The 71,874-nt window shown below is 41.7% G+C and overlaps 3 protein-coding genes across 3 annotated transcripts; 1 reads left to right on the top strand and 2 right to left on the bottom strand.

Annotated features, from left to right (window-relative positions):
• Positions 1-17,750: 17,750 nt before the first annotated feature.
• Positions 17,751-18,944, bottom strand: LOC135082973 (uncharacterized). The gene is made up of 3 exons (XM_063977736.1): positions 18,856-18,944; positions 18,332-18,474; positions 17,751-17,983 (listed from the first exon to the last, which is right to left on the bottom strand). Exons 2-3 carry the CDS (start codon positions 18,472-18,474, stop codon positions 17,752-17,754), a joined length of 375 nt encoding a protein of 124 aa, XP_063833806.1. The 5' UTR covers positions 18,856-18,944; the 3' UTR covers position 17,751.
• Positions 18,945-27,110: 8,166 nt separating this feature from the next.
• LOC135083056 (E3 ubiquitin-protein ligase RNF123-like) lies at positions 27,111-55,732 on the top strand. Its single transcript, XM_063977819.1, has 36 exons — positions 27,111-27,120; positions 27,717-27,863; positions 28,285-28,396; positions 28,794-28,866; positions 29,473-29,615; positions 30,291-30,484; positions 34,148-34,273; positions 34,821-34,980; positions 35,682-35,822; positions 36,265-36,447; positions 37,789-37,941; positions 38,368-38,477; positions 38,893-39,011; positions 39,265-39,318; positions 39,484-39,596; positions 40,274-40,393; positions 40,773-40,879; positions 41,161-41,268; positions 41,435-41,523; positions 44,687-44,792; positions 45,260-45,407; positions 46,240-46,339; positions 46,524-46,618; positions 46,941-47,090; positions 47,543-47,640; positions 47,711-47,781; positions 48,009-48,137; positions 48,526-48,688; positions 49,063-49,200; positions 51,116-51,189; positions 51,494-51,633; positions 51,934-52,119; positions 52,549-52,719; positions 53,125-53,233; positions 53,685-53,877; positions 55,493-55,732. The coding sequence occupies exons 2-36, from the start codon at positions 27,733-27,735 to the stop codon at positions 55,587-55,589; spliced, it is 4,404 nt and encodes a 1,467-aa protein (XP_063833889.1). The 5' UTR covers positions 27,111-27,120; positions 27,717-27,732; the 3' UTR covers positions 55,590-55,732.
• Positions 55,733-55,860: 128 nt separating this feature from the next.
• Positions 55,861-71,301, bottom strand: LOC135083055 (collagen alpha-1(IX) chain-like). The gene is made up of 22 exons (XM_063977818.1): positions 71,150-71,301; positions 70,891-71,019; positions 70,105-70,297; positions 63,392-63,469; positions 62,912-62,998; positions 62,325-62,393; positions 62,064-62,123; positions 61,851-61,922; positions 61,687-61,749; positions 61,379-61,471; positions 60,981-61,083; positions 60,727-60,779; positions 60,543-60,651; positions 59,628-59,716; positions 59,092-59,199; positions 58,723-58,839; positions 57,875-57,991; positions 57,586-57,640; positions 57,304-57,402; positions 56,862-57,029; positions 56,522-56,584; positions 55,861-56,328 (listed from the first exon to the last, which is right to left on the bottom strand). Exons 1-22 carry the CDS (start codon positions 71,299-71,301, stop codon positions 56,225-56,227), a joined length of 2,181 nt encoding a protein of 726 aa, XP_063833888.1. The 3' UTR covers positions 55,861-56,224.
• Between the last annotated feature and the right edge of the window lie 573 nt (positions 71,302-71,874).

Below are 71,874 nucleotides of genomic sequence, written 5' to 3'. Positions count from 1 at the left end.
GTATGCGAGCGGTGCAGGATCGGTCTTCGTGGAAATCCTTCGGGGAGGCCTTTGTCCAGCAGTGGACGTCTTTTCGGCTGAAACGAATGAACGAACGATACGTATTACCACTATTTACCAGACATTACTATTTATTGCATACTCGCCGGATTACACGTAGGAGGCGCGTGGCGTTACAGCTTCGGCCTTGCATTATTATAAGATCTTGTTCCGCCCTTTTTCGAACTTCCTCCGTGAGGATATCCCCGCCGAATTCTATGATGAACCTATCAAAAGTCATATTCTGCAATGTCAACCCACCACAAGGTGGACCGACGACCTGATAAAGGTAGCGGGAAGGCGCTGGATGCAGGCCGCTACCAACCGTGCGATGTGGAAGTCATTGGGGGAGGCCTATGTTCAGTAGTGGACGTCCTGTGGCTGAAATGATAATGATGATGATGATGATGAAATGAATGAAAATGACAAAACTTCGAACGTGTATAATACCGTGCCAAAGTAATCATATAATTTTGGCACCTTAATAACTATTGCCGTTTTTGTTGTAAAGATCATGCAGCGTTACTTGCGGATATTATTGGAAAGAAAACTATGTGGGCTCTAGATCTGAAGCCGCTTTAACGAACACGAAGTGCTCATACAATGCGGCGTATTTTCTTCCAGTCTTTAGTCAGGACTTTAGTCGAATTAAAACCCCGGTTGAACGTGATATAGCCGCACTAGAATACGATGCTTTTTTGCATAATCGCAAGACTTCGTTCCGGTGTCGACCGAATGTTATCATGATGTATGTGGCCCAGGGGTTACTGTAGCCGCTAAGGTTTGAAACTTCTTGCTTAAAATATTGTAGTCTTTGGCATAGACTACGACGGTAGTCATGGAGATAGGAGTTTGTTATCTCGTGTCAGATGTAAATGGTGAAAAGAAAACTCATGATTCGTGTTATTTTTATGAAATATGTAGGTTTTTTATAAAAGTGGAACCCCGAGTGATCTCCAAAACCCATTCTATTATTATATACGATTCGGCTTCGATATCTATAATACAATAGGAGTTTATTTCATGTGTCAGATGACAAGGGTGGAAACAACCTACGATTCATGTTGTTTATTTACGTGCAATATGTGGGCATATTATAAAAGTGGAATGCCGAGTTGTATTTCTAAAACTTGTTCTATTATTTTATACTATTTGGCTGCGACTCGGCGTGACGACAATACAAAACATTTTTCGCGAATCGGTGTTCATACATTCACACAATACATTAGACGCCATGTTGTCATAAACGACATATTATAAAATCGCTGTGATTTAATATTCTTAATCATTAATTTTATGGCAAGTGTCCATCAGGAATCATTGTTCTTACACACAGAATCGTATTATTTTGCTTTCGGGTAGTAATATGTCAAAATTGTTGGTTCTTAGGCGAACAATGTATGGAGAACGAACATTGTCCTTTGATGGTCACACAATAATAGTTCATAAACGGTACAAGTTAGAACAATACCTTTGAAATCAGATGATAAAATATCTATTTAGCTACATACAAAATAAATTTTATCGTAATAGAAGCAAAAATAATACGAAAAAATCACATGAAACGATAAAAAACGGGGTCATTTTTCGCGTTCTCATCGTGTCACACCTTCGGTTGCAATGAAACATTTGGTTACTGCATTCACAATTTTCATTCAATTTGTGTGTAGCATATACTAAAATCATCGTAATTAAATATACTTTCCACACAATAGTCAAAAAAATATCTTCTTATAATTATTTTGAATTGAGAAAGCGAAATACGTTGGTCACACGATTTTAGGTACCTAAAATTTTGAGTAATAATACAAGATTGCCGTTAAACCGAACACCAGCAACCAATCACAGCATTCTATTCGGTTAACGTCAATCACGCTTCGACCATTGGGGAGGTGAGATAGGTCGATCGTCGCTCTGCGAAAGAAATACGTAGCTTTTTGTGATTTTCCATAGACATACCGTAGCTTGCTTGAACAATATTTTCTACCTCTAAAATTTAAACAATTTAATTGAAACTTTGCCATTGAAAACTTAACATGTTAGACTTATTTTTGTAGTATTCGACTTGAACCGTTAATCAAATTTAAGGATAATTCATAAAAAACTAAAATTTTCGTCACCTTCGTGGCACCACCTTCGTGGTGTTTTATACACGAAGGTGATTTTAGGCCACGAAAGTGATTTCTTGCTTTGGTTTATTTTAAAATATAGTGACTGGTTGAACGAAAATACGTCACCGACACTACGAGAGATTATTGATTGAAAGGCTTTTGGGTGTAAAATAAAATTATATTGTAAAATAAAATCAAATTACATGTTTAGTTCGAAGTAGAAAAAGTCAAGAGAAGAGAAAAAAGTGACAATCGATAAAAAACATAAAAAGTAAAAAGAAGTTTCTCGCCGGCCAGGCGCGCGGCCAAGGAGTTTGGTCGCACATAAGCGACCTTTACAATTTTACCTAGGCCGTCATTAGACAGACCTGTACATTCCGCCCGCCAAAGGACATTATTGCAGAATGTCCTTTAGTTATATTTAAAAACAAGAAACAACAAAAATCTCTTCCTTAGAGGTAACACATTAAACTAAACATTATAAAGTAAAAAGAAATGTCCTTGCCTGCAGTTAGGCATTGTAGTAAGAATACTACAAATATTTACATTTACACAGTTTATAACACATAGAAAAATTTAACAATTTTAACAAACACAATAGGTTTACCGAATACATTTTAAAATTATTTACAAGGTTTACAAAAACAGTATTGCCGCTTACACATTGAGGTAAGTGTTTTATTCCTTGCATGTGAATGCATTACCGCAATGTTTGTAAATGACTTGGTTTTGGATGGACAGTTTGTATCTACGACGCCTGAAAATATCCAACCTAACGTCGTATCCTGAGCTAATACACGCCTATCTGCACTACGTTTTATACCTGCTCGTGTGACCTGGCTGTATACCTCAGCGCCTAACAAGACGTCAATTTTGTGAGGTTTGTAATACTCAGGATCGGCAAGGTCCTGTGGTAACAAGTAGATCGAATCTACTGGACGTGCCTCTACCGAAGGAAGGACAGATGTAATGGATTTCAGGACGAACGCGTTAACCTGCATGCTGAATGTTGCGTCCAACCTTGACTTTATGTTTAAAGTCACAGTGGATTTTGATATACTACTATCCCCGCCTACACCTGTCACAGCGTGTTCGTTAGGTTTTTCTTTCAGCCCTAAGCGCTGAACCATTCCTTTAGTTATAAAAGATCCTTGCGAACCCTGATCTAACAAGGCTCGCATACCGCGGTAAGTACCATTTTTTGACTCGGCTTCAACCAAGGCAGTTGGTAATAAAACCGTTTCGTTACATTTCCCTGTCGATGAAAATGATACCACCTGTTCACTAGGCTTCCCTACTTCTGTGCCTGAACTAGCTTTACCTTCCGCCCGCATGGCAGAGCCACCGCCCTTCGCTGATTTCTCTCTCGTAGATAAACCGCTGGGATGTAATAACGTGTGATGACGTTTCTTACAAATATGGCATTTGAAGTTGGTTTTACAAGCCTTGGCAGAGTGATTATTATACAAACAAATAAAGCACAAACCTTTTCCCCGAGCAAAACATCGACGAGTTTCATTACTTTCATGAGCAAACTTTTTACAATTTACAATCTTATGACTAGCTTTACAATATGTACAAATTGTATTTACATTTCGCGAATGAAAAGATTGTGAGCTTCTACCTGTAACCCTCTCAGAACTAGTCCTTTCATTCAAGTTTTCTAGGCCTCTGAATCGTCCAGTTAAAAATTGAGCAAACTGTTCGTAGGTCGGCAGTTCATCAGTCCCGTCCGATGAAATGTTTAGTTCCCATGCCTTCCTAGTCTCCTTGTCAAGTTTCCCGCTGATTAGGTAAATGATAAAAATATCCCAAGATGAGACATCCACACCCAAGTTCTTAATAGCCTCTAAGCAGTCAGAAGTAGTACTTAACAGATGTTTTATTTCCTGAGCCGATTCAGTTTTCGAGCATTTTTGATTAAACAAACGTTTTAAAATGTTATTAACCAAATATCTTTTGTTATTGTACATAAGCTCTAGTTTTTCCCAGCAACTTATGTAGGTTTCAGCTGAAACTGAAATGTTACTTAAAAGTTGTGCAGCATCTCCTACTAGGTAAGCTTTTAAATAATACAACTTTTGTGCTGCATCTAGTGATTGGTTATTGTGAACTAGTCCTATGAAAAGCTCTCTAAAGGTTTGCCATTCTACGTATTTACCTGAAAAAGTAGGAATTTTAATTTCAGGCAATTTAAACTGAGTTGAGTGTTGAGCTGGCTCTGTGTGTGACTCTAATATGGGCAATGTGTGTAAGTTATTTAGTTTATCCTTGATGTGAGACTTGTACTCCATATAAAGCTCCTCAACATCATCAAACACACTTTCCCTATAATAGTCAGATTCCTGCAATTCATCCTCATCAATAGTGCTTACAATCTCCTGTTGAGTTTTAAAAAAGACTCCCCAATGTTGTTCTAGAACCTCTAGCCTGGTCTCAAGATAAGCTTGAGTCAGTCTATCTTTTGGAGACTTTTTGAAATTCGTGAATGCCCTTACAATTGCTGCCTTAGTGGCTTCCTGGAGCTTTACTAGGGGCTCCATATTTAAAATCTATTTACAAATTACACAAACAAAAATATATAAAACTACACAAACACAGAAACACAAAATATACAATCAGTTTAAAAATTAAGATTAGGTAAATATGAGAATTGCAAAGTACTAATGTAGAATTTAATGTCCCAAAGTTACGTTTTTAATCTTCTTTTTGTTTCGTTTCAATAAGTAAGGTTTAAAGTACTCACGATTTCACACTTCACAACACACACTATGACGATGATACGTGCACCAGCTCCGACTTCTCACACTCACGCTCGTCGTGCTCCCTAGCGCTCCTCGGTTGCCGCCAACCGCTGCCAAAGACTCTCTGCTGCTCCTCCCGTACGCCTTATCCAGTCTTTACCAAAGACCGGATCCTTCCGCTGCCGTGTAGTCACCGCTGACACCACTGCATGGACCCCAAGATAGCACCTTTGCTATCCGGTAATTTTGTACGGGCGGTACTCCGCAGTATGGACTACCGTAAATTTCCTACCATCTTCAAAGCCAATCCGACTCGTAGGACCATGAACGAAAATACGTCACCGACACTACGAGAGATTATTGATTGAAAGGCTTTTGGGTGTAAAATAAAATTATATTGTAAAATAAAATCAAATTACATGTTTAGTTCGAAGTAGAAAAAGTCAAGAGAAGAGAAAAAAGTGACAATCGATAAAAAACATAAAAAGTAAAAAGAAGTTTCTCGCCGGCCAGGCGCGCGGCCAAGGAGTTTGGTCGCACATAAGCGACCTTTACAATTTTACCTAGGCCGTCATTAGACAGACCTGTACACTGGTGTTTATGTTTTTACAATATTTTAATAATAATAAATAATACGTGCTACAGTAGAGATCAGTACATCAATAAATAAATAAGGGCCTCGTATTTTTGTTGTCTGTCTGTATGACTGTATGTATGTCTGTATATGTGACTGTGTATCTGTTTGTAAGATAAATTTAATCTGAAGTTTGAGTTAAAAGATGTACAACAAAAATACGAGGCCCTCTGGCCTAAATAAAAAATATATTTTTGTTGAGGGACTGATAATCAGTTAGAGTTCTTTTTTATTGAGGTACTGATAATCCGTTTTTTGCTTCTTTAGCATTTCAGAATGCCACCACTGTCACCCTTAAAACCAATTGCGTAGAATCTTGTAACTTAGTAGGTGACCTAATCGGTAAAATTTTATCTTGTATTTAAGTAGGTACCTATTTATAAATATTATGTTATTGCTATTTATCTATGAAAATAAGACATTTTGTCACATGTTTTATAAACACTTAAGAGTCATTTACAGTAGTAAAGTTTGAAAAAATTATTGCTGTGAAGTACAGAATCACTTTCGTGGCATCAAAAAATTCAAAACGTTAAAGCTTCCAAACGAGACTCACTATTTGACTGATTTACTGATAATACAATCTTCACATCAAGCGCTACAATTTTTGTTTACAAAAAGTTGAAATAAGTTAGAAATAAAATTCGCCACGAAGGTGACGATGAGAACCGTGGCGATGAGAAATACCCAAATACGTTTTATTTCTGTTGGGAAATTTGTGCAAACTGACGAGCGAATTTGTTAAAGAATAAGTGTGACAAAACTTAAAAGCTGAAGGAAGAAATTGACCTTTATTCTTTCCTCCAATATGCCGTGTGAGTGATCCTTACTTTTACCTCTATCTGCAGGGTCATATGTAGTTCGTAGGCAGACTGAGATAGTATCTAAAATTGTTAATCGTTTTTAACAATAACTTGGCATATAATTTGCTTTTATTAAGGCCATAATTTAAGAAATATCAGGCTTAGATGATTCCTAAAGGAAAATGTTGATTAGGGTACGTATGATTTTTTATTTTGAGAGACTGTTTCGATTCATCAGAAGTTTTCCTAAGGACGTTTTTTTCAATTTGGTGGCGCCCGCGGAGACAATAGGAGGTCGCAAAGATTTTTGTTAAGATTGAAGCAAGGATCACTCAATCCACATGCACATAACCACTGGACGGATCGGGCTGAAATTTGGCATGCAGGTAGATGTTATGACGTAGGCATCCGCTAAGAAACAATTTTACGAAACTCCACCCCTAAGGGGGTAAAAAGGGGCCCACGCGTACGAAGTCGCGGGCGGCCGCTAGTATCCTATAATATTAATGTACAGAAGAAAAATAAACTTGTTTGTCACTATGAAAGCATCCAATTATTTCCCAATCAACCTTCAAATCCCGAGCCCCACATCATTGTCGTATACCTGTTCGGTTCACATAAATCGTTTCACTCGGCTGATTAAATTGTTTACCTCATACCTCTTCATACCTCGTTGTACCTCTTGTTATATTGGCCACTAATCAAAGCATCTTACGGCCGAATGAATCATGGGTTCAGGGAGGATTGGGTTAATTTGATATACATAGTATGCAGATATGATGGTTGGTATGTAATAGGGCAGAAGTAGGTACCGATTTTTGCCGTCTTTATTCTTTACACCGTTTTTGGCCACTTCTTTTAATTAATATTAGAGCTTTACCAAATTACTTGTGTTTATCTCCATTTTTAACTATAATTTAACTATACAGTATTTTTGATAGAACCTTAAGTGGCCAAAACAGGACCACAAAGGGGTCTTTGCTTTTGTATGTCACAGAAAACTTTATCGATTGGCGTCCCTATTTCTAAAACCGGGATAAAAACTATCCTATGTCTTTTCCCGCCACTCAAACTATCTCTATACCTTTTATCAAAATCTGTTAAGTGGTTTAGGCGTGAAAGCGACATTGACCGACAGAGTTACTTTCGCAGTTATAATAAGTATTAGTATAGAAGTATAGATTAGGTACGGTATATGAAATGTTGAAATGTTTAATAATTAATTAATTTAATATTTGCATGTCAGAAATGACTAATTGTGAGACCTAACCATTAACTGAATCCATCTTCTGTACCACATTTAAAGCAAATAAATGATGATTCTTATTCTGATTCTGATGATTCTGATATATATGTCACCGTAAAATTGTGAATTCTGTCAGATTACAATCTGACGTAGTTAAATTACAATCTAACCTAACCTAACCCACTGTTAGTTTACAATCTAACGCGTTATATTATAAACTGACAGAGTTCACAATTTCACGTTGACATATGTCACCGTAAAATTGTGAATTCTACGAATATACCTACACGTGATTCTCCTGCCAAAATAAAACTTCATCCAAATCCTTTTAAAATACCTTCATTTGGAAGCGACTAACAAGAGATGGAGCAGTTAGAGTGTCACGTGTTAATTACTGCCCATAGACTCGTTAATTGGTCCCATTTTGGCACATCCACGGCTGACTGCACGCCCTGGTGTCTCGAATGGAGATTGGCGAGCTTCCATCGCAAAGGGGGTAATTAAACGCACCCAAACAGAGGTGCTATTTCGCAAGCCTAGATTTCCTCAGTTTGAGCATCTGTCCCTGTCACTCTTGAGAACGTAACAGTAGGTGTGAAAGAGACAATGGGCGTTGACAATGTAGAAATCGTTTTGGGAATAGGGTCTCTCCCTTGATTGTCTGTTCATGCTGGGTAAATATTTTTTGAAAGCCTTTATTCGCGGCATTGCCTGCTTGGACAGAGTAGTTTCAACAATGCCATTATTCTTCAATATCATTTATTTTTTTAATGTTACGAGCTAAAAATGACAATTAATCTAGGAAATATTAGTTATAATTGAAGCAAAAGAACAGAATGTCATGCCAAACTGTCTGCAAATCTGTGTGGTTTGGCTCCTTTTGTGACAATAGGGATAAAGGAATAGCCCTAATCAAGTAGCCAAAACGAGAAGTGGTAGCTGGTAGTCCATTAGCGAGTCGGTTGCTATAATGAGAATTATCCCTAATGCGCCTAAAGGTAACATACGATGTTATTAGGTTTTGTATGTTACATTGGTCTAATATTACAAACAATTATCCACCAGCCCTGTACTATCGCTAACTTTTCCTTTCTTTTCCAAATCATCCTCATCGTAAGCCGATACTAAAAGCAGCATATCTGTGTCCTTTAGTCCTAAATTTAAATGATGACGTCAACATGACGCCGTCAATCGAGGTACAATTTGACCACTCCCGAGATCAAAGGAACGGATCAATCGATGTATTTTTGGTGGCGCCATCTGTTAACTACTTAATAGCTACTAAAACGCTACGCACATAATCATTAGCGCCCTTGACAGTTCACTAAACAAACTGTCATATTGCTAGTGGATTCTCGGGCCACTAAAATCGATAAAAACTGACAAATCATCATGTTCAATGTTCATATCGTCCGTCTGTGCTGACTCATGCCAATACAGCGGTTCAATATTTCTATGAATTGCATACAAGGGAAAATCTGTAAGCAATTTCTGGTTAATAAAGTTTTCAGCTAGTAAGTAGGTAGATGTAGAATACATAACGGTCTAAGTATCTACATGGTTTATATTAACTATTTTTTCCTTTAAAGTAGTATTAAATTAACAGTACAGTCAGAAATCATGAGCATTGTGAGAGAACATTTTTATTACCTAACTACCTTCTTAAAATCATAGCTATAAATAAATACCTGGAAGTTATAGCAACAGAAAATCGTGGGATTTAAGAAGATGCCCATGTTTGATCTCTTTAATGAGATATAAAGTTTGGCAAACTATTAAAATAAATGTCGATTCGTCGAACTATTTTGCACAAAATCAAAGCGCCCAATAAAACTGTAATTACCTACCTTACATTTGGCGAGAAGAGCCCGTATTCACAATCGATGCTTGCTAAGTGAAGCAGCAAATCGAACGCACAGAGTTGAATAGATCTCTGTCATTGGTTTGTGTGTCACCCTGTGCGTCCACGCACGCACTGTGAGACCTTATAGTAATGTTTGTGTATACGGGCGTTAATGTATTTGGTAGTACGCAAAAACTACGAAAGACTTTTGAAAAAAAACAGAATTACAGCTCAAACAATAAAATATCACACACTTACTTTTAGACTTCATTTGTGTTAAACAATAATAAAAATACTCAATACTCATACTTTTATTGAGAATATTGAGAATACAATCGTAAATGAAGAGATCCGCAGGAGAACCAAAGTAACCGACATAGCTCGCAGAATTGCTAAAATCAAGTGGCAGTGGGCGGGGCACATAGCTCGTAGAGACGATGGCCGTATGGGCAGGAAAGTTCTCGAGTGGCGACCACGGGCTGGAAGACGTAGCGTGGGCAGGCCTCCTACTAGGTGGACCGACGATCTGGTAAAGGTCGCGGAAAGAGCCTGGATGCGGGCAGCGCAGGACCGTGCATTGTGGAAAACCTTGGAGGAGGCCTTTGTCCAGCAGTGGACGTCATTTGGCTGAAACGAACGAACGAACAATCGTAAATGTGAATGTAGAGTTAATTAGAAACAGTAATAATATTGGTTCTGCAGCAGACCTAACATTATAACATAAATAAATCAACCTTGCGGATGTCAGATGCCAGTAATTAATATTTGTGTTTCATATACGAGTAATACCTACAAATAATTACACGACTAATAACCAAACAACCTCAACCGAGTCATTATGGCTCATAATTAAACTAAATTGCTACCCTCAATTTCGTAATTGTATGATAGCTTTCAGGCAATTAATGATAGAGGAAAATCGTACTTTGAATGACATTCGAGGAAATTGGAAATAGAAAATTTGAAGTTAGTTTAAAGTTGTATAATTTCAGTATAATGGACATTGGTTCGGTTTATATGATATTTATTAGACCATTATCGAACTAGTCTTACAAATGAACATTACCCAGTTATCTACTTGTGATGGAAAAACATTATTTTACTAAATAGACATATAAAAAAAAACTATGAAACTTTTGACTATTTGTTTCAGCTAATTACCGAAAGGAAAGAGGGCAGAACGAGTAAAAAAATACATTAAATGTATGACAGATTGTACAGCGGAAACTTACAAGAAATAAAATTTTCGGACGTTTGATGTAAACTCACACTAAGCCCTCAGGTCTGATATTCACTTTTAAAAGACAATTTGTAAGGTATCTTAGTATTTATAACGTAGGCCAGAAATTCCCACAAACCTCCACTAACTACATTAAGGGGGCATAATGTATGCCCTATTCTAAAATGTAGGCGAGGCGAAGTGCCATGAATATCGGGGCATGTCCGCGCTTTAATATTAATCATATCTCAGAACGAGAACCTTTTGTTCTAAATTGAATGCGAATTACGACAGCTGTGGAATGTTAATCTTTTATGTACCACCGACGGCACATTGAGCTAAACTGTGACCCTTCTGTAGTGGCTTTAAGTGCTATTTTGCAACTAAAATTTAGAGTGCTGTCGAACACAGCCTGCATTTCAAATGACAGTTGGCCTATTTCAAGTAAGACTAGGCGGAGACCACCGATTTTTAGTTGGCCGATAGTTGTGCCCGATTTTAAATTGTATGAAGAATCGGCCAAATCGAATCGGCGTAGTGTGCGCACTTCCATACATGCCCATACTGATCAACTGCCCGACTAAACTATCGGCCGACGAAAAATCGATGGTCTGCGCCTAGGCTAAGAATGAACACTTTAATTAAAGGCCACGCATGAAATCGAATATCTGTATAAAACCCGGGACTGGAGAAAACGGTCCCGTAAACAAAAAATAAAGAAAAGGTATAAAGAATAAAACTTAAATCGATTTTCTAAACTTCTCCGCATATTGATGAACGTTATTGAGACTACCGTCAGGGAACTCAGAAGCCCTTTTGCCCACTTTTAAATCCACCTCTCCACTTGACCGACAGAATTCACTGCGATCCATTTTATTTATCCAGGAGGCCTTTAGGCCTCCTCCAAGGATTTCCCCAAGGACCAGTTCTACGCTGCCCACATCCAGGCGCTTACCACAACCTTGGCAATATTGCCCCGACGCAGTGGTAGGGTTAAAGTAACACTGTGACATGTAAAAGCTTTTTTTAAACATTACTTTTACGACTTTACTATGTTATTTTTCTCCTAGTGGAAAGCCTGCCTATCGTATATTACTTACGTCTTCCTTTACATGGCCACTAGATGTCTAAAATCCCTAACTTCTTAAAACGTTTATAAAAAAGCAGCCACAAGAACTGAAAACTCCTTCAAATACACAAACCAAACACAGTATTGCCATGTCGCGCGCACGTATTACATAGCACTTAATCGGTTTCCGCATCGTAACATTCCAAATCGATTCACTTACGTTCTGAACGTACTCGTAAACTGAGTACTTATTACGTATTCGATCAACTTTTATCGTGGGGATTGTTACAACTAAGCTCGCAACTCTGGAACATAATACAGCTCTGTGATTGGTTAATGTGTGACCCTGTGCGTCCACGCGCACTGTGAGACCTCATAGTAATGTTTGTGAATACGGGCGCAAAACTACTCAAATAAGCACACAGGATGACGTTCCCTCAGAAAATTAATAAAAATATACTTACCTACTTACTTTCGACCTCTTCTTCTATAATTAATTCAGCGCACTAAGATTTCTACATTTTTCATTTTAGATATCATAAGAGCTACATTCCCTCTACTAAGTGGTTCTAGGTTGGTTTCTTATGTGGGACGGGACACCCAAATTGAAAAGTGACATTGTTTAAGCTCCCATCCCCCTGGCTCATATACTTATGAGTTTCGCCAACTTCTGTTTAAGGTAGCACCAACCATGATGCCTTAAACCTAAGTAGTAACCGAGTTCACAGGCATGAAAACTGAGATAGATGTATTTTTTGTTGCTTTACACACTAACTTCTTTAAAACGTTTCATCGTCATCGTCATTAAAATTTCAGCCACAGGACGTCCAATGATTTCCACATCGCCCGCGGTAGCGGCCTGCATCCAGTGCCTTCCTGCTACCTTTATGAGACTTGCTACCTTTGTTTGTCACCTGTCACCCGCTTTGCAATGGAGGTAAGTCGAACCTTAACTTCGAACTCCTCCTATGTTCTTCTGATTAATTTCGTTGCGGGTCCAATGACAGTTTAACTTTCCCCCGGGATTAACTTGACCTTCATTGGTTGGGTTTTTGTGGCGGTCAAGCTGTAGATCCTGGCTACACAGGAGTTGCAGTGGTGGGAACGAGAGGTGGGAATAGTCCCGTTTAAGAGACTTGCTACCTTTGTTTGTCACCTGTCATCCACTTTGCGATGGAGGGAATTCGAACCTTAACTTCGAACTTCTTCTGATTAATTTCGTTGCAGGTCCAATGACAGTTAAACTTACCCCCGGGACAAACTTCAAACTTGACCTTCATTGGTTGTGTTTTTATGGCGGTCAAGCTGTAGAGCAAGCTCCTGGCTACACAGATGTTGCAGCGGTGGGAACAAGAGGTGGGAATAGTCCCGTACCTTTAATGAGGTCGACGGTCCACCTTGTGGGTGGACGTACATCAAAACGTTTATCGTCAAATCTCTTTCACTTCACGTAATACAGTCTCGATCTAAATATAAGATCGTAAATGTATGGAGTCGATTCAGTATTTGTAATCAATCCCGATCGATTCTGGCTACGTGTTTCATGCCCTATTGTTTATTTTTGCTGGAGTATTTGTTTTGTGAAGGAACATTTACAGAAACTGGTTCGCCCTTGTTGAGCTATTTAGGGCTTGATCTTCAACTGTTATTTAAATTCATACTTAGTTATGTAAAAGAGTTCATGAAACATAAAGTAAAACATAAGATATAGTTACTATGTATCTTTTCATCACCGGGGAACCAGACGCAACTTAGCGTACCATTCCACCAGCTCGCACTAAGCGTTTCGATGACTCTTATAATGCGAGCAGCTAGGGACTGGAATTCGCTGCCTGCTGCTGTCTTTCCCGAAGACTATAATCCGGGCCTTTTGAAGGCGAGAGTGAATAGGCACTTACAGGGCAGATATGTACCATCCTAGACTGCATCCCACTTAACACCAGGTGCGATTGTGGTCAAATACCTGCCTTGTTATGCATAAAAAAATCTAATACTTTCCTAAAGTTTTGCTTCCTATTAATTTTGTATGTTTCCTTTGGTAGGTACCTTACTTACTTATTGTGTTGGTCTGCATTATTATAGGTAGTTATAGGTTATTTACAGTGCCAATGCACCAATTTTATTTATTGGATTTATCCCGAATAACAGAGTAAGATATTAAAATAAGTATCTGGTAGGTAATTGTGTAGAAAAAAAAACTGAAATTAGGAGGTCTCAGCCACAACTAATTCCTATTTTTTATAAATGCATTGATAGTTTACCTTTCCAAAGTCATTTTAGGTTCAATTTGCTAAGTGAGTGAGAAATAAATACTAATATAACAACCCTATTTACCGTCTCAGTTCTCACAAACAAGAAAATAACTCTCAAGCCTTTGCTTCGTTATTATTTCTCAATGGAAATAAGACTAGAACAAATCGGATTGTCTGTCTGTCTTAATTGTGGTAAGTGTTTATTTGTAGTAGTAGTCAGAATCCTGAAAATTACTACTCAAGACATCTGAGGACTGAATTCCCTAAGAAAGAGTATTATGAGGATCTTAAAATACTATCCCTGATTCCCTACGGAGTCATAACAAGTCGCAGAGTTGAAAGAGAAACATTTATAACAATTTAAAAGATAAGTACAATTTAGTACGATATTTATGTTGACAGCCGCTGGAGACCTCTAGTTAAATATTATACTAGTGACTCGCCCCGGCTTCGCACGGGAAACATCCTCTTGAATCACTCTATCTATTAAAAAAAACCGCATCAAAATCAATTGCGTAGTTTTAAATGTCTAAGCAAACATAGTGACAGACAGCGGAAAGCGACTTCGTTTTATACTATACTAGCTTTTGCCCGCGGCTTCACCTGCGTGATATTTATTTTGTCACAGATGGTCATAAATTATTGCCTATATTATGTTATTCTCGGTTATAAACAATAATACTGTAAAGTTTCAACAAAATCCGTTCAGTAGTTTTTTACGTGAAAGAGTAACAAACATCCAGACATCCAGACATCATGACATCCAAACTTTCGCCTTTATAATATTAGTAGGATAGTGATAGTGAAGATACAAAGCTCTTGAAACTAGCGTCTGCCCGCGGCTTTGTCTAAGGAGATTTTAATTCGTCCGTCCCAGAGAACCTAGATATAGTAACATTAATGATTTCGAAATTGCTTCATACGAAGTAACTGCATACAAATAAACTCCAAAGCGAAGCGATTTCAGATTTCAAACTTTCCTGTTAAGTTTGCAACATTGTCATGACGCGTCCCGATAGTAAACTTACATGGCCGTAAATCCAAAAGTAATTATGTCAAAATCCCATTCAGTCTTGTGTTGAAATCGCCCAAATCATAGTGCCTACTTAACTTCATATCAGCAGGCTTAGTTTCAGTCCCTGTTTGCATGCCATTAAAGCTGTTTGCATTATAAAAGAGTTAGCAAAACGCTTTGTGGGGTCTGCGTCTGGTAGAATGTCGAAAACAGGGATGACACGCCAACCTGCGTCTAGTAACTCGTTCCGTGATGGAAGGGAGATTGATTGATTACCCACGCGAGTAATACGAACATTCCTCTTTTCATAAAGTCAAGTATTCTTGCTATAAAACGTACCTAGCTTATGTTATGAATATGTCCTTCTTCAAGGCCAAATCAATACTTAACGAACTTGATAGGAGTGAAAAACGTTTCACAGAGTTAATTTCATGCATTGAACTAAACATGGAATTAATATACCTAGTATTCCTCCTCAATGATTTCGTGTGAGTCACTAAACTTCTCCTAAGTCTCCTCACAGGTCTGATTTTGATTTGTGTGCGTGTATTTGAAACTAAGCACCCTGGCAGAATTTCGATTAGTTGGATCCTGCAAATTAAGGTTCCAGGAATATTTTAACGTTTGACCAGGACAATGTCTGCAGGACCACTGGTTAATACCAGCGGTCCCGCCGTGGTCTAGTGGTAAGACCACCTGCTTTAGACGCAGAGGTCCCGGGTTCGATTCCCAGTGGGAGCAGATTTTTCTGTTCGGTTTGTTTCGTAGGGCTTGTTCTAAGACCGCCTGGCTAGCTACCACCATCTTACCTAAGTCTGTCGCCATAACAGCAATGTTAACAGCATTGTTGTGTTCCGGCAGTTAGAGGTAAGATAGCCAGTTCCTCCATGGTTGAGGATACCGGGTGAAGCTCGCTTCCACCTTCAGCCTGATCGTCACTTACCATCAGGTGAGATACAGGCCAAGAAATTTCGTTGCTTCCGTCGTTGAGGATAAAAAACATATTTGCGTTCTCTATAATTTAAATAAGAAAATCCGTAGGCGAATCCTAGTATACATACAACCCTCTCTTTGCAGGAACACAGACCTATTATCAAGACAATAGCGCTCTGACGTCACCGCATGTTCACGCTAGAGGGGCATATGATACCCCTTTTAATTATCTACTCTCTATGTAGGTTGTTTACATAATTAATATTTCTTGGAACCTTCAGGCCGGGGTTTGACTGCAAGCGAGTATCAATGGTGAAGGAATTTATTTTTTTATTTGCTGGGCACTCTCCTTTTTTGTCCTCTCCCAAAATTTTCTTTCACAAGATTTATTTTCGAACCCGATTCCTTGGTACTATTACTTATTCTGTGGTTTAACTTTACACAATACAAACATCATTTTAGTTTTTATCTGTATGATAAATTAATTAAGATCAATTACCTGATAAAAAGATACTTATCTTTCTTGCTGATTCATTTTTTATCTCTTTGTAAGTATCAGAATTTATTGAGAAATACTTATGGTAATGGTTTTTATATACTTTTATAGAAAAAAATCCTACTTGGAAAGTAGGATCTGTCGCTCACTAGTGAGGACGTTTGACGTAAACTCGCACTAAGAGTAGGCGCACACCGTTGATTTTTCGTCGGCCGATAGTTTAGTCGGGCAGTTGATCAGTATGGGCATGTATGGGAGTGGGCACACTACGCCGATTCGATTTGGACGATTCTTCATACAATTTAAAATCGGGCACAACTATCGGCCAACTAAAAATCAACGGTGTGCGCCTACTCTAAGCCCACTGGATGCGCACCGTGGTGTAGTTGTAGCCCCTGCCTCCAGCGATCACCCTGGCGTTCGCGTACTGGGTGAGCCACCTCTTGGGCTACCACTGCACTGATCCTGGTGGTCACGTTAATATCAAGGAACAGGAACAGTGTTGATCCAGAACTGGTTGTCAATATACAAACCATCGTTACTGTCTGCTAAACATAGTAGTGAATTAGAACAGGAAAATGGAAAATAAAGTCGTTATTTCAATAATTGTTTAGTTTATTATAAAAAAAATATTGCTTAGAAAATAACAACAAATTCGTCATCAGTTTCCATTTGAACCTAAATAATATCATATCAAATACAAAACGTTTATTGCATGTCACATTACAATTTATAGTGGTGTTACAAAATAGAGGTAGGTATACATGCACAGCAAAACATCAGAGAGAGGGTTAGTCCTGTCTATTGCCCCCAAATGTCGACCTAGAAGGTGAATCCCCATCCCCTAGCAGTCTGGACGCGCACCGTGACGTGGTCGAAGCCCCTGCCTCCAGCGATCACCCTGGGGTTCGCGTGCTAGGTGTAGCCACCTCTTGGGCTACCACTGCACTGATCCTGGTGGTCACGTTAATACCAAGGAACCGTGTTGATCCAGAACTGGTTGTCAAAAAACCATCGTTACTATCTGCTAAACATAGTAGTGAATTAGAACAGAAAAGGGAAATAAAGTCGTTATTTCAAGAATTTTTTGGTTTATTGTAAATAGCCCGCGGCTTCACCCGCGTGAAATTTAGTTTGTCACAGATCGTCATAAATTATAGCCTATATATTAATCTGGGTTATAAACAACTAGCTTTCCGCCCGCGGCTTCGCCCGCGTGGAATTTTGTCTGTCACAGAAAAACTTTATCGCGCGCGTCCCTGTTTCAAAAACCGGGATAAGCGGGTGTTACAAAATAGAGGTAGGTATACATGCACAGTAAAACATCAGAGAGAGGGTTAGTCCTATCTATTGCCCCCAAATGTCGACTTGGAAGGTGAATCCCCATCCCCTAGCAGTCTGGACGCGCACCGTGACGTGGTCGAAGCCCCTGCCTCCAGCGATCACCCTCGGGTTCGCGTGCTGGGTGTTGCCCACCTCTTGGAATATCACTGCACTGATACTGGTGGTCTCGTTGCCTTGGTAGACGAAGTCATGAGTCTGGACCGTCCAGGCAATGCCATTTCTTCGATAGATTGTTCTGGGAAGAGGAAATGTGAATTTAGCGATGCGATCCCTTTCCGAGTATAAAGATTTGAGTATTGAGTATTGAGTTAGTAAGTCTGCTGTGAAATTAAAAGTACTAAAGGTGCTAAGAAACACTGTTTCTTATTTATTTATTTATTTAAACTTTAGCACACATAGAAACAATGAACTGTGGCGGACTTAATGCCGGATGGCATTCTCTGCCAGTCAACCACGGGTCATGCAGAAAGAGTAAGGCGGTTTTTCTTTCGATTCTTAGCATCTTAATAAAGATACTCTTGAGTTTTAGTACCCGTTGTCGACAAAAGAGTACTTATCGATCTAAACAAAGTCTCATGCTCACCTGTAAAGCAGTTGGTCGCCAGGCTGGATGGAGCCGTGGTTGAGGTTGGCTCTGGAGGAGTTGGCGTCGGAGGGGCCCTTCAGCAGGCCAGCCTCGCTGAAGGCCAGCACCGATAGGATAACCAAGGATAGTGCGAATTTCATCTGAAAAAAAAAACCATCAATTAAATCGCGAAAGTTTGACACTTTTACTTTAAAATTAGGCTATATTATTAAAATTCAGGATATTTTTCCTCGAAATTCACAAATAAGCCTCATGCAGATGCTAGTAAATAAGGATTAGCAACGAGTAGAAAATAATAAATTAAAAAAGTAGTTATGGATAAAAGATATTTAAATAATGCCAGAAAAACACAAATCATAAAAAATCTGCATTAGAGAAACAGGCATAACGATTAATTCGTAATTCAACTCAATTATTGAAAACCTTATCGTTTCTCAAGTCGGTTAAATATTAAAACAAAGGGAAGTTGCTTGTTGCTTCCATATAAATAAAAGTAAACAAACTATTACTAGGGAACTTACCTTGGTATTTTTAATTAATTTTCTCCACACGTAAACCCGTCTAGCTACTGCCTTACTATGTCAAAACCTTTTAATTACTATGTTATATACATTATATACATCTCAATGGTTCGTTCGATAAGATACAGTTTGTTTATCACAATGAATCACTAATTGACATAAACAAAAGTGTTCGTGTCGATATTATCATTACCATATTTGCTAGATATTTATCTTTAGGAAAGGAACAGTCATCATAATGCAAAGATTATTGACTTTTAACCTACATCTTTATTGCATAATAATATGTATCTATTACAACTACACAGTGTGTGTCGTAAGTATAGTCCAGTAGAATTAGATTTTAAATCGGAAATAATTCCTACAAAAGATTTTATTGCTTTAATGGCTTCATTGGTTGCCCATTAAGACTCTCCTAGGTTTTCGACTTCGACGGAGTTGTGCTTAAGTGGTGGGGGCCCCCGAAAGGGGCGCTTTTTAGATTTTCCGGTTATACCGCGTAAAGGACTTACCCTATCGAAAAGTGGTCTTCCTGACGGTTGAAGAGCATTTAATCCTGCATTAAATAAGACCAAATTCATATGTTTTGGACAAACCGTTCTCGTGCAAATGTTCGGCAAAGTAGAAAATATGTGTATAATTAATGACCCTCTCCACGTCCAATAGCTCGTCATCCGTAGGCTCCCAAGCCTTGTAAAGGGTCGCCTTAACCAGCGTATCCCTGTCAAGGCTCACGAGTTGGATTCGCTTATCCTTGTTCATCCCAGCCGTTCCTTAACTGCGGTTACTGCACCTCTTCCTGGCACTCTCCTGAACGACTTTGTGTTACCTAATGTGGCTGCCCCTCTTCCTTGTACCCTCCTGTACGATTGCATTGCTTAGCCATATGCCTGGTCCAAGGTTCGACGCCACAAAATCAACTTCGTACGCGTGAAAATAGTTTAAATACTATTTTCCGTTCTTGCAACATTTTTCTTTACTGCTTCGCCTCTATTAGTCGCAGAGAGATTGTGTATATCATATATCCTTCCTTAATTTATGAGCTATCAACACAAAAAAAATTATTTCAATCAAACTAGTAATTCTTGAGATTAGCGCGTTCAAACAAACAAACAAAAAACTCTTCAGAGTTTTAATATGAACTTGTTGTTGTTGATTTTTGGCGTCGAACCTTAGACCAGGCATACGGCTAGGCAACGTAGTCGTGCAAGAGGATACAAGGAAGAGGGGCAGCCACAGTAGGTAACACAGAGTCGTTCAGGTGAGTGTCAGGAAGAGGTGCAGCAACCGCAGTTAAGGAACGCTGGGACGAACAAGGATAGGCGCATCCAGCTCGTAAGCCTTGATAGGGTTACACTGGTTAAGGCGCTCTTTTTCAAGGCTTGGAAGCCTGCGGGTAGCGAGCCATTGGACGTGGAGAGGGTCATTAATTATACACATATTTTCTACTTTGCCGAACATTTGCACGAGAACGGTTTGTTCAAAACATATGAATTTGGTCTTATTTAATGCACTAAAATCTTTAGTAGGAATTATTTCCGATTTAATTCATTTTTGTGTTTAATTCTACTGGCCTAGTAGTGGTCCAAAGCAAAGGGGTAAACTAAGTAGGTATTTTCTACTAATCGCTGTTGTTCAGACCGCGGCTCTACCTAACAACATTTACACGTTAATTTCGTGCGAAGACGCGAGTATATTGGTTTATACAATATTCATTTAGTTCAAGCTTAGAAACTAATGCATTATAATGAGATCGATTACTAATTTCAATTCCATTAAGCAGAGTAATTACCTAAATAAGGTTCTAAATTGAATTTACCTGCTTAGTAAGCAGCGTACAGTCAGCCAAATAGTTCATGACACCCAAAGCACTCAATAAGTTCGCAACACACACCCACACACACACACACACACACACACACACACACACACACACACACACACACACACACACACACACACACACACACACACACACACACACACACACCACACACAAACACACAAACACACACACACATACTCGTTCGTTCTCACTACCATGTTGGATTATATAATTTTAAATAATACAATTTTTATGTTAATGTTATTAGTTTTTCCAAACCAAAGCTATGTTATGTCATTAATATTTGTTAGAACAGTTTTATATATAAACTATATTTTAACACACTATAAATGTTAAGCCTAATTAACTAGTTTAAACATGTCCGTCCTATTAAGACCGATGTCATTATTTTGAAGGTAATTGTTCGTATTGGCCGCTGCGATACAAGCTTTCCTGCTTAGTGCAGAGACCGCCAGAATAATTTGTACAATGTATCTTGACATCTTTTAGTAATAAATACTTTTTTACTTTTTACTTTTACACGTCTTTGTAATAAGGTTGTTATCAACTTTATGGCCACTTTGGGTGTCGCGAACTATTTGACGCTGACTGCACCTAGAAGGGCTTACCCAGATTCGTTCGTTTCAGCCAAATGACGTCCACAGCTGGACAAAGGGCTTCCCCAAGGATTTCGGCAACGACCGGTCCTGCGCTACCCGCATCCAGCTATCTACCTACTACCCGCGATCTTCAAAAGATAGTCGGTCCACCTAGTGGGAGGCCTGCCCACACTACGCCTTTCGGTCCGCGGTCGCCATTCGAGAACTTTTTTGCCCCAGAGAATATTGAAATTGATCATTTAACCGCCTCTGTGGTCTAGTGGTAAGACCACCTGCTTCAGACGCAGAAGTCCCGGGTTCGATTCCCAGTGGGGGCAGATTTTTCTGTTCGGTTTGGTTGGTGGTAGGGCTTGTTCTAAGTCCGCCTGGCTAGCTACCACCATCTTACCTAAGTCTGTCGCCATAACAACAATGTTAACAGCATTATTGTGTTCCGGCAGTTAGAGGTAAGATAGCCAGTTCCTCCGTGGTTGAGGATTCCGAGTGAAGCTCGCTTCCACCTTCGGCCTGATCGTCACTTACCATCAGGTGAGATACAGGCCAAGAAGAAGCTCGTTGGGGATAAAAAAAAACAAGAAAAGTAGAGTCTTACAGAGAAAGAAATACAATATTTTTCATGACAACTCTTACAACATCGAGTATTTTAATAATAAAGACAGGTTTGAAAATTGTAAGTACTCTGCTCTGACCCAGAGTGCCCCGACTGAGTTTCTTGCACTGCTTCTTCTCAGCACTCGCCCATTTATTGTCCTGAAGTAGTGGTTGGGTTAATAATGGGACGTGTAAAAGTGCTTTTTAAAAGCCTTCTTGCAAAAATAAAATGACTTTAAATGAGTTTAGAATGAGTTTGAGGCCGACTCTACACACTTGAACTGTCAGCATGCCCATACAAACAAACCATCGACAAGACTACCCTGCTGTTATGGCATCCGAATTATCAACAGCCCAGCGGCTTATTTATAATCCCTTTAATAAGGCCCTTGACTCAATGTAAGCGATCAGCGACCGAAATGCAAAGTATAATGCCTCACGTTTTTTTCTGTAAGTACCTAATCTGTTTCGATTTTGCGCAGTACCTATTATGTACTGCCCAACTAAATAACGAAATATTATATAAAATTTATTATTTATCAATCACCAGACACCACAACCATTTTTTTAGTCCCTAAGGGGCATCCCCTTATCTTGGCCTGCATCTCACAAGATTGAAAGAGATGATAAGTGGACTGAGTGTGAGATTACACGCGTTAAAAAAAAATATGAAAATTTTAGTTTTTGAACGTTTTCCGCTAGGGGCGCTGTACAACCCGTCATAAATTTAATGTAATTTTTTGAAAACTCACACTAGGCCGCAGTGGAAGCGACCTTCTCCCGGAATTCCCAACCACAGAGTATTAACTGCCAAAAATATATTTATTTATTTACATCTTAGTTTAGGACAGAGCACAGACAATAGCTCATCAGCTAAGCATCTTATGTAGTTTACAATCAGTGCTATTTTGCAATGAAATTATACAGTCTCTTGTGGCTCTATGATTCTAAGATCGAGAGGTGAGAGTGAATAGGCACTTACAGGGCAGATATGTACCATCCTAGACTGCATCTCACTTGACACCAGGTGCGTTTGCGGTCAAATACCTGCCCTGTCTAGCATAAAAAAGAAAATAAAATTCCGCTATCGCTCATCGCTCCGCCTTCCAATGTAAACAGTTGTCCTTCATTTCAAGGGACGAAAAGGTCCGGGTTCGGTCCCGGATGAATTGGACCTGATTTGGGACCGGATGGAAGGTTTATCGGTCAGTTACAATGATGATGATGATGAAGCTGAGGTCACATTGTCACAAAATTATTATTATGACTTCATTCTGGGAACATTCATTTCATTAGTTTCATTTTTGAAGGTGCTCCTTAACTCTATAGGCTGATACTCTATTATAATATATGAGAAAATTATAGGCACTTTCCTTGTCTTATTTTTTGGGTTCCAAACTTGAGAGGTTTCGTTTATCGTAACCTACTTATATTAGTTTAATTTTATGTTTGTCAGTGAGGACTTTGCTTTATAAATTAATATTAAAAACCAGTACCACCCGTCTAATGGGACTGTTTGTAAATACTACGCCACTATAGTACCTTTTTTAAAAGCAGACCAGCTGGTAACAGACGCAATTTTACTACAAAACTACGAGTATCTCCAGGATGAAAACGATAAGAAAGTATAGTTTTTCTAAACTATACAAGTTATCAAAAAACTATTTAATGATCCTGAAAGTGCTTCATGAGCTGTATCAAACAGTTTCAATAATAGGTTACAGAATAGACTAGATCTATCCAAAAATTCAATGTTTCCAGCTTCCGTACCGTTTGCAAGAGCTTATGGAGGCACTTTCAGTAACCAGTTTTTCGATAAATCTTGTACCTATAGTTTAGAAATAATCGAGTGAGATCACTTATCGTTTCCACCCTGTATTATGGCGACTATTATACTATACAACCTTACCTTGTGTTACCATCGTGTGACCTTAGTGTTGCCATTACAATAAAAAGTAAGAACAACAAAACAAATAGATTTTCCGCAGGAACTGTGTCAAACAGCCGTAACTTCCAGCCGGCTGCGCAATAAAACTGTTTACAGGAAACCTAGCTTTACTAGCCTGTTATGATCGTGTTTTGAATAGTTACAAAGAGAATAGGGATATATGTTTACTCCAGATAGACAGGTTTCACACTACTTCAGATACTGAATGGGAAAATACGGATCTAGAAAACTAAGTAATTAAGACGAATCGGATGACAGAAGTTGGATGTACCTACCTACTGCGAAACAGCTCTTCGAATCACAACAAACACAAAAGTTGAAAAGGAACAATTTCACCTAAATTGTGTCATAACGCACGGAAGAATTGAAAAGTTTGATTGTTTCTAAGTATTAAGTAATTGTTTTTAAAATAAATAGGTATAATCATATTAATCATGCCCGTTACCTTCTAATACAGAGACATCGCTAACCTCCGCTTTAAGCTCTATTCCCTTAGGCTTAAACAATGATTTTAGAGAAGCATCCTTTTCACAGGTAGGTAAGTATCAAAAAGTTTTTCAGAACAGTTTGACTACACTATCTCGAAGCACATAATCAAAATTTTGTAACGGCAGAGGCTAGTAGCAGACAAACTGCACCTAATCATAACAACAACAAGTCCTCTACTTTGACCTTGTCTAGCTAGAGCTTTCGTGAGAAATCGTTGTTTGGATGTTACGTAGTCTTTCAGAATTTGTTTGGTTCCGTACAGTGTTGGGATTTCCTCGAAGTACTAGTTTGTATTTACGAATGGTGATGGACTTCTAGGAAATTAACAATGAGCTAGTTTTGATGCGTTTCTGAGAACTGTTGTCATCTAACTGTTCGTTTCAATTGAAGTCTGTCTACTGCTGGATAAAGCCATCCCCACGTACCTATTTCTAACGATCGCTCTTGCGCTGGTAGCCAGGTGCTTCCCGCGAACTTCACCAGATCTTCGGTCCGCCAAGTGGGGAGAGGCTTGCCTTCACTCCATTTTCCGCCACTTGAGAACGTTTCTGCCACAAAGGAACACTGTTAGTTCTACGAGATTATGTCCCCACAAACAGTTCTATGGCATCTACTGTAAGTATACCTAGGTCGCTCAACGAGAGTTGAGGCCATCAACACAAGCAAAGATTTGTATCTTGCTTATTCTGCTTGGTTTGACATCAGTGTTAATAAGTATGTGTTCGCCTCAACTTTTGTTACGCGACCTATACACCTTAATCAATCCGTGCTTTACATTAATCTCATCATCATCATAATTTCAGCCACAGGACGTCCACTGCTGAACATAGGCCTCCCCCAATGATTTCCACATCGCCCAGTAGGTAGCAACAACCTTTCTGCTACCTTTATAAGGTCGTCAAAAAGAAAGAAACGGTCTTCAAGAAAGGAGCCTACCTACTTTAATCTATGAAGATTAATGGTCACGACCTCAGCTTAAATATTACGGTACCCTACAAAATACTGATAAATAACTTTGGTAATACCTAAAGTAATGAAGTGCCAACGAAGGGCGGGCAAGGTGACGATCTCTCTTCGCTTTATGAACTGTCGGATATTTACTGGTGGAAGCCATTGTTATTTATTTAAGGCACCGACTTTGGTAATTTATTTTGGGACTGACAAATCTCAACATTTTTCAGGATTCGCTCACAAGTAGTAGTCCAGTCATTTAAGCTTAAATTAGGTAAGAATCTCGGAATTAGAGATACCCAGCTGTAAGTCTGTAAATACTTGTATATTGACACCCTAAAAGTTGTCTCAAAACCTACATATGGTAGGGTGTAAGCAACTATTAAATTTTAAGGTCAAAGGTCACAAAAATCGGTTTTTTGCGCTTTTTTTGGAAATATCTCATTTCCTATGGGTTTTTTGCTATTTGTATTTATTATCAATATTGTAGAATACTAAATTCTCTACAAATTTTGTTTAAAAAATTTTTTTATACGGTGAACCGTTTTCGAGATAGAGGGCGGAGAGCGCGCGGTCACTGCATCACTTCAGGTCAACTTAAGCGGTTTAGGTTTTTCATACAAAAGGATTTTCCCGCTAATTCCCGTGGGAATTTCGGTAATTACTTGTTGTAAATAAGCTTTAAGTTTACTAAGGTACCTACATGCCAAATTTCAAGCGTCTAACTTCCGTTAAGCGTTTAGATTTTTCATACAAAAGGATTTTCCCGCTAATTCCTGTTCCCGTGGGAATTCCTAAGTAAACTATAACCTGCCCAGGTGTATGAAGAATAATTGTACCAAGTTTCGTTAAAATCCGTACAGTAGTTTTTGTTTCTATAAGGAACATACAGACGGACAGACAGACAGACAAAAATTTTACTGATTGCATTTTTGGCATCAGTATCGATCACTAATCACCCCCTGATAGTTATTTTGAAAATATATTTCATGTATAAAATCCTTTTGTATGAAAAATCTAAACCGCTTAAGTTGACCTGAAGTGATGCAGTGACCGCGCGCTCTCCGCCCTCTATCTCAAAAACGGTTCACCGTATAAAAAAAGTTCTTAAACAAAATTTGTAGAGAATTTAGTATTCTACGATATTGATAATAAATACAAATAGCAAAAAACCCACAGGAAATGAGATATTTCTAAAAAAAGCGCAAAAAACCGATTTTTGTGACCGTTGACCTTGAAATTTAATAGTTGCTTACACCCTACCATATGTAGGTTTTGAGACAACTTTTAGGGTGTCAATATACACGTATTTACAGACTTACAGCTGGGTATCTCGAATTCCGAGGTGAACTTACTATAATGACTGGACTATAGGTTGTAGTAACCCGAAGTAAAGTTAAAGGCACAGTAAAGTTTCCATGTTTACTTTAATGAAGTCCTGCGTCTTGAGAGATTTTCTGGAAAATATACATTGAGTAAAAAACAATCCTGGAACATTTAGTAATCTTTGCATAAATTATTTTGGTATTGGACCACTATTGCACGTTGATTTTTGTAAAAGGTACCTTCTAATGAGATGTAGATACTCTTTAGAAAAATATAGTAAAGGCTCTTTTGATAAATGACAAATAAATGAAAAGACGTTTGACTGACACGTTTGAATGACAATTCGCGGCATTTTTACATGTGATCAGCTATTTTCTATTTAATTTAAAGTTTGTGAAATAATTTAATAATGTTGTAGATTTGTTTTCCGTCTTTTTGTGTTTTGGTGTACACACCTATCAAGTTTTTCATATGTGTGTTAGTGGTTTTTCATATGTGTCTTAGTGGGCTTACAGGTAAAAATCTTTCTTCTTGTTTCATCTTTGCCTTGAAGCAGCAAATCGAACGCACAGCATTGAATAGGACTCTGTGATTGGTTCGTGTGTCATCCTGTGCGTCCACGCGCACTGTGAGACCTCATAGTAATGTTTGTGAATACGGGCGTAAGTTTTTTACGTCGTGAAGTTGCTCCTGACAAACTTGACCTTCACTGGTTGGGTTTTCATTGGAAGTCAAGCTGTAGATCCTGGCTACACAGGAGTTGCAGCGGTGGGAACGAGAGGTGGAAATAGTCACGTACATGTTTTGCTTATTTTGGGACAAGATGGCGTAATGTAGAATATCCAAGGTGTATTTATTGATTGTTCATAAGTGCCACTATAATCTGGTCTGCGAGCACGTAGAATTGTGTCCAATGACCCCAAGCTACCCATCCTTATCGCTCGCGCGTAACTATGTTGCTGTCGCGCTCGCACACTCACTGCGGGCGCCCGTCGCACAGTCGCGACAGCAATATAATTACGCGCGAGCGATAAGGATGGGTAGCTTGGGGTCATTGGACAAAATTCTACGTGCTCACAGACCGGGCTTTAGTGATTTGATTTGATTCCAGCCCCAAAGCATCGGGAATGATGAACGTGCTCCGGTCCATGTTCGGGGTATGCAGCAGCTCGGCAGAGAAAGGGGAAGTCCACGACACCGTTCGCAGGATCTTCGGCAACGATATGGTCATGAAGGACAACACCGATCGGCATTATCAGTGAGACTATTTGAATTTGAATTTGAACTATTATCAAATGTGCAGGAGAAAGATCCTCCTGGAAAATTACCAGAGACAAATGGAAGTTTAGTGTATTCGCCATGCGGGCCAGACGAGTTATCATTACGCAGCTTAGTCTGCGCCATCTTCTTTTAGCCGTGTGGCCGTTCCGATTTAAATAAATAAGACCACGCGATACCATTATACGAATATTCTGATATTCGATGACGTCTCCAACCCATTTTTTAGAGTATTGAGTCCAGGCCAAATCCTTCATTTGCCTCTCATAAATAACAGGGTCGTGCTTCGACAGCGAAGAGTTTATGATGATGATGATGATGATGAAAAATATACTTTTACGAAGTCTGTATCCTTGTTAATGCATTTTGCTATCAATGATATTCCCGTTTATTTTTTCTAGGAGAAGTAAATACATAAGCCACATACGTGAAAATTTGCCCAAGATATTGGACACAAAGGTTGTCAACCACAAATCAAAGACTGCAAAGAAACACGCACCTATTGTTGTGGAAGTAAGTAGATTGTCGTATATCATGTAGATTTCAATTCCTTGCGCCATATTGGTAGAGAAATGTAATGTGGTCGCAAAAAATTCAATTCACAAACAAACTCCTCAATGAAATAATTAACAGTGCGGTTCGATAATTAAGTTTGATAATATCCCAGATAAAACTAGTCCAGAACTTTTAAAAAGTTTTGCTAGAAATAGACCAGTCCCGCTAGATGAAGTAAAAATCCTGACAGATTCAATTTCGCGCTCACTTCACGGAGCAAAATAATTTAAAGTTTATTTTAAAAATCCGAGTAAGCGATTTTGGAACTAAGTAAATCTATCATGAGTTACTTTACACGGCTGGAGTCTAAAAATTCACGTTAAATCGAAACCTACTTATTACGTACTTCTTTCAGAATACGACAGAAAATGCAGATGACCGGCCAGGACGCGTCGGACCAAAACTTGTTGTATTCGATGCCTCTACTGGTAAATACAAAATAAATTCTCAAAATATTAATCTAGTCGTACAAATAAATAGTAATTATATTAAACAAAGCATCACTGTTCATGAACACGAGAGAGAGATGTATCGGGTGGACTCATTCTACATTATAGAATTTGACAGCGTCGGCCGAAGCGGAGCTGTGCGGAGCGGAGATGAGAAGTGAAAATGACGAGACCTGATTGGTTAACCCATAACCAGGTCTAAAAAAAAAATAATTAGTTTTCAATCATATCTTCACAGCATAAAGTTCAATTTGATGTGGTCTCTGTGGATACCAGAGCCTGGTTAAGGGTAAACACATCTCCGCATCGCTCCGCTGGTGGAAACAGGACCTAAGAGTCTTATAGCAATCACAAACGTATGATATCAGTTCAGGACAGCATCTAGCACTCCATAGAAGTCCTTGTCTTAAGACAAACCTGAAAATTATATAACTTGAAAAAATCAAACTGCCTTAGGCGGGAATTGAACCCACGACCTTTCACTTGCCGGGCGACTGCTCTCCAACTGAGCTGGATGAACCTGTCGAAATTTTCAAGTGTAAGACAAACCTGTCAATCCATTAAATAAACCCCCTTTTCCACCAGGCACTGGTCGCCTAGTACTGGTGGGTGATGAGCGAGTGAGCGTCCAAGGCCTGTCAAGTTTCGCCACGATTCGAGCTACAGCGTGCGTGTACGCAGGCAAGTGGATGTACGAGGTGCAGCTCGGGACTAAAGGGATTATGCAGGCAAGAGTTAAAATTACTTTTGTTTAAGATATAAGTAATAATTCAAAATTAATATTCCTATATGGAAAACAATTTCCTCAAGCGCAAGTAGCGCTTTTTACATTTTTAGCCAAAGTTTTTCAAAGTTACTCGTATATTGTAACTAATTTTATCTAAATTAAGTAGACAGATTATCCTGGGGCAAATGGCAATGGGACTGCTACGCTTTGCCATTGACAGGCAGTAGTATCAACTGGTGAACGCGAAACCGGTAACAAGATCCACTGTGACATGGTATGTCATTGCGCACGACCGGTCATCATGGATGTCATTGGAGGAGGCCTTTGACCAGCAGTGGCTGAAACGAACGAACTAACTAGTGAGCGCAATACATAAGCTCTCATGATGGCAAAAGTAACTGATAAAGAATTCGTTCGTTCGTTCGTTACAGCCAAATGACTTCCCCAAGGTTTTCCACAATGAACGCTGCCTGCATCCAGGTCATTCCCGCGACCTTTACCAGATCGTCGGTCCACCTAGTAGGAGGCCTGCCCACGCTACGTCTTCCAGCCCGTGGCAGTGGGCGGGGCACTTATGAGACGATGGCCGTTGGGGCAGAAAAGTTGTCGAGTGGCGACCACGGGTTGGAAGACGTAGCGCGGGCTGGAAGGAATTAGTAATATTTTTAATTTCTAGATCGGCTGGTGCACAGCATCATGCATCTTCTCAATGGACACCGGAGTGGGCGACACGGCCCACTCATACGCGTACGACGGCGGTAGAGTCAGGCGGTGGAATGTGGCCACCTGCCCGTACGGACAGGCCTGGCTGCCCGGTGACGTCATCGGATCCTGCATAGACTTGGACAAAGGCACTTTGGAGTACTACAGGTGAACTTGAAGGCTTAATAGCTCTGGAATAGCGAAGGAGCAATTCAGGGTCGACCAATCAATTGAAACGATTTCATGTGCATTTACGATTTTTTTCAAAACCCAATCTCCAATGTATTATCCACTCCAATGTATTAGTTTGTATTATCTCCAATGTATGACGTCATTAATTGTAGGTTTTTGTCAACTGCCCTACAACTGGTATAAAAAAATAGACATCGAATAAAATAACTAGTAGCATAAATGATAATGACCCAGCTGTTCTTACATAATTTGTAATCGACGATTTTCTACCTACTTACATTAAGGCCTTTCCACTTACTTCTAATTGGAATGGGCCAGCTTTTTTCTCATGTAATTAAGTAAGTAGTATTTGATTACTTAATTCTATACCTACGAAACCTATTAACCTATTTTAATCACGCCAACATTATTTTGATTACTTCTTTTAAAACATTTACGAATTGGATTGAATCTACGAAGATTTTTACATAGTTTTTACACTTAAAAATAGAAAGACACAGGTCTTAACGCGACATTTATTAATGAGTTACATTATGTATTCACGGCTTGAAGTTTCGGCTGCTATGCTGCAGCCGTAGTCACACGGCATAAAAAACAAGCAAAACCTCGGACAGACAGACATATCGAAACTATAACCCCCTTATTACAAAAAGTTAGACTCTGTTTGAACCCTGGTTTAAATTGACATTTAGTATGGAAATGTCATGTTAAAGGGTATTTCTTCGGAGGCAAAATTTTCGATGTCTTTGGGTATAGTTCTGTAACCAACTAACAAAATGGCATGCAATATTTTTTTTCGTAATAGCTTAACTATAGCCCTATCTGGCGCAAATTACATTTTTGACATAATTGCTGTCTTTATACAAAATAAAAATATTTGAAGTGTGATTCTCTGATTCATATGGTGTGTCCGTTAGCCATTTTCCGAAACAAAATGGTTGATGTAGCATTTTCCTTTTGATATATCAATATAAATTAAAATTATTTCGAAAGGTAATGAGTTGTCCTTCTCCAAAAAAAATGCGTAATAATTTTAATTAAGTTAGTTTGTTTGCAAAAAAATAAATAAGCAGTGTCCGGCATAAAATACTGATTCATATGGCGTGAGCTGTTCTTGACCATAACTGGTCAGGTTTTAATCATGAGAGTCTGGTTTCTGGCGTGGAGGCAAGCCCATCTTGCAACGGATGAGCTAGAAGGCAGACGTGGAGCTAGTTGGCTTAGAACCCGGTCTAACGAAGGCAAATACTTGATTCATCTGTGCTTGGTTCAGGTGGCATGCTGATTACAATGCCTACTTTATAAAATTATATTATTGCATTAAAAATGTAATCTGTCTTTCATGTGATGCTTTTGGGTTATAGATTCATGTAGAAAAATGACAACACTGTAGTCTGTATGTATGACGAGTTTTGCTCGATTTTAGGCAAAAAACTGATTCATCTGTGCGTGATTCATATGGTCAGGGCCCTATATGAATCATAAAATAAATTAGTTTTTGATCTATCAAGCACCTAAAAAGTGTTTATTAGCTAAAAATGATATCTCAGACTGCATCTCACTTAAGACCAGGGGCGATTGCGGTCTTATTATGAATAAAAAAATCATTATCATTTTATACTATGATTAATGTATGTGTTTAAACAGTAAATAAGTAATATATCCGTTAAGCAAGCAACCATAACACAAGCATATTTGTTGCTTATTTTGTGGCTAAATGGCGCTGTATGAAATTGCCCAACGATTATTTATTTTTATTATAATTTCAGCTACACTTATGGCGTCTATAGCACATAATAATATACTGCTGAGCATAGGCCTCCAATGATTTCGAGATTAACTGATTGCCATTACCACAACCTCTATAAGCTCATCTCACCTTCTTCACCTTGTGGGTGGACGTCTTAACAACGATGGCTTGGATAAGTGATACATCATCATAGAGTCATTTAAAATACCTTAGTGCCATAAGATGAAAGTCTACATCCAGTGTGTGTTATCAGGGATGACATATTGTACTGAAAAGTGGCCTCTCACTACTATGCAGTGGACTATGCTTGGTTTTTTTATGCAATCGAATCTGAAATGAGGAGATCCATAAACGATCTAAAGTCGCATGGTGGCATAGTCCGATGTTTTAGCAAGCTGAAGTGTTAATGGGCAGGACACAGTATGCAGAACTGATGGCCGATGGGATAGCAAGTTTCTGGAGTGGAAGCCACGTGCCGGAAAGCTCAGTGTAGAACGTTCATCCACAGGAAGGCGCTGGATGCAGGCCGCTACCAACCGGTCGTTATGGAAATTATTGCAGGAGGCTTATGTTCAGTAGTGGATCCTATGGTTGAAATGATTATGATGATGACAAAATATTATGGATATATACTAAAGTTTCAAAAAATGTTTTTCACGAATTTTTTGGAATTCGTTGCATTTTTTTCTCGTAATATTTTGATAACTGATATTTTTTTCATAACAACAGATCATTGTTTTTGTTATATTATGATTATTTTCTTAATATAGAGCCAATTGTACATAAAGATTTTAAATTTTATTCCTATTTTTGATTAATATGTAACAAATTCTGATTTATATGGGCACAAAATATTTGAACGTCGATATCTTAAAAACTACTTTACAAAAACGAGTCCCTCATCCAAATATATGTTATTGGGTGTACCTATTTTCATATGAGTCTATGTTACAGACCCAAAATTGAATTTGAAATTTGTCCATATGAATCAGCCGAAGAATGCAATTTCGAAGAAGTGCCCTAAACCAACATTCGTCCCGGGTTTAACTTTTTTGTAATAAGGCCCTAAGGGTTCCTTGTCAGGACTACGGAAGTACGGAACCCTAAAAAGAATGTCGCGTTAAGACCCGTATCTTCCTATTTAAATTAAAATGGAACTAGGGCTTCCAATCCCGCAATACCGAGATCTCGGTATTCCGGGATCCCGCATAATTTTTTAGTCCCGCGTGCTGCGGGATTACGGGTGCGAGATCCCGCGGGATTTGCGGGACTGTAAAGAAACATGTGCACGACCATTCGCGACTGCGATCGGTCGGCTACTGAAAAACTATGAGTCCGGAGGGTCAATGGGGAAATATCTCACATTTACATATAATTCTTTAAAAGGAATACCACCGACTAGTGTGGAAGCCGCAAGAGCCTTCTCTGCTGCTGGCTATAATATATTGCCTCTAAAATACGCTGCAGTTTGGCAGACTGACTAAGTCTTTAGACATGCTATGTTTTCTTCGCAAACATTTCCAATTGAATGATAAAAAAAATATGAAAGAAACTACATAATTATTTATCACTGTTTTTTTCTATTGTACTTGATTGATTGAAGTTGATTGTATTTTTATATTTGATCTCAGTAATTGAAGTGTAATTTGAATGATCTCATTTAACGTTAATTAAAGTGAAATTACGTTGATTTAAATTGATTAATGTATTGTTTTATTTGCCTCACATAATATTTTTCATAATTATATGCGGGATCCCGCCAATACCGGGATCCCACGGGATTTGAATTCCAACTCCCGCCAATACCGGGATCGACCACGGGGTGCGGGATTGGAAGCCCTAAATGGAACGCGAAAGTTTAAAATCTCATAGTTTTTATAATCCCACAGGAATGGCGTATCATTAGGTGTGGCGTTCACCCAGGTGGCCCACGGCTCGGGACTGGCGTATTTTCCAGCAGTATCGCTGGCGATGCAGGAACACCTGTATGCCAATTTTGGACACGTTCCTTTCGTGTAAGTTTCTGAAGGTCTAAAGTATTGGTATAGCGCTTAAATAATTCAATATCTGAGGTATGGGAGTGGCGCGGGAGGGGTGACATTGACATATTATGACAGCATACAAATCTGATGGGGCAGCAAGGTTCTGGAATGGAGGCCGCGTACCGGAAAACGCAGCGTTGGACGTCCACCTACAAGGTGGACCGACGACATCGTAAAGGTAGCAGGGAAGCGCTGGACGCAGGCCGCTACCAATCGATCAACGTGGAAAGCATTAGGGGAGGCCTATGTTCAGCAGTGGACGTGCTATGGCTGAAATGATGATGACGTTACAAAAACACCTTCCCGTGCCGCTCCCATAGTCCACTTGTCCAATAAGTTACAATTCACTATTGACTTAAAAGCCCTTCTTCGTTCTTCCATGTAAGTACAGCATACCAACTACAGAATAAAGTTGTAATTTTTTTAGAGTTCTTATTTATTGGATAGCAAGTCTTAAGTCTTCTTCTAAGAGAGAAACATGTGAACGAATTTCTTTATCAATACCTAATTTTCTAACCAGGTTCCCAGTAGAAGGCTTCGCCCCACTTCAAGCGGCTCCAGTGAAGGACTGTACGAGAGCAGCCATACTGTTCAAATCGCTGGACGCTCTGCTAGACGAACTGGCCAGACCTGACATGGTGTCTGACTTGAAGCCGACCGTGTCTGCTAAGGTTAGCAAGGTACGAAATTCCCTATTCTTGAAACGTGAGAAGTAAATTGTTTTAGTGCAAAATATAAGCTGCATGCCTGTTTATAAGGTGTAAAAAAACCCATCTGAAAAATAAACTGCAACCCGATCGAGTGAACTGCGCACCTCGCTGGAATGCATCTCTCCCTCGCACTTACCCGCGCACCTCCCCGCGTTCGCCTCGTCCGTACCAGAGCGTCGATGTGACGTCACGGCTGCCAAGTGCGCAGCTAACTCGGTCGGTTGCATCCAAACACTATTTAAACGTTGCTTTCTTTTTATTTATAAATTACTTTATTCCGGCCAGTTTTGTCGTAAAAGCAAACGACCGAACTTGATATCGCAGTCGTAACATGCAATTTATTATTGTTAAACATACCTTATTTTATAAATTTCGATGAAACCTGTTTGTTTGAATACTACGTGATCTTCACTCTTTTCTTATCTGGAAAAGTTTGAGATCGCCCTTTCTACGTCGTTATCAATCTTAAAAATGAATCCGTTTCCATCCATCCTTAGTATTATTATGACAAACCACAAAACACGGGACAGTTCGTAAACTTTAGTTTGCAGGATCAAAAAGAATGTGGCGATTTTTAAGAACATAGAAGCTACCTCCTATTATAGTAGTTAAGGTAGCGTTCTTCTAATATTGATCCGATAGTTTTCCGCAACCAACAATTGTGATGTCAGGCAAAGTCAGACTCGTCGAAGGCTGCTGAGGAGGAGGTGGCCCTCAGGATCCACAGCTCCAACTCGGCCTACAGCCCACGAGGCTCCCCACATTCTATCGTGGATTCCCAGAGCACTGAGATGAAGAAGATGTCTAGGAAGGTACGTAGAGGCACTATTCTGTTCTGCTTTAGCCAAATGACGTCCACTGCTGGACAAAGGCCTCCCCAAGGATTTCCAAAACGACCGGAACTGCTCTGCCCGTATCTAGGTATTTCCAACTAGAAGAGTAGTGTGTGCAGGCCTCCCACTAGGTAGACCGACGATCTGGTGAAAGTGAAGAAACTACATATTACAAATATAAAAAAGCTATCCCTGGGACTACTCAACCTTCACTGGTTGGGTTTCATTGGAGGTCAAACTGTAATCCTGGCTTAACAAGAGTTGCAGTGGTGGAAAAGAGCGGTGGGATTAGTCACAATATTACTATCTCTATTTGCAAAATGGAGGAATGGTCTCCTCTCTCCCCACGCTAGCCAGATGGGTTGCTAATCCTAAAAGTTTTAGCCCAAACCAAATTTAAACTCCAAATGTATTTTTCCAGGCGTTCCTAATGTCCATAGCTAGAATAGTAGTAATGGAGCTGGGTAACGTCCTACGTCTCTCCTACGTGGTGGTGGGAGAACTGCTCCCTAGGTTTAGGGGCGCACTAGGACTCAAATCTAGGAGCATACAACTGGATCAACACGCAGCCGAGTTCTACATAAAAGTCAAGGATGACAATTTTGTACGTATAACAATATTTTTTCTCTGATACTTATAGCCCTTGAGCTTTTGTGACATTAACGCCCGTATTCACAAACGATGCTTGCTTAAGTGAAGCAGCAAATCGAACGCACAGCGTTGAATAGAGCTCTATGAGTGCACACGCACTGTGAGATCGTATAGTAATGTTTGTTAATACGGGCGTAAGCCTTTAACGGGCATAACAAGTCCAAAGTTTTCATCGTTTTTGGACCTAAAGAGAAGGGAATAAAGTTCAAAATATGGTGGGAACTATATTCCCACTGGGTTAAAGTTATATTGTAAAGTTTCTTCAAAATCCGTCCATTAGTTTATGCGTGAAGGAACATCAAACTTCCATCTATTGTACCGAACTTTCGCAATTACCTACAATATCGTTGTATCTAGATTACGATTATTAAATTATGGTACTTAATTAACTATGATTCTGTGCTATAATGTTTTTAAACTGTCTATTAGATTGAGTCCTTATTGTACAAATTAAAGTATACCTCATTGGCTCTCAAAGGTTAGTACATAACATTCAAATTCTTTATTAGTGCGTAGGCCCACTTCAGGGCACTTATAAACGTCCCAAATGTAGCTTGCCCTACCACATAATAAGCTAGTGCTAAGAAGAAGTGGCTGAAGAAACTCAGTCGCCTTCATCAGTTACTACAAGAACAACCATGAAGAACGTAAGAGGTCAGAATGTAAGAGCCCCTAGGATCATTTCCTAGGGGCTCTTACATTCTGACCACAATGTTAGAAATCCACAGTAGCAGAAAATAATGAATCAATTTTAGCTGGTCTATTCCACTTTGATCAACTGGATTTGATCACCCATGGATAAGAAGTCCACTTTGAACACCTAGGTCAGGGATGGCGAACCAATGGCACGCGTGCCATCGATGGCACTCGCCACAATATTTAGGGCACGCCACCAATCACAAAATTTACTATAATATAAAATAAAATAATAAATAATGTGTTAAGATTATGGGCTATCGTATTTGCCCTCATCAATTAGTGCCACTGTAGAGTGTTCCTGTTACTTGTACGATACTACACCTCATTGATAACATTAGGTGTTATTTTGATGGCACGTCTATGACTACATAAAAAATATTTAGGAAGGTGGCACGTTGATACATAAAGGTTCGCCATCCCTGACCTAGGTGATCTTATCCATAGGTTATCAAAGGACATCACAGCGTTGTAGCTTGGAGTCCACTTTGATCACCTGGGTGATTAATCCAGGTGATCAAAGAGGAATAGACCTTTTTAGCTAGACTCTACTTGATAGTCTCTAATGAATAGAAATGATAAATAAAACATATTTTAGAAAGGACTGGCGTCAAAATTCCTGGCGCAACCTCAGCCTAGAATATGCACGCTGCTCGACCTGTTGTGGACATTCTTGGATGAATCAGCTCTTTGTGACGTCTTCGAGCACTGCATCGTGAGGGAGTGCCTGCTGTTTGATTTGGTTTCGCCTGTAAGTAAACTAATTAGATAATTGAGAAAATTGGAAAATACGCTTTGATCCTTCCAACTAACCTTTTCGTCCTTGATAGGAATATGGTACCCAATTGCAGACGATCGACCTATGTGTATTTTAAAGCCGGATTTATTTGTCTGATGTGTTGTGTCATATTGACGCATCAGAACAGAATCGGTTTCATACATTATGCGACACGTCAGAAGCCGTCACGATACGACAGACAGCTTCAGTTTTCATTCATGAAATTGCTCACTCGCTGCTTCAGTTTTCATTCATGAAAGTGCACGCTCGCTGCTTCAGTTTTCATGCATGAAAGTGAACGCTCGCTGCTTCAGTTTTTATTCGTAATAGTGCACGCTCGCTGCTTCTGTTTTCAGAACGCTCAACAAAACTATTTTATTATATTCTCTTTATCTTCAGGACATGCACTTCACCCAGCAAACAGAAGGCGTGTATGTACTTTGTGGACTGATGCAGCACCGCGAGACAAGGCACCATCTGGTGAAATATGTCTTTTTCAACAAAATCACGTTTGTATTTCAACAGAACTATTAGAAACTTAACTGGCCATTCATATTTTGCTAATAATCATTAACGTTATGTATCTGAATCATTTCTTCTTCTTCTTTACAACCAAATTACTTCTACTGCTTCACAAAGGCCTCACCAAAGATTTCCGTAACGACTGGCCCCGCGCTGCCCAAATCCAAGTGCTTCCCTCGGTCTTCACTGGATCGTCAGTCCACCGAATGGGAGAACTGCTTACATTACAATTTTCGTATCATTTACCACAAAATAATGTATTTTATGTTACTTCATAAAGGTAGCAGGAAGGCGCTAGGTGCAGGTCGCTACAAACCGGGCGATGTGGAATTCATTGGGAGAGGCCTATGTTCAGCAGCGGACGTTCTGTGGCTGAAATTAGAATGATAATGTATTTTACAGCTTCGACAACTTCTTGAACATCAAATGCCCCGACGAAAGCGTGCTTCGGACGGTGATCCGCAAGCCGTGGTGGCAGCGGCCGACGCCCGTGCAAGGAGAAACCGACCCTAGGATAGCAGGTTATCGTTTAATTCAACCGTCAAAGCCATCTAGAGTTCGCTTAGAAAAAATAATAATTGGGTTTATCTTTTACCTTTAACCATTCAAGCTCTGCGAATCGAGACCCAATAGAAATCAATTTTTATGCTGTCTTATGCAACCGCCTAAATAACCAAAACGTTATTCAGTTTTTGACTTTTTAAAGTGTCGGAAACATACATCAGTGTCCATAATGATATCTAAATCCATTTTAGTAACTAAAATATTTTACAGAAATGACAGAAAAGGGAACGATACAAAACTCAGCATTTGCACCTATGGGAACTGGTACGAATATCATTTTTTTTCATCGACACTTACCAATAGCAGAAAAACTTTGTAAATAGACATTTCTTAACAATAATGAATTCATAAAAGTTCGCGCTAATATTGAAAATCGGCCCTTAACAAAATAAACAACGATAAAACTTGAACTGTTATTATTGATTTTAGATAAAATATCCAAACTTCTGCCGACCTCTCAGAAGGACGCAGCCTACGAAGTTCAGTACAAAGAGGACTGCGATAAAATCACTGCTGCTATCGCTCCGTTAGAGCAAATACAGGTAAATAAAAAACATAACTCTCCTTCTGTCGCAGTGTGGGGTAAAAATTACATCTTATTAAAAATTATATTACTTTAACTATAACGTCAAGAGTCTATCAAACTGCATACAAAAACACCGGTTATGGTTATAGATACTGTTAAAGTACGATGGAGCAGTTTTACCTATAACTACGAGTAATATAACCTAACCGCCTCTGTGGTCTAGTGGAAAGACCAACTGCTTCAGACGCAGAGGTCCCGGGTTCGATTCCCAGTGGGGACAGATTTTTCTGTTCGGTTTGGTTGGTGGTAGGGCTTGTTCTAAGTCCGCCTGGCTAGCTACCACCATCTTACCTAAGTCTGTCGCCATAACAACAATGTTAACAGCATTGTTGTGTTCCGTCAGTTAGAGGTAAGATAGCCAGTTCCTCTGTGGTTGAGGATTCCGGGTGAAGCTCGCTTCCACCTTCGGTCTGATCGTCACTTACCATCAGGTGAGGAGATACAAGCCAAGAGCTTCCGGTTTCTAAAATGAGATTTTTGGCTTGTCAAGCATGCTCAACTTCTAATCAAGTAATATGGACTTTCATATTCAATTAATCTTTGAGTAGAAGATGAAGCTGTAATTTTAAAATTAAGAAACCTGGCCTTTCTATGAGAGGCAGGTAAATCCTCTTTAATTATTTTTTCCTAAAGCTGGAGTTCCTCCTGATTCTCCTGGATAACACGGACGGTACGAACATGGTGCCATCCACCCGCAAGATCTTCCTCGAGAAGTTTCGAAGATACATCATGGATAACTGCATATTGGACATGGTGAGTCCAGAGTTTGAAGCGGTAGTATGCTTAGTATGCTTGCCCTTACCTTACCCTTACCTCCAGTTTTGTGGAATCCTGGCATTAATTACTTCATCCCACAAAACTGGACTTGTATGTTCACATCGCAGTATCCCGTTTTTTGCACGTAGGCAACTAACTAGCTGTAAATGGGAACACGTATAATAAACAATACTTGTATTTAAACTACATCCTGTTTTTACTGGACCAGTTTATTTAAAAAACCGATCAGTTTTTGCGGGAGACTGAAAACGAATGTTTTTGTGAATGGGAACTAAACGGGTTCCTGCATAAAAGTACTTGCAAAAAACGGGAAGTCCCTGTTGGACAAAGCCCTTATCACTATCAACATTTTCAGAGGCTATTTAACATATCCCGAAATTCGCCCGCCATATCCTGGTGCTGTCACGCGCGGCTTCTCACAGCTGTTCTCAAACTGTGGGGAGACAACCCCATAGGGAATCCGTAAGTAAAAGTACATTTTTATGGCACTTATGATGATTGATGCTTTGTCACAGGACTATTCCTACCTCTCGTTCCCATCGCTGCAAGTCCAGTAAAGTGAAGGTCAAGTTTGTCCCGGGAGAAAGATAAACTATCATTGGACCCGCAACGAAATTAATCAGAAGAACATAGAAGTTCGCAGTTAAGACGTCTTCTTTGTCAAGGTTCCGTACCCAAAGGGTATCAAGGGAAGCCTACGAGTTTCATTTAACTACTTAAATCACATTAAATAAAATTTTCAGGCATTTACCGCCACATCTTCCAGCGAGGACGTTCATAGACGGAGAATTGGATTTCTACAACGTCGACAGATTGGGAGGCGTTCTGCCGTTCCTGGTTAGGACTTTACGGTAAAAAATACTCATTATTACTAAGCTCAACCAACTGCCATTAATTAACGAACCATCTTCAAGGCTGTTTATAAACACAACTGTATATCGGCAGTAGATACAATAGTGATGATTATATTCCTAAAATAAAACAATAATGATTTAGAGAAATGTTTTGTTTTCTTAGACAGGATCTAGTCAACGTGTTGGGAGAGGACAATCCCTTCATACAAAGCTTCGAGCCGAGCTACAACCGGGGCGGGGGTATTGATACAGGTACGCTGCTATTCTTGTAAACACTAATACACATAGCATACAATATTAAAAACACTAAATATTAACGTATGAGTAAAGTATTTAACTTATCCATTCTCTGGTCTCAAAAACTCAGCTTATTTAGTGAATAGATGTGCGCTCTAAGAACTCTATCCAAGGTGTACTTACCTAGTTGTAGGCTCGTTGTACACACACTTGTCATCGCGCGAGTAGACGACTCGGCCTGCGCTCAGCTCATGATCGTCACATTTAACATAGACCTACCTCTTACCTACTTATTTTTTCTTTTAAAAATATTATTAGTAATTATTCACTACGCAAATTACTAATAGTCCCGTTAACCCCTCGTACTAAGCTAAATATTTTATGCTTGTATCACGAGTGAGCTCGACACAATAGTCGAGCGGCGGCAAGGACTGAACCCGCGTTCCCCGGATCACGATCACGAGTCGGCCAGTCCGATTCCTTCACCGTTCGGCTATCGTGGCTTCAAAAATTTTAATTCTACATTATCGATCATACCAATATCAAACGTACTCATAATGACCAATATCAAACGAGCTACCGAGCCAAGTAAATACCCTAAAAATTCAAATTAAATTCAAATGGATTCCCGTAAACATCCACGAAATGAGCCTTTTATACTTTCCCTCGAACGAATTACGGCGCGTCTCGATCAAAAGAGTCGATTAACTCGCACACCCGGGATCACCGAGCAGGGAAGATCTTCCTGTGACGTCACGAGATTAAATTCCTTGCCGAATTTGGAATCGTTCATTTTCGATGAAAAAACGGTAATAACTTTGGATCGAATCCGGCTCGAAGGACCAACTTTGTAGCCGATTTTAAAGGATCAACTTTTTACTGATATTTCACTTACCAGGAGGATTACTTCATGCGTTTTTTTTTTCTAAATCTCCCTTTATTATGAATCTACAGACCTGAATACCTAAAGCTAAACTTTGGTATTTTCATAATAAATAGAAAAACACTGTCTTAAAATTTTACCCTCAGATTTTCCACTGGAATTTCAATTAAAAGCAAATTACCCTCAGAACATTTTTCGATGCGAGAAAAGGTTTCATAAAGGCTTTTCGATCCCAAAGAGTCAATCAACTCGTATCCAATAAAACCCTAAAAAAGACCGCCAATATAAACCTTTGAGAAGCGCTTTTAATCTATCTAAAAATATATCTATAGGTCTTACTCAGTCAGTGCCTGTGGTGAGGCTGAGGGACGGGAGGGGTGACATTGACATAGTGACGTGAGCAAATAATTCTTAAGATCTAAAGTCTCGCTGTCTTTTGACGTTACAAAATAGTGATACAAGACTCGAGGCGTCGAGTCCTATTTTTGAAGCCTCGAGGCGGAATGGCAAGACTCAGTGAGCTCGGTAGGCTCGGTGCCCCGAGCTTAGCCGAGCTGCGAGCTCTCTGAGCCATGCCTCGAGGCTTTAAAAGAGCTCGAGCCTTCTAAAGAGCTCGAACCTTCAAAAGAGCTCGAACCTTCAAAAGATCTCAAACTTTCGAAAAAAATAAAAAAACATCACCTACATTGATTTTTATTATAATACATATTCTTAAAATTTACTTATATTTTATTTTGTTAGGAAAAGTTATAATTCTAATCGTATGTAGTCATTATTTGATTTGTGTCCTTTTGTAAAAAACGTTTTTCAAATATGTATTTTATTGTAGGTATCAGAATTTCTGCAGTTTTATTAAATAGAACGATCTTAACACAAAAGTTAACTGGGCTTTCAAAAAGGCTCGAGCTTTCAAAAAGGCTCGAGCTCTGCGAAAGACTCCAAGCTTCAAACGAGGCGAGCACCGAAAAAGGCTCGAACTCTAAAAAAGACTTCTGAGTCGTCGAGCTTCACACAAACGAGGCGAGCCCTGTAAACGACTCTGAGCTCTCGGCAAAAGGACTTGGAAGCCTCGAGCCTTGTACATCACTATTACAAAAACACCCTCCCGTGCCCGCTCTCATACTTCACGCACTGACTGAGCTAAACACTATAGTATATTTATTTTCCAAAGCAAGTTATAAAACATCAAAGAGATGTCAGATTATTGATATTGAGTTCATCAGAGCCCACATTTTATCATTTCAGTTTGATGATAGAGTTCTTATTCTGTTTGGTCATATAAACCGAATATCTATTAAAAGATGAAAGGAAAATAATAATTCCCAGGGTTCAGTAAAAATTTCATCAGCTTAAGGATTTATTGCCTTTTTCGACATAGTTTAAAAATGCTTAATATTATTATGCTCTGGTAATTACTTGACACTAGCAACAAGACAGATTACAGATCTAATTATTATATATATTAGTTAGTTTAATTGATCAGTTTAAAAATTAAGACGTGGTTATTTCCACATTGAAACTTGAAAATGGTATCATCAGTAGGCCACCCAAAGATTATCTACCTTGAAAGTCTTGAAACATAAACGTTACATTAATTAAATTCCAAATTTAAACCAAACATCCTTTTACTTCCGAAATTACAGAAAATTTTCCTTTTGGAACGAACCTTTGATGTCGAGCAGTCGATTAATACTGCCCTTCGATATGTACAGCGCACAGCAGTCATTTGTTGCAAATTCAACCCTATTCCGACGACATAAGATGCCATAGTCTAGCTTGGTGTGCTCTCTGTACCTGTGAGAATCCTTCACGTTGAAACAATCTTGAAAAATCACCCCTACTCCGACGGCATAAGATCCCCAGTTTCGGTTGATGTACCTGTGAATTCTTCATGTTGTCAGGATAATGTATTCCGCCCAGGTGACGCCAGGAAACGTATTGGCTTTTGATATGAAGGGGCCTTGGGGACTATTAATACGGAGACAAAATTCCTTCCTTTTTCTCCTCCATTCACAAAATTGGTGCCAAATAAATAGGTAATACAAAGGTGTATGTCGCAAATATTTTTTTCATTTGGTTTCCAAATGTTTTTCTAATGATTTCTCCTTCGGCGCCTGAACACAGTTGAATAAAATATCAAGATAATTCACACCGACTACACTGAGACATCTAGTCCCAAACTAAGGATATCTAGGCACTGTTTTATATCGTGATGTCACAAACAAGGTCAAGGTTTTTTTCGGGGGAAAATGTAAATAATTTAGTGATCAGTGCATAAAATGAATCGTTTCGCAGGTGTAAGCGATATGACAGCTGGTTCTCCAGGCCTAGCGACCCTGCCTCAAGTCATATCCTCCATGGCGAGGTTCATGCATCAGCCAATGCCACCGGTTCCTAACAGGTAGGTAAATCTAAAGATAGGTTATCTGGCTGTCTGTCACCCTCGCTCATCATGACAGAACTTGGACATGAATGAGACAGACACAAAACTAAGAATAGTGTGTGTGCTAACGAACTTCTACTTTATGGGTTGTAATTAAATCCTAGTGTCAGACTCCATGTAACACCATAGGCATCTGACATGTCTTAAAGTCCCCCGAAGCACGGCATCATTTAATAATTATGTGTCGGACAATAAGGTTAATCCCTCAATGACCTAACCAAATCGATCTTTAGATCCCCCTATTCCCGCCTGTACCTACATCGAACCTAGAATCTCTAGTCTGAGGATATGAATTCTAGTTCATTATGTATTGATTTCAGAGCTATTTAAAATCACAATTGTCAACTGATCGGGTTTCTTGGGATCGAATTTGTCTTCTTTTAGAATAGTGCCTAAAATTAAATATTGGTTTGACTAATTTTTAGAACAACCGGCGAAACAGCGCTGGCCCTCAAAGGCACGAGGTCGATGATGCCGGGAGCAGGAGCCATCGACGTCCGGACGGCTCATCTCAGGCTGGTCGATGGACTACTGGCGCTGTACCATGGTGCGGCGGTGAAGCATGCTGAGAAGGTGGACAATTTATTTAACTGCTTGTACAACAGCGTCAAATAGTTCTTGACACCCAAAGTGGCCGAAAAGTTGACATCACAACCTTATACCAATGGAGAAGTTTCGTGATGTTGAAAACATTAGATTTCACTGAATGGGATTTTAATCCATATTTTAATATAGACCAAAAAAATACTACTAGATTTAAAAAAATGGATCTGTCAACAGCACTGGACCAGGGGTGATTTACTGTTGGTACTCCTAATTGTCGTGAATAATTGCTATGCGCAACTTTAGGGCCCTGTAACTTTTGTATTTGTAGAGATATTTTCATGATTCTTTCACAATTATTATTAATTTTACTTATATTTTCAAGTTTTATTAAAATAAAAAAATTGGAAACTTGTCCATTGTAAGAAAGCTGTCTTGCGAACTTTGGGTGTCACACTATTTCACGCTGCCTGTATAAGGTTTCGTATCAATCATCAGACTGTCCTGAACTGAAATATTTCTAAGTTTGTGACACTAATTTACAAGCCTTACGATGGTGGAGAAGGGAGGAAAACTAAAACATTTTAGATTGAAAACTGACACGAAAGTTACTTTAGGAGGATAATTTATAAGTAGCACTTAACTCATGCAGTGCTCGAGGTATGGGAGCGGCACGGGAGGGGTGATTTTGATATGTTATGGCGTGACAGAGCTTACAAATCTGAAGTCTCGCTGACATTTGAGGAAAAAAAAGCACCGTCCTCAGCCGCTCCCATACCTCAGGCACTGATTTTGTTATGCGCTGTACCTATAATTTAGTTCTTAAAGAAAAATTTACAATGATAGTCTTAATTATTTGTAGCTATGTGAATTGAGAGACAATCAGCTGGATATGGCGGATTGTCTTCACGATATAGAGCAGCGTATTTATACTGTCACTTCTGAAATGGAGACTAAGAGAGGTAAGAGACTCACTAAGTACATCCTACCTTCTATTTCCATAGTTAAAGATAGTAGGCCTAGTAAGGGTTACTATCTCCTAAGTGACCGATCACAAAATGTAAAATTGTCTCATCGATTTTTATTATTTTTATGGTACTTGCTGACAACTTTACATACTTATTTTTAATCTGATCTTCATTATAGGTTCTAGAGCTGAACTTACAGAACAAGAAAACTTGAGAAAACAACTGATGGAGAAGATTCTCAAGGAGTTAGAACGATCTAAGTTGGTTTATGAGGTGACCTTTTAGCTTATTTTTATTCTACACACCTAAATAAATCAGATAAAGACCCTACTCCTCTTAGAGATTTCAATTAATCTGTCAAATAAGTGAGTGCTAATGAAGATTCCCCAAACCCAACCTGTCTGGGCTGCGTGGTAAGCCGAATGTTTCTTTAGTGGAGACTAAGGGCTTCAGATAAAACTCACGCACGAGTGTCTTAATCGAAAAAGCGTGTGACTGGTTCCTTATTTCCATGCAATAATAGGCGAGCGCTGCGTTAGTTTTAGCGTAAGTCCTAAATGACTTCGTAATGATGAAGAATAAAGATTGCTTCTAGGAGAAGCTAGAAGCAGGCTCGCTGCATATGGCTTGGGTGATTGGAGCCATCTGGACGAAGCAACGGCAGTCGGAGCTGGCCAAGCACTTCTCGGGCACGCTGCACTCTCTGAGGCTTGCTTCGGACCCTGACTATGCCACTCATACGCAGGTTAAAATTCTTACCATGATATAAGTTGTTTTTCATCAGAAATGAACCTTCTTCAGAGAGACGTAGTTAAATCTGCAGTCAAATAATCATCGATTCCTCCTGACTTTACATGTCTCTTCATCTCAGTAGCAGGAACCTGCTATAAATATGTACTTGCCATAAAACAATGGTAATCTATCGTCATTCGTAAACAAATGCGAGAAAGAATCCTCTGTAGTTCTGTTTTTACCGATGGGACAGCAAGGTTCTGGATTCGATCCAGCAGCGGAAAGCTTAGCGTGTGACGTCCACCTACAAGGTGGACAGACGACCTCATAAAGGTAACAGGAAGAAGGCGCTGGATACAGGCCGCTACCAACTTGTTAAAGAAATAATTGGGGGAGGCCTATGTTTAGCAGTGGACGTCCTGTGGCTGAGATGATGATTATGATGATGAGACTTTCCATTCTTAGGTGGCCAGCAAAGAAATATTGCCCGGCAAAAGTTCTATCCTTGGTGGAACGAGCTACGCGTCTCTCCAGCTGGAGTATACCTCCAGCTCTGATCAAAGGTAACCCTTTCAAGTTACTGGACTCAAATTCTTAAAAGATTAATTAGTTCTTATTTCAATTATTACTTAGTCCTCAGAGCCCGACATCAAGAGCACCCACACCTCGCATCGGATCCAACTCACAAATGGGAAACCCGAGCCGTAAGTACCTACCTACAGAATATGGACTAGTATTTAAACATGCCACGAACTGTTCCTATGACGAAGGAATTTTGATTATGCTAACCTGTTGTCAATATTTAAAATTAAAGACGTTTCATTACATAGATAACACAAGTTAGAATTTCACATCACAAGACAATAATTTCACAGTACATGAAGTTCTGAAAGACCTAGGATGTTTATGAAAGATGCTTTGGTTTTACTAGAAGGAGGAACAGAATTCGCGGACTCACTGTTCGCGTTTGTACCGGAGTACCACGTGGACGCGATGCTGGAGCTGTGCAACACGTTGCGGCTGTACATGCATCCGACTGTACCAGTGCAGCAGACTCCAGGTATACCAGGAAATCATGTTTAGTTTTCATCATTACCTATTTAGCATGTAACCAAGTGAGCTCAAAACCCTGGATGTTAGGCGACGAAGTTATTATAACAACTACAATGATTTATAGAATCATTTTTCTTGATTTGAGTCAATGTCCAAACTGAAAAAAGGTTTTTCATTATTTGTTAAGAGTGGCAACCTCCTGGGCTTCGAACCTAGGACCTCCGGATCGACAGAATCCAACTTTTCAATCACTAGTCCCGTGGTAAAGACGTTGGTGGTTGCCAATTATCATGAGCTTAGATTTTTTCCACCAATTTTCATAAGTCAAATGGTAATTTATTCTGCATTTTAAATTCATATTCCCCCATATTTCCTTTTTATCTGTTTTCTACCAGAATGGGAAGAGCTGGTAGTCTCGTGCGCAGCGTTCCTCTGCTCCGAGTTCGCGGACTCCCGCATCGTTCTAGCCAGCACAAGAGAATCTCTGGTCCAGACCCTGGCCTCCTTTGCCACGCAGCCCGCCACGATGAGGGCTATCGAGAGAGTGCCTGCCAAACAGTACGTGTAGCTTTCTCCTTTGAAGTTCGTTCGTTTCAGCCGAATGACGTCCACTGCTGGACAAAGGCCTCCGCCAATGATTTCCATAAAGACCGGTTCTGCGCCTCTCGCATCCAGGCACCTCCCACGACCTCCACCAGATCGTCGGTCCACCTAGTGGAGGCTTGCCCTCTACGTCTTCCGGCTCGTAATAATTTTGTGAATCCTTCTTCTTCTTCCTCGGTCCCTCACTGATGAGGATCGCGACCACAGATAGTGTTCCTCTACAGACTGCGGTCATAAGCTGTGTGGACAATCCTTAATTATTAGTTGAAACCTGTTTTCTGTTAACCAATGCCACTTCTACCTTAAAATTAGGTAATCTCTCTCTGTAGACAGATGTGCATGGTGGAAGAGCTAGTGCGTCCATACCAGAACCGTGCGTGGGCTCAGTCCAACTGGGTGCTGGTGCGCTTTTGGCACGGCTCCGGGTTCGGCTTCCGGCATCGGCAGTGGCCACATTTGGCCGCCAAGTAAGAACAAATTAAGGGCATCTACGACCTCGTCAAGTCTAAGATTTCAGCCCAAGGACGTCACAGCTGGACAAATGCCTTCTCTAAGGATTTCCACAGCGATCAGCCTGGGACGCCCGCATCCAGGAGCTTCCTGCATTCCCTGCAGGTCTATTAGTCTACCTTTAGGAGTGGTCTCGATCGGAATAAGTAGATACGTTCAGAATTCGTCAAAATTACAGATCCAGAAAGCTTCTAGAGAAATCAGATGATGGATATTGGTTGGATACCTACTTTGGACCGTGGAGTCACGGATTTGGAGCGGGATAAAAACGCTTTTACTTATTAATTTTACTTATTTGGACAACTTACAAGACAAACTTGGATCCAAAGGAATAAACTATTTAGAACTAAAATATACTTATCTAAAGATGTTTTATTTGAAGGCTAAGTTTGATAAGCTCAGTTGAATTAATTAATTTACCTACGCAAGACTCTTTGTCTTTCTAATTTACTGGAAAAAAGTTGGTAAACAATAAAACAATAAATCATCCATCGAAATAATCTCAAAGAATTTATTATTATTGTTATTGGCACGGAGTTTGGGACAGCAATTGAGCCAGTTTCGATAATCTACCGCGTAAATCAAGGGCGGGCTGTCTAAAGAGTGAAGCGAACTTTGTTTTCATAACCGACGAACTCCTTATCTAGGTAGACATTTTGCGGCACATTGCAAATTGAACAGCCACTACAGCATGTAATATCAGAATACCTAAACATTTTGGACCAACTCCCGTAATACCTAAACTGCTAAAGCGAAAACGACAGTACATACCAATTTAGTTTTTTTTTTCATTATTCGTTGAAATCTGAGGAAAATTTTGAGTAGAAAAATAGGAAATACTGTTCAGCAGAAAAGTTCATGTAAAAGGAGTTTTTAGGAGCTGTCTTAAATCTGAGTTTCTTGATATGTAAGGTTTTAGCATGTAGCCACTGAAAGTGATACGTATCATTGAAAACAATTAAAAAGTAAGATTATAAATTTCTGATCAATGCCTTCCTAATTAAGTACCTGCTTGCTGTTCTATTTAAGCTAGCACTTAAGTCTTTCCACGTAAATAGCCACCGAAATAAATTAAGCGATATATCCTTTTGTAACTTCGCCGATTGCTTCAGAGAAATTGGTGAAACTTGGATTACTACGTCAGCCAAATCGTATTTGTTACAAATCCCTGTCCAACCGGGGACTTAGGAGTTAAGGACAATTTCTGTTATGTAGTTACACCGTCTTAGGTATGATTGTAAATAGGTAAATACAGGTAGGTAACCTAAATCATTTTTTAATTAAATATTGAGTCACTTAGCAACAGTGGGTCAATCGCATAAATAAAACATTTAAACCACCTAAACACAATTTTTCCTCCTGGGTCAAATGCACCCTTGGCTAGAATTCTCCCCTCCTGAGTCAAATGCTTCCAGTCTAGACCAGAATTTCCCCCCTGAACCAGAATGCCCCCTGGTATGCTTCTGGATCAGAATGCTCAGATTACCCCATGGACCAGAAGATGAGTGCGGTGCGCTTATGCTTGTCTCGTTTACTTCACTCGCAATCGCCAAAATGAGCTGCTTATCCTATACACGTCAAGCTGAGGTCTGCGAAAAGTGAGGTTTAGATTAGCATTAAAACTTGCAGAAGTCGACTTCGACTTCCGCAAGCTGTTTACCACTGTGTAAATAGCTGTGATAACTCCTGCAAGATTTACACAGTGGTGACAGCTTGCGGAAGTCAACTTCTGCAAATTTTATTGCTAGTCTAAACCTCGCTGTTGTAATAGGTAGGTACGTACTATTTTTCCACAAAAATATTCAGTCTAATGTGCTACCTCATCTTTGTAATCAGACTTTAGTCACCAGATGGATGGTGCTGTGCTTGCAGGTACGGCGACAGAGAGCCGACGGTAAACAACCTCGGGGCCAAGGTGGACGCCGGGCTCATGAGTCAGTGCTTTGGTAATTGTTCCTTTGGCCTTCTGTATTCATACACTTAGGTACACATATCAGCTGTATAATTTCCCTTTTGGAAATAATATGGGTGGGTAAGTACTGTGTCTTTCATTTGACATTATTTGCCCACATAATTATGTAGCTCATAATTGGAATGTAGCTAAGTAGTGTTTGCGTCGACCTTGTTATCCATAAATCAATAGGTAAGTACCATTATGTTACAGAGAGTAGTACAGAAATCCGAAAATATCTCTCACAACAGAAGACGTTTGAGTAATTTATTTTCATTTATTGATTTATTAATTTTTAGGCCCATGTCCATCAGAAGTGATTCAGACCAGAGTGAAGGAATATTTAGCCACCCATCCTAAAGAGGCTGCGTCCTTCCTCAATTCGCTTCTGAGTCAGCTAAACTGGGCTTTCTCGGAGTTCATCACGATGATGCAAGAGGTACCTCTAAACGTTTTTCTTTCTCTCTTTAGTTGTTAATAACCAAGTGGATCGACAATCTAGTGAAGGTCGCGGTAAGAGCCTGGATGGGGGCAGTGCAGGACCGATAGTAGTGGTGATAATTCTTTGGGGAGAGGCTTTTGTTAGGGTATTCTTTTGCTTGAATCATAGACTTGTTTCTCATACAAGAAGAAACTTTATCAACCCTTTGTTCACATTCCACTCCACATTTTCCCTCACACATATTAACCGACCATTGAAAATCTAAATCAAAACAAGTCTTGTTGTCCCTTTTCAAAGATGGACAGAGTGAATGTAGACGCGCACCTGGAGTCTCGGCAGATCAAGCTGTGCGCGACGTGTTTCGACCTCTACCACGGGCTGGCGCGAGCGCTGGAGATGACCCTGTGTCTGGTACCGGAGCTGCTGAGCAAGCCTGAGGCTTGTGACGCTCAGAACGAGCTGTTGCTGGGCAGGACTTGCCAGGTACACTTGCTTTTTTTCAGAAATCTATACGCATAAGTCTATTCGTAGATCTATCTTTATTAAGAGTTGTCGTTGAAACCAACAAATACACATATTTGTAGACAGTAATAATCTCTTATACCCTAGCAGACCCTGCTGCCGCATAGAGTTAGAATTGAAAATGTCGATATCCATAAAATATACCGTCAGCTTCTTGGTATTTTCATCAGCCTATTCTTTTGGATCTTTTTAGTTTAGACTCTATTAAGATCCTAGACTTATCAAAGGGTAAGCGATGACGGGCTAGCTTAAACGGCAAGAGCCCAAATCGCGGGCAATACTGGCCCTAAGAAGACCAACTTATTTGACGCTGAAAAAGTGTCTCCTTGAAAGAAAGATCATTATGACCAGGCAAAAACAAACAATATTAAGTAGACCTGTTACCTCCAGATACTTATGGCAGTAGTCTCCCGCGTCTGCGTGAGAGGAGGCGGCGGTGCCAGCTTCGCTCGCCTCATAGCGAGAGGCCTCCCAGACACTGACCGAGTCCACTATTACGTTGCGCTTGCGCCGGTCGCCGGCTGTCTCATTGGAGTTCTTGATCCTAGACTACCTTGTGACGTAAGAATATAAAGTTTGCCTTCCAAGATTTTTAATACCTATATCGTCATCATCATCATCATATCAAGTCATTGTAATCTACTACAGGAGTACGACCCTTAATTTACCAGAGGCAATGGAGGAGGAGGCACGCTACCACTCCCTACGGCGCTGGTTTTGCATGTATTTGTCCCTTAGCCGCATTTTACGACATCCACTAGAAAACTAGTAACCTAGTGGAGCACTCCTAATTTTGCGAGAACCACACGGGAATCCTATTTGTTACTTCCGCTATTTATGGTACAGACGACGGCACGTCAACGTAACCACTGTGGGTTCATGTGCAGTTGTATTAAGGGCGAGTTTGCAACAAAAATGGGTAACCTGATGTGCTTTCGTGTGTACATCGCAAAACATATTTTTCAGCATATCGAAAAGGTAACGAAAGCTCTCGTGACTGAGCCACTCTTCCGCATCGACGGTCTCGAGTTCATGCTGGGAAAAACAAGAGACCGGCAGTTCTCGTTCCAAAAATGTTAGTTATGCTTCTTTTCGATATTATTAGCTGGCTTAACTTAAAACACAAAAATTATAACTTTTTGCTTAGTTTCATCGGGTTAGTTTAATCTCCCCTGCAGAAGGACGATTTACGCGGGTTACAGATGATGGGCTAAGCTAGTTTAGCTAAGCTCACATAGCTGACGCAGTTTCCCATGGTGTTAGTATAGTTAGCACCACAGAGCATGGAATTCGCGACGCGAAAGCGACGATTCCATGCTCTGTGGTTAGCACACAATTATGGAATACTGCAACAGCTATACGAGCTAAACTAACTTAGCTTAGCTCTTGGTCTGCAACTCGCATACGTCTAACCTTACTTGTATTATGAGTATTATGACATCCACTGAAACAGCAGGGGCTACGCCATCCTACCCTACCAAATCCACACGGCACTATATTACTACAGCTAAAACTACCCTCTCCAGACCCTGAAGACGTGACCCAAGACGAGCTCAGAGCCCTCGAGGGTGTAATAGACCGTCTGCGGCTGACGAAAGAAGCGATACTCAAGGCGCGCTCTCCCGGCTCTAGCGGGGCCCAGTCCGACCTGCTGTGCACTATATGCTACGCTCGAGTCGCTGATACAGCGTTCGCGCCTTGCGGACATCACTCTTGCAGGTTTGTTACTAATAAACATCAATTTTGTTCTACAAATAGACTTTTATAGACGCTTATACACGGCCCTATACAGTGTGAGTCACGTTAAAGTGTACATATGAAAATATGTGAAACTAGACCTATTTTTATCGACAAAAAAGAGGTCAAAAAAATTTTGACATTTTTTTTAAATTTTTTATAGAATTTTTTTTCTTCCAATTACTTCTCGTAAAGAAAACGTAATAACTTTTAAACTAAGAGGTATATCCTGATAAAATAAAAACAGTAATAATGATAAATAACAGGCGATACTAAAAAAAATACATAAAATACCCAGAAAATGCCAACAAATAATAAAAAATGATACTTTTTGAAAAAAATCTGCTTAAAAATTCGTATTTTTTTGGTTATTTGATAAATTTCTCAAAAAAATGCCCCTATAATAGGTGGTTTTTATTACTTTGTATTATTCTCTATCGTATTATCTTTGTAAAACTAAAAATCGCATGTCTCTATCCCTATCACAACATTTGCTATGATCGTTTGAACAAAGGCCTGCCACAACATTATTCTTCGCTACAGGTAGAGACAATTTTAATTTGAACTAAAATGCGATTTTTGGTTTTACGAAGGTAATACGATAGAGAATAATACAAAGTAATAAAAACCACCGGTTTTAGGGGCATTTGTTGGAGAAATTTATCAAATAACCAAAAAAACACGAATTTAAAAGCAGATTTTTTTCAAAAAGTATATTTTTTTATTATTTGTTGGCCTTTTTTGTGTATTTTATGTATTTTTTTAGTATCGCCTGTTATTTAGCATTATTATTGGTTTTATTTTATCAGGATATACCGCTTGGTTTAAAAGTTATTACGTTTTCTTTACAATAAGTAATTGGAAGAAAAAAAATTCAATAAAAAATTAAAAAAAATCTCAAAAAATTTTTGACCTCTTTTTTGTCGATAAAAATAGGTCTAGTTTCATCTATTTTCATATGTACACTTTAACGTGACTCACACTGTATTACTTTAAACTTTCAGTGTGGCAAATCCTTCCATGTTCAAAGAATGAATTATAGCCTGAGTCCACTGCGGCAATAAATCCGCGGCAAAAATAGCCTGAGTCAGTGTCTGAGGTATGGACGTCAAATGTCAGCGAAACTTCAGATTTGTATCCTCTGCCACGTCATATTTATTCCAAAGTCCCCCCCCTCCCATGCCGCCCCCATGCCTCAGGCAATGTCTAAATTAATCTATAGGAAGGAGTCGTCAAACCCGCGTTTCTCTCGGATGTCGAGTCAGCCAGTCCGACCCCTTCACCGTTCGGCTATCGCGATATCGTGGCGTGGCTTCAGTTTTGTCGCTTGACGTTGACGTGCCATTTATAGATGACCCACGCTGAACTGTCCCACCAAACTCAATGACAGGGGGGCGCTACCATCGTTCAACTATATGGTTTCCAACATGGCAAAAATCGGAACCAGCGATCCGGTATTGACGGTGGCGCCCCACTGTCAATGTCATGCACAGGACAGTTCAGTATTTTGGAACTATACCATGCCTGCTACTTGCTTCCAGCAAGTACTGTCTGCCAAAATATGATTCATGGAACAAATATGTTTGTATTGTTTTAGAGCCTGCATAATGCAACACCTCCTGAACTCCAAGCAGTGCTTCTTCTGCAAGGCAGAGATAGAGTCGGTTAGGGATATGGAGCCCGCCAACAATTAGGTGGATAGATTTTGTATCATTTATTAGCAAAACTAGACTGGATTGGCTTTGAAGTGATGAAGATGATGAAAGATTAGAGAAGCTATTTTGACAATGTAGAACATTTGTTTTAAAAGGTTCTATTAAATATTTTAAATCATTGACTCTGTCTTTTTTTATTATTTTAATGCAATCGACCTATTTTCATGTTTCTGCAAATTCTCTGTTAAATATTCAGAATTTCAGAGCGTTTACCCAACTGTCCAAAAATTCAGGTTTTATAAAAGACTGCTTACTAGTATAATTATGTTTATTTAACAAATAATCTCAAATAAGTACATAAAATTCGTTCTTTACATTATCTTGTAGTTAAATGCACTGGTACATTATAAATATGTTTTACGCATAGACAAAAAAACTGCAAACGACCATTGACACAATTGTAAAGTCACTCGGCATTATAGGTACAGGATGAATTTATTAAGTATCAAGTTTTTTCTTTAATATTATTTTTTATATCTCTTTTATTGGGTGGCATTTTTGTTAACATCGGCTCCGATACTTCTTATTGAGCATTTTCTTATTAATATTTGCCACTATAAACTTTTAACTGTACATATTAAGTATCCTATAATCACATGGTATTTGTACTGTTTCTACGGCCCCTTTTGATTCCCCATTGGCATGTATGAGTAGTAGGCGGGCGCGGGGCAGTCGCAAGTGCCCCGCGGGCCAGGAACCCCCCGGGGGCCAATGGAACCTGCACAAAAAATATGAAACTAGTTGGAAAATTAAAAAAAAAGATTAATTTAGATACTTGACACCATAAAATAACTATCCCAAAATAAATGTTCATTTAACTTAATTTTAATATCGCATGCATAATAGGCAGGTTGTCTACTACAGTAAATGCTTATTTTGCAAAAAAAAAGACAAAAGCAAATCAAGCTTACCTTCTCTTCCTGGATCACCTCGTTGACCTGTTCTACCCTCTGGACCTGGTGGGCCTATAGGACCTGTAATAAAAATATTTATTTATGATCATAAGTAATATTGACCATTGATAGCCACGATAGCCGAACGGTGAAGGGGTTGGAGTGGCCGACTCGAGATCCGAGGAACGCGGGTTCGAATCCCACCGCCGCTTGACTATTAATTGTGGTGAGCCCACTCGTAACACAAGCTTATTTAGCTTAACACGGGGGGCTAACGGGACTATTAGTAATTTGGGCAATACAAATTGCTAGTAATCTTAAAAGAAAACTATAAAAACTCTTTCGCCTCTGCACTGACCTGGAATCCCCCGGGGGCCCTCAGGCCCAGGTAGCCCCTGGCCGATAGGGCCTCTTTCCCCTTTGTCCCCCTTCTCGCCGCGGGGCCCCGCGTTCCCTGGTCTGCCCGGCTCCCCAGATTCACCCGGGTACCCGCGGGGACCCGTCTCACCAGGATCTCCTTGGATTCCTGTTAAACAGTATAAGTTTTATCTGTAAAGATTGAACCAAAGGGGTATTTTTGTTCGCTTTTAACCCGATGATGGAAAAAATAAATAGGTAAAACACTTTTGTAGAAACAAGGGTTTTGACTTGCTACTTATACGAGTATAGGGTGGAATTTTGTAATGCCACCTGAAGGGAAAGTAGGTACTCTTCTTAATACTGTGGATAGAAAAAAAATACTCAAAGAAAACATTTTTTTATTTTTATACATATATGACTGTACTATATCAAATACTTACCCGGGGTACCAGGAGGGCCGGGTCGGCCTGGTGGCCCCCTCCTTGTCACCGTCACGGTCGGGGGGCTTGTCATGCTCGCTGTTAACTCTCTTAGCCGTTCTGAAAATTACATTATTACACCTACTAAAATAATACAATGAAAAGGTAAAGGTAAATAAACTATCTGTAACTTTGTGAAAATGTAAAAAGTAATTTCTGGTACTACAAATTCCTGTAGTGAACCTTTATTTACAAAATTTATGATCATTCATAATTTTGAGTGATGTATATTACAAGACTTACCACTGATTATGTCTGAGCAGATATTTCTCACTTCATCTTCTGTCATCGACTGTGCCTAGAAAAAAGATACAGATTGTTTTTATGAAATATGCTTCTATTCAATAATCTCAATAGAGATGATTCATGTAAAGGTAAAGGTAAAATGTTAAATGATATTGTCATTCACAATATCATTTAACATTTTACCTTTACAGGAAAAAAATCCTTTTATCCCTAAGGGAATGAAAACGGGGGTCCCATGTTTACGCGAGCAAAACCATGGGCAAAAGCTAGTAAGTTTACAACTTGCCTGAAAAACAGAGCTTTGAGGAGCCGGTAATCCGGGCGCGCCACGAGGCCCGGGTGTTCCCGGTATACCATCCAGTCCATCCTTTCCTGGCAGGCCTGGAGTTCCTGCTTCACCTTTCTATGAAAATAAATAAAAATAATGGGTCTTCTTCTTGTCGTGTCGACAATAAACCTGCACAAACTCCGCCACAAGACTGGCGTTGTCAGTAGCCTTCATTAAATCTTCCTGCGTGCAGTTGTTTGGGCACGCAAGGCACGACATCATATGCTTCGATATGGAGATAATTCCACCTCTCTTCTAGTTTGGATCACTACTCGTACAGTGGGTAAACTTGGCTGTTATTTTAATAAAGTAAGTGTTCATGAGTCTAACAACAGAAGATCGCTTCAAGCATGTGGAGAACATGCAGGCAGAGGCATTATAAATAACTTAAAATAAATCGAACTGCCTAAGGCGGTAAACGAACCCACGAATGCAGAGGCATATGTCACTGTGTAAATGTGACGTGTTAGCTGTAATCAAGAATGGATCTGGATGAATGAAGCGAGCATTTGACGATTTGTAAGTACTAATATAATTAGTCTACGAGTATACAAATAAAGATAATTTTTATTTGATTTGATTTTGAAGGATGCTTCTGAGGTCGGTATGTCCCACACCAAAATACTATACGTCCCTCCAGACCAGGAACATAAGTCACTCATAAATCATCAGCAATTTAATGGATAGAATTTTGTGGAAGATAGTTAATAAAGAGAAGAGAAGCTCAAAAGATCCCAATGGGTCGAGGTGCACCACGCTACATAGTGGGCCTATTTATAAGTGTTCGTAAATTAGTATTTCCTTACCTCTCCCCTTTCGCCTTGCGGGCCCGGCGGGCCGGGTACGCTAGTCCCTTGAGCGGCAGTTACCACCGCCCCTGGTGGTCCGGGAGGGCCGGTCCTGCCTGGTGAACCCTCTGGACCCTACAAAAATTACTTTATTTATGAAATATACAGGGTCACTTAGTATGGATTACAAAAAAGATTGATTCTATGGCTTAACAATTTACCAAAAAAAAAGGAATTTCATATCTTACAAAAAAGACGACAATATTTTTTGAGAATTTTGATATTGTTTCTATAAGTTTTTTTTATCAACAACGAGGAAGCTCTTTGTATTTGAGCAGTAGTAGCAATCCTTTTTGTCTGATCCTTACATTTCAATTTAAGTCGTACCTGGGGGCCTTCAACTCCTCTTTCTCCTTGTGGGCCAGGTAGTCCTGGGAAGCCTCTTTCACCAGGAATACCTGGTAATCCGGGTTCACCGTGGAGGCCTGGTGGACCCTAAACACAGAAACACATATTTTAAAGACTTATTTAAAGATTTATGGGTTAATTGTCTTATATTATTTATTTATTTATTCAGAAACTCAACAGCTGTTTTACAATATTCATGTTAGTTTAATGAGCATTAAATATAAGCCAATTAAAGAGTTTCCTAGCTGCTTAAATAAGTTCGTACATTATTAAGTTACTATTATTACATTATTACTACTATTTTTTTTATTACTAACTAGACTATAATCCGGGCCTCTTCAAGGCGAGAGTGAATAGGCACTTACAGGGCAGATATGTACCATCCTAGACTGCATCCCACTTAACATCAGGTGCGATTGTGGTCAAATACCTGCCTTGTTATGCATAAAAAAAAAGACTTGTTTCATTTTGATTTTTAGTAAGTATCAGACGGACCAAAACCTTTGTATCCTTACCATAGCACCGTTTAACCCTTGTAGTCCTCTTTCCCCCGGTCTTCCATCTTGACCTGGTCTACCAGGCGAACCTCTTTCACCTTTAACTCCTATAAAAGGTTTAAAAAATTATAAACAGTAATTAATTATGTTATACAGGGTTTCGCTTTAATATGGATCAAACAGAAAAGATTAAATTCTACTTCTCAAATGCAACAACTTTTCCCAAGACATGGAAGTTAAAATATTTAAAAAAAAATGACATTTCTATTCAAATTGACATCAATAATCAGCATCAGTATGGGATTTTAAATAACAGATCAAACTATTCATAGTATTTTTACATTAAGGCTGTAAGTTTCAAAATACTATACTCTACACCAGGGGTGGCCAACTTGATTAGACATAAGATCTACTGTTTACTAACGAAACCCTGGGTGATCTACCACTTACATACTTTTTGAAATCTTAAATGAAACAGCTTAGTTTAGTACACAATCGTTTGTTCGTTCGTTCCAGTCAAATGACGTCCACTGCTGGACAAAGGCCTCCCCCAAGGTTTTCCATAATGAACGGTCCTGCGCTGCCCGCATCCAGGCTCTTCCCACGACCTTTACCAGATCGTCGGTCCACCTAGTAGGAGGCCTGCCCACGCTACGTCTTCCAGCCCGTGGTCGCCACTCGAGAACTTTCCTGTCCCAACGTCCATCGTCTCTACGAGCTATGTGCTCCGCCCACTGCCACTTGATTTTAGCAATTCTGCGAACTATGTCGGTTACTTTGGTTCTCCTGCGGATCTCCTCATTTCTGATTCGATCACGCAGGGGAACACCGAGCATAGCCCGCTCCATCGCACTTTGTACACAATCATGTAGTATTTTTTGCCTTGCCACGATCGACTGGACTAATAGGTTCCACCCCTGCTCTACACCTTACCTTGTACGAATGAAGAGTTAAAGTTGGCTACAGGGCCTGGTGGGCCTTGTGGGCCTAGTTCACCTCGCAGACCGATCGCGCCTGGAGAGCCGGGAGGACCTGGTTGACCCTAACAAGAACACTATCAATAATAAAATACATTATAAAAGATATTATGCTGAGCTGAGAAATAAATGACACTTACATCTCTGCCAGGTACACCAGACAACCCGGGTAGCCCAGAATCACCAGGCTCTCCTAAAATTTTAGCAATATTTTAATCTGTTTACGATAGGTACGCTATTATTTAATAGTAAAACAAAGGTTTGTAAATGAATTAAAACATAAAAATCGTACTTAGATCTAATATATCGATTGAAAATTGAGACAGAAACTATTTTTTTGTTATAAAGTTTATATGACCCCACAAAAAATAAAATCTAAAGCGATTACTTTTACCTTTGTCACCAGGCTCTCCTTTTTCCCCTCTTAGGCCTCGCTGACCAGGCACACCAGGCGCCCCTGGGGGTCCTGGTAGGCCGTTATACCCACCTATGGATCCCTGAAATAAGAAAACTCGCATTATACCTTCAAACCTCAAAATACCTCTAAAAAGAATGGGTTTGGACGATATACTATTGCTACTTCATACTATTCCTCACATTTTTATACACGAATTTATGCATCATTAACGGAACACCTAATACTTATTAAGGAATAACAATAAAGTCAGCTCGTTCAATGTGAAATACCTATTTAGAAAGTAAACTTGCATCTAAACCATCGATAAATTGTCCTGTATAAGGGTCAATAGACATGGGAAAAAAATATGTAAAATATTTAGGTATTTAACTTACGTTAAAGAATCCGGGTAATCCCGGTTCACCTTTATCGCCTTTTATACCAGGAGCTCCAGTTAGCCCGATCATACCTTGCATTCCTCTTTCACCCTGAAAATATAACATTTTCCGTTTCAAATTAGAAAGCCAGCTGTTAAAAATTTAAATAATATTATACCTTCGGTACTAATGTTAGTTAGTCCCCGCACAGAAAAAAAAATCATTTGGATCAATAAATTGTCTTCTAGTACATACTTTTCAAAATAATATAACAAATAATTGAATTGCAAATTAATGGTAAAAGATAAAATAAAATAAAATATTACCGGTAACCCTGTATATCCTCGTGGGCCTTGTGGACCCATTTGTCCTGGTGGTCCAACTGGTCCCTGACAAACATTAAGTTTTTATTTTTCTTTATTTCATTAAAAAAACACGTATTTCATTCGATTATTTATTATGATTATTTATTATATTGTAATATACTTACAGCAGGACAAGTGACATTACAAACTTCCCCCATCGGCGGTAGCTCATTTTCTTGTGAACCTAAGTCAAAAAACTGGAAGAAGAATTGATGGCTTTTTAATGTTTTTATTAAAATTCCAAGGTAAATATTAAATTCTTATAAATACCTAATAAGTATAATTTATACTTTGAGTAAAATATTATGGTCACTTTATGAATAGCAATAAAGTAATACCGTCAGTTCAGAAGTGGAGACTGGCGCTTCCGAGGTAGCAATAAGAAACTCTGAAGCTTGCTGAAACAAAAATATTAAAATAACAACTCATTCACAGGAACGAATTAATTAATTAACAATAAGGCCCGGTTTCCATCAAAGCCTGGCGGAGCGGAAAACGTGTCAGGCCGTCAATTTTTCTATAGTAGAATTTGACAGCGGCTGCGACGCGGTGCGAAGCGGAGCTTGAAGTGGAAATCGGGCCTAAAATGTAATACTTACAAGCTCTTCACAACTATCATCTTTCAACAAGTAGCGACTGCAGCTTAAAGACAACCATTGCAGGTCTATCTGGAAACGGAAACAAAAAACTTGCTTGTGATATCTTACAAAAAACACCCTGTATGTTTAATAGACTTACGCCCGTATTCATAAACGATGCTTGCTTGGGTAAGTGAAGCAGCATATCATACGCACAGAGTTTAATAGAGCTCTGTGATTGGTTCATATGTCACTCTGTGCGTTCATACGCATTGTGAGACCTCATAGTAATGTTTGTGAATACGGGCGTTATTCTGTTGCTCATATCATTGGCTCATAAAATTGCCTTTAAAACCTTTGCTTATTATTCATTATTCTAGATCTAGATGTTCTGCGGTCTGCGGTCAGGTCAAATAAATGCAGCCCGCACCTGTCAGTTTGCATTCTTTTCTCGTGCCTTGATAGTGAAGGCTTCATAGTGACTATCAGATGTAAATTTATAGAGAACCGACAATGTTGTTCTGCGGACTGCGTTCGCTTTGATCGCAAACCGCAGAACGTATCCAGTGTGGCAAATCCTTTAGGTTTAAATTTTTGTAAACACTTACGTGAGCAGGTGTTCCGTCGTCATTGGACACGATGGAGACAGAGGTGGCATTGCTGAAGTCATGTTTTGTCACATTCTCTGGTTTTAACTGAAAACCAAGAAACTGCAGTGAGCTTGTGAAAATTGTTGACTTGATTAAACGAGAGTTACATGCGAAGGATTCAAGCTATGGATTTTCTTTTTCTTATAAAAATACTTTTTGCTGACAAGGCCGTGACTCTTACAAACTGGATGTTTTTGAGCCTGGGAGGGGAAAGTCTGGTCCAAAGGGAGCAGTTTTACCCAGGAAGGTCAGTTTAGTCCAAGAGTCTTATCCACGGGCCGTTTGATCCGGAAAACAGTCTGGTCTGACACTTAAGAACGAAATAGGTATAAGATTAATACCATTTCCAGAGAGAGCAGCTGACTCCCCCTTGGTTCCCCATTCCCATACAGTTACACCCTGTATACAATATTACGGCAATACAAATGATAATCTTACCTCTACACAATCGACAGCAACGTGGATGGTATCGTTCATGAGAGCAAAATGAACTTTGTGCCAGCCGGGTGTGAATAGCTGGAAAGAAAAAAGGATAAGATTAGTCGAAAACGTTAACTTTCGTATCCCTAACTCGTAAAAAACCTTTTAAAACCTTCTAGGTAAAAGAAGTTACCGAAAACCTTACTTGACGAGTTAGGTTTCGATGAGTTAGGTTATCGACAAGTTAGGCAGAAAACCTCATTGAAAACCTAACAACTTATCAAAACCTAACCTAATGAAGCCTATCTTGTTGAAAACCTAACTCGTCGTAAACCTAACTCATCAAAAACCTTTTTTTTTTTTTTTTTTTTTTTTTTTTTTTTTTTTTTTTTTTTTTTTTTTTGCGCAGGAAAATACTTTGCGTATACCCGCCGCCTCGGGGGAAGCGGCGGGTTATGTGGGACTCCCTCGTCGGATGGCAGCAATAGCGGCTGCCACCCGACAAGTATACCCACTAAAAACCTGCGGTGCACCCTCTGCGTTTTATTGGCACGACATGGGGCGCTTATCGATTCCACCACGCCGTGCCAACGCATCGCCCAGCCTTGCCGGGCCCCCGCGCTAAAGAGGGGGTCTACCGGTACACTGGTAGACCCCCCCAGACAGGGTGAGACCGTGCAATGTGGGTGATGGGCCCCCCGGCCTAACACCCACTGGTCTCACCTAGGGAGGCGGAAGGAGGCGAGCGAATCTCCTCCTTCTTCCTCCCGGCCGTCTGCGCCGGAGCGCGTGGGCTTCGGGATCCTCTTCCCTAGCCCGTTCCGCGGTCTCCTTCTGCGTCATCACCTCTTCGCAGAAGGAGACCATGGCGTCCCACGCGCTCTCACCCAGGAGCATCGCAACTACGACGCTGGGGAGCGCGAGGTCCGGACCAATCATCGCAGTCAGAATACGGCGCTGCGGGACCCAAGCCGGGCACGCCTCAAGGGTGTGCTGGGCCGTGTCCTCCGCAGCGCCGCACTCGTGACATACGGGGCTGGGCTCCCTACCTATCAGATGCAGGTACCAACCGAAACATCCGTGTCCGGTCAGCACCTGCACCAGGCGGTAAGTAAGGGAGCCGTGCCTCCGATGAACCCACTGATCCAGGACTGGGCGGATCGCCTCTATGGTTCTTACGCCATAGCGGGGACCCACCAGCTCCAGCTCCCAGCGCCGCAGAAGCTCCTCCCGAGCAAGATCACGGACGCGCTCCACCTCTTCAAAGGCCGGACGCTCCCCCGCTTGCCGCCTTGACGTTCGGTACCTATAGACCGCGTCAAGAACCTCGGCCTCAAGCTCCCAGGGGGGGAGTCCGGCCAGCACACAAGCCGCACCGTGTGAAACGGTGCGGTAGCCTCTAATAGCCCGCAACGCTATGGTTCGTTGCGGGCGCCGCAGGGCGGCACGGTTCTCCCGATCGAGGGAGCCGACCCAGATTGGGGCTCCGTATAGGGCCATGCTTCGTATAACCCCAGCGTAAAGTTTGCGACAACTCACGCTGGGGCCTCTTACGTTAGGCAGCAGCCTACCCAGGGCCGCTGCCGCTCCCACCAGCTTTGGGGCCAGTCCCTCAAAGTGGGAGTGGAATGTCCACCGCCCATCCAACACGATGCCCAGATATTTCATCCGGGCACCGATCGTCACCCGGACGCCCTCGATTGTGAGGTGGGCACCAGGGGGTGGCCCGCGCCGTGGCCCATGAAACATTAGGGCCTCGGTTTTCTGAGGGGCCACTTCTAGGCCTAAGCCCCTGATGCGGGCCACGATCATCTCGGTGGCCGCCTCCACCCGCAAGTACAGCTCCGGCAGAGCCCTTCCTGTGGCTACGACCAGTGTATCGTCCGCGTAGCAGAGCAGGCTCGTCCCTCTGAGGAGCCTGCACCGCAGCACACTGTCGTAGCCGATATTCCAAAGAGTCGGCCCGAGGGCCGATCCCTGGGGGACTCCGCAGGAGATCGCGTGCCGAACCAATTCGCCGCTCCCGTCCACGAAAGACACCTCTCGGTCCCGCAGATAGTCCGCCAGCAGCCTGATGAGATAGGCCGGCACTCCGTGGTGGTGGAGCGCCGATACTATCACATCAAAGGGCAGGCTATTAAAGGCGTTGGCGATGTCCAAGGACACCGCCACCGCCCTCTCTCCGCGGGACACGGCCTCCTCCGTTGTTGACTTCAGGGCGGACAAGGCATCGAGAGTAGAGCGACTCGCCCTGAAGCCAAACTGCCGGTCTGAGAGGTTTGGGCCAACGTCCTCGAGGTGCCTGGTAAGGCGGGAAACCAGGACCCTTTCGAGTACCTTCCCCGCCTCATCAAGCAGCACGATGGGTCTGTAGGCGGACGGGGAGTCGGCTGGGCGACCCTCCTTGTGCAGCAGGCACAGGCGGCCCTCTTTCCAAGGCTTCGGGAACCGTCCGGTTCTAAGGCTTATGTCGAACAGTTCCCGAAGCTTACCCTCATTCTCCTCAACCCGCATGGCCAGGCGGAGGACTTTGCCAGGGATCCCGTCGGGGCCCGGGGCCCTCCTTTTGCCAAGGAGCCGGTCCAGCGCGGCACCCACTTCCACCTCCGACACAGGTTGAAACGAAGGCTCCGGTCGACTAACCCTGGGCTCCGGGAGGGCTGGGTCAGGTGAGTTCCCTTGTTCGGGGAACAGGCTCTCCATAACCTGTCGGAGAAGGGCCGGCTCCATGGTTTCCGTGACGGGCGCTGTTTGGCTGCGAAGTTTGTTACGCGCAGCACGGTATGGGCGCCCCCACGGATCCGCGTCAAGCTCCTCCAACATGGAGTTATGAGCCTCCGCCTTGGCCTCCAAGATAGCGATCCGGAGGACTCTTCTTGACTCCTTGAAGGCATCATAGAGTCGGCCTTCTTCCTCCGGGTTGCGGGTTGCGCGGCGACGGTGGCGTGTGTACGCCCTCCTTGCTGCATTGCTGGTGGTCCGGAGATCCGCTATCTCTTGGGTCCACCAGTAAACTTGCTGTCGGTTCGGCACACAGCGGACTCTCGGCATAGCCGCGTCGCAGACTGCCACCAGCGCTGCGCGAAGTTGGGCGGCACCGGTGTCTGCATCTGGGGGGGGGGGTCTGCCTTTCGAGCACCAGGCCTGGACAATAGCGGCTTCCTCGGCTTTTTCCCTATCCAGCCTGGTGATGGCCCACCTAGGATAGGCCGAGCTATCGGATCGACGGGGAGCGTTGGGGCTCGAGGAGGGGGAGATTTCAAAACGGATATATAAGTGGTCCGAGAGAGTCTCCTCCTCCATTACCCGCCAATTGACTACACGGCGTGCCGTTGCAGGGGTAGCGAAAGAAACATCCACCCTTGAATTGCCCTGCGGCCGCACGCACGTGTAATCTGTCCCGGTGTTAAGGACCGACAGCCCGACCTCCGTTGCCCAGTCCTCGAGGGCCCTGCCTCGGACGTCGGTGGTGTTCCCGCCCCAAGCCCGCGATTTGGCGTTCAGGTCGCCCATAAGGACAACCTGATGAGGCGCGAGCCTTTGGACTACCGGCCCCAGGGTGTGCAGGAATGCCTCGAAGTCCGAAAGAGGTCGGTTGGGCGAGAAGTACACACCGACGATTCCGTACTCCCCCCAAACAGCCGAGACAAACCCGGGGCCACGCTCCCGCGGTATAAGGGGTTTGGCAGCGGGTCCTGTGCGGCAGACGATGGCCACGTGACCCCCGGAATCTCCTGCCCAGTGGGGTTGAGGGGAAACCCAGTAGGGTTCTGCGGCAACCGCAACGTCAATGTTCCACGCTGCCAGGGATTGCAGAAAGAGATCCTGCGCCCCAGCAGCGTGGTTAAGGTTCCCCTGGAGGAGGCAGATTTGGCGACTACCCATCGAGCATATCTGCCTCCTCGCACTGCTCATGGTGCTCCTCTACCAGGGGGACCAGAACCCCTGCGGCTGTCTTCCCTCTTGTTTGCGGGGGGTTGCAATTCCTACCCCCCATATGATGGCTGGCATCGCGGCCGGCCTCAGCGCAAATAGCGCAGCGCGCGTCCTTTGCCGAACATTCTGCGGCCTTGTGCCCCGGATTTCCACACCGGAAGCACAGGCCACTGCGGTCAGCCGAAGAAGGGCACAGCTGTCGGGTGTGTCCAAGCCCCATGCACTTGAAACAGCGCATCGGGCGAGCCTCCAAGACTTGGACACGGGCCGAGGACCACCCAATCAGGAAGCGGCCGGCCTCCGACAGTGCCTTGGCCGCAACAACCGGGCAGCTGAGTGTGGCTATTCCCTCTCCACGGGAGCTGCGCCGGATCTCCCCCACTCTGACAGCTTCCAGAGAGCAACCCGTCTTGTTGGCCACTGCTTCGGCGACCTCCTCCCTGGTGACGGACTCGTCCAGGCCAGAGATGCGCACGCCCGCGCGCTTCTCAGGTCTGGTGACAGTCACATCGCCACCGAGAACCGTCTTCAGTTTCTCCGCCAGCTTGTCGGCCTTTTCTCTGGACTCAGCGCCAGGAACCTCGATAAGACGAGCTCCGGTCGCCGAGTCAGTGACCTTTATGCTGGGGATACCCAGCTCGGACAGGTCCACTGCAGCCTTGGCTTTGGTGAGCACCTCCTTGTAGGTAGACCCCCTCTTTGCCGCCTCTGGCTGCAGCGTCACCACGATGGCCGCGTTGCGGGGAGGGGTCAGTTTTACCCGCTTGGGCTTCGGTTTCGGCGCCGTTGGAGCCGTCCTGGGCGCAGGGACCGGTTGGGAAGCGGCGGCAGTCCTGGGTTTCTTCTTCTTCCCCTTCCGTGTCACGGTGGCCCATGTTTCGGCTGGAGGAGCCGATGAGGGCGCCGTCTGGACCTCTTGGCTGGAAGCTACTGGTTCCGGCTGGGATGGGGGTTGCGGCCTTGTTGGGCGTGTTTTCTTTCGCCCGGAGGCTGACCTTGGCGCTGGGGTTGGGCCCTCCGTAGGGGCCGGGGGATTCCTACTGTCGGCCGCGAGCGGGGGGCGGAGGGTCTTCTGGGGCGGCAGACGGCTCTCCAGATCCCCCAATCTGGCGTCGATGAGTTTAGCCGCCGAGTCGACGGCCCTCTGGCATGCCATCTGCAGCAGCTCTTCAATTGATTGGGCGCATAATGCGCCCTGCGGAAGGGGGTCCCTCGTGGGAGCTTGCGGCTCCATCTCCTCCTCGCTAGCTGACGGGGCCGCCGGCGGGGGTGTCGCCCGTTTGTTGGCGCTCTTGCCGACGTTGGCAGTAAGTTCCGCCATATCACGCCTAAGGGCGCGGATCTCTCCATGGAGGCCCTCAACTTCTCTCCTCAGGTTGGCGTTGTCGACTCTCAGCCGGCGGTTCTCCTCAGTCTCTGACCGGGCTGCGAGCTGGTCAAGGATGCCGGCTAGGTTGTCCGCCGACCTGTTGAGGGCTCCTTTCAGGGGGCCCTGTAGCCGTCCAGAGATCTGGGAGACGCGGGCGATCTCGGAGACAAACAGTCCCCCGCGGGCCCTCAGCTGCTCCAGATCCAGCCTTATGTAGTCGACCCTGGACTTGGGGTCTTCGAGGTCCGGCGAGGTTGAGCCACCCGCCCGGCTTCCTTCGCGGCGGATCAGGCTGGCCTTGGCCCTCTTGTCCAGGTCGACATTGAAATCGAGCTCCTCCAGCTCTTCTACTCTCCGGTAGTAGTCCTGGGCCCGCTGGGCACTGCCGGCTTTCTTGCCACGGCGTGCAGTGCTAAATTTGGGGGCCGGGGCCGTCTCCTCTTCTGACAGGGAAGAGTTATCGGTGCTAGTTCGAGCACTCCCCTGCCGACGCCGGCGCTTCCGCGCCGATTTCTCCCTCTCCTTCTCCTTCTCAGAGTCCGTCTGGGATTTGCCTTGGTCGTTGGTTTCGGCGTGTGCCAACGGGGCACAGGCCTCCACCTCCTTATCGTCAGTATCCGTTCCGTTGTGCGAGTTCGAGTCCGTGTTGTGGTTGCTTGAGTCGTCGTGACGCGGCCGAGACCGCGGAATAGTGTTGGCCCCCCCGTATACACAGGGCCGACCGCCTTGTGAGCGGCCACGGGATTCCCCAGCATGGCTGGGACCCGCCCGGGTAGTTTTTACCGTTTTGACACTATTCATGTTTTTTCCGCTGCTTGCGGGCGCAGCTGCCCCACCTCACTCCCGGGAGGGGTAACGGCCGATGATACTCCACCGACCGTGTCGAGCTGTTAACACCCGACACTGCTCCTCGGCCCCCCCCAGACCTTGGCATTTGAGGGTTTTATAGACTTTTCCTTGTCTTGACCCCGACTTCCGTAGCCGGGGCCCCCGGCCCCCCTCCATTGGGGGGTTACGGGTTGCCCGACAGGCCCGCCGAGTTGACGCAACCTGCCGCGCCGGTGAGAAGTCAGCCGCCCGCGTGACAGAACACGCGGCCGTTGCCCGGGGTGCACCACGGGGAGGTCCCTCACCACCGCACCCCAACTCATCAAAAACCTAACTTGTCGGAACTTAACTCATCAAAAACCTAAATCGTCGTACACCTAACACGACGAAAACCTGCTTTTTGTCGTAAACCTAACCCTTCAAAAACCTAACTTGTCGAAAACCAAACTTTTCTAAAACCAAACTTTCTGAAAACTAAAAATGTGCAATATTTATAGGACTAAGATTGTATTAAGTCTTATCATTGGGGAGGCCTATGTTCAGCAGTGGGCGTCCTATGGCTGAAATGATGATGATTATGATGATGATGAAGTCTTACCGCTTTGCTGTCAAAAATAGTCCTAGAGCCCTGTACGTATACTGCTATCTTCCTGGCGTTAGGAAGCATGGTCAAGGCGAACTGCAGTGCCTTCCCGCGAGCCCTGATCAGGCTCCAGGCTCTGCGCTGGCCGTTGGCGTTGAAAGTGCCTATCACGCTGAAGTACTCGGGCAAGCCGGTGGGGAATACCTCTCTGTAATAAAAAAAAAACATCTTTTTGCAAGAAAATAATCATAAACGTTAGTGCCTACCTTACAGAAATGTTTAATCACGAGTTTTTTCTGGTATACAAGCCACCAAACTTCTTGTGTCCAGTTTACACTTAGCACTATTATACCAACGTAATACTTACTGCAAGGTAGGTAAGGTCTAACCCCTGGTCCGAATCTGTAGCCTTTTGCAAGTCCTGCCAGCCTTACATCATCTTGACTCCAGTAGCGCGCGACCAGTCCAGGCGGTACACAGCTAATCGATCGTAGTAGGCTTCAAAGACAAGGAAAGCCTAGCTCCTTTTTTTCTGGGTCCAACTCTGTAAGACAGTTGCTAGTCTTGGGAGCCTAAGGTAAAGGGGTCCACGTCTTGTGACGCCAGGAGCCTGCGGCCGGACCAGCCTGTATATATCTATCAGATCGAAGGTAGTACTTACTTTAAAGGCAGAGAAAGCTCAGCCCCTACTCCGACTCTGTAAGCCCTTTGCAAGAACTGCCAGCCTTGCACCATCTTGACCCCAGAAGCGCGAGGCCAGTGCAGCTGGTATACTGCTATCAGTTTGAAGGTAGTACTTACTTCAAAGGCAGAGAAAGCTTAGCCCCTACTCCGACTCTGTAAGCCTTTTGTAAATCCTGTGAGCCTTGCACCATCTTGAACCCAGGATCTCGCAGCCAGTCCAGTCTATATACTGCTAGCAAGTCGATCCTAGGTACTTACTTCAAAAGCAGAGAAAGCTTAGCCCATACTCCGACTCTGTAAGCCCTTTGCAAGTCTTGGGAGACTTGCACCATCTTGACACCAGATCCACTGCTATCAGGTCGAAGGTAGTACTTACTTTAAAGGCAGAGAAAGCTTAGCCCCTACTCCGACTCTATAAGCCTTTTGCAAGTCCTGGGAGCCTTGCACCATCTTGACGCTAGGAGCGTGTGGCAAGTCCTGCCCGTATACTGCTATCCCCTGCAGCCAGGAGAAGTCTAGCCGATCCATTGTCAGGTCGAAGGTCTTACTTCAATGGTACAGAAAGTCTAGCCCCTGGTCCTACTCTGTAAGTCCTTTGCAAGTCCTGCAAGATGGTACAATACCATTTTGAAGGCAAGAGCCCGTGGCCAGTCCAGCAGGTATATCTACTAATAACAGGTCGAAGGTAGTACGTTAGTAAGGTACTTACTTCAAAGGTAGTAAGGTACTTACTTCAAAGGCAGAGAAAGCTTAGCCCCTACTCCGACTCTATAAGCCTTTTGTAAGTCCTGCGAGCCTTGCACCATCATGACGCCAGGAGCCCGTAGCCAGTCTAGCCAATCGACCGCTAACAGGTCGAAGGTAGTACTTACTTCAAAGGCAGAGACAGCTTAGCCCCTACTCCGACTCTATAAGCCTTTTGTAAATCCTGGGAGCCTTGCACCATCTTGACACCGGGAGCGCGAGGCCAGTCCAGCCGATATACTGCAATAAGGTCGACGGTCTGGAAGTCCACGTCTCCTGGTCGTAAGGAGAAGCAAGGGGTGTTCAAGAGAGGACCCACTGTTGTGGAGTTCACTGTGAAATAGTAACAAAAATATT

The sequence above is a fragment of the Ostrinia nubilalis genome, chromosome 22 (assembly GCF_963855985.1).
Source record: "Ostrinia nubilalis chromosome 22, ilOstNubi1.1, whole genome shotgun sequence".
Lineage (NCBI taxonomy): Eukaryota > Metazoa > Arthropoda > Insecta > Lepidoptera > Crambidae > Ostrinia > Ostrinia nubilalis.
The sequence above is the reverse complement of the archived record's forward strand: the minus strand, read 5'-3'. Positions and strand labels throughout refer to the sequence as shown.

What these genes read in the sequence shown, in the direction of transcription:
- LOC135082973 (XM_063977736.1), bottom strand. Translation starts at nt 18,474, where the DNA reads ATGAAATTCGCACTATCCTTGGTTATCCTATCGGTGCTGGCCTTCAGC. An exon ending in GGCGACCAACTGCTTTACAG is followed by an intron (nt 17,984 to 18,331) that starts GTGAGCATGAGA and finishes TCCTCTTCCCAG; the next exon opens with AACAATCTATCGAAGAAATG.
- LOC135083056 (XM_063977819.1), top strand. Translation starts at nt 27,733, where the DNA reads ATGATGAACGTGCTCCGGTCCATGTTCGGGGTATGCAGCAGCTCGGCA. An exon ending in GGGCGGGGGTATTGATACAG is followed by an intron (nt 41,524 to 44,686) that starts GTACGCTGCTAT and finishes ATCGTTTCGCAG; the next exon opens with GTGTAAGCGATATGACAGCT. An exon ending in TCATCACGATGATGCAAGAG is followed by an intron (nt 51,634 to 51,933) that starts GTACCTCTAAAC and finishes CCCTTTTCAAAG; the next exon opens with ATGGACAGAGTGAATGTAGA.
- LOC135083055 (XM_063977818.1), bottom strand. Translation starts at nt 71,301, where the DNA reads ATGGATCGGCTAGACTTCTCCTGGCTGCAGGGGATAGCAGTATACGGG. An exon ending in ACGACGGAACACCTGCTCAC is followed by an intron (nt 62,394 to 62,911) that starts GTAAGTGTTTAC and finishes TTCCGTTTCCAG; the next exon opens with ATAGACCTGCAATGGTTGTC. An exon ending in AGGAGAGCCTGGTGACAAAG is followed by an intron (nt 60,780 to 60,980) that starts GTAAAAGTAATC and finishes CTAAAATTTTAG; the next exon opens with GAGAGCCTGGTGATTCTGGG.